Here is a 53,780-nt window from a genome sequence, read left to right on the forward strand (position 1 = left end):
CTGGTTATCTGCCTCGCACCGATTTCTGATAAGGTTGTTCTCAGTCAAAACGGGGCAGTCCAGTTTTTCCACCTTATTTTTTCATTGCTGGAATTTATACAGAAGCAGATTTGTGGCTGTTACCCTGTTTCTGTAACTTCATTTGTTCATCCTTCCACTTGTCATTTCCTTCTTCAGTTTTGTCAGCCGCCATCCCCACCTTTTAACTAAGATAATTTTAATGACTTTGGGGAAGGATGGCCCTAATTTTTGTGGGGGTTTTGCGAGGATGAGAGGGTTCTCCCTGGCTACGCCTCCCGGCCGCGCGGGCAACGGGCCTGTGCAGGCAGCAGGCGGCGCGGCAACAGGGTTAAGCATGCGGTCCCACATGGTCTAGCGGTTAGGATTCCTGGTTTTCACCCAGGCGGCCCGGGTTCGACTCCCGGTGTGGGAAAGCGCTACTAGTTTTTTTTTTTTCCCTTGTGTGGTTTTTTTTTAAAAACTTTTTTTTAAGTCTGCGACATTTCACTACCCGCAGCCCGGGGTAACACAAACGACGAACGACTCCCACCCCAGACCTTCTGCCTCTCCCCAGGATGCCCTGGCACTCCTAGAACAGTCAGGGATGATGAAGAAAAACCGGCGATGGCTGGCATTCCAACCCCCAGTCTCCTACGGATCCAGACATCCCAGAACCAGGAAAACTTTTAGGAAATGGGTTACTGAGAGCTTCCCCGTGGCCTTCCCATCAGCTCCAGAGGTGAATTCAGCCAAGTATGGAGTGACCACAACAGCAGAGCTGAACATCCACGACTGATCGGCCAGGGCAGCACCACGACACGTCAGGGCCAGGGCTAGACACAGAGCTTGTGCAGCCGCTTGCCGCTGGTGATCCCTCATTAGCCACCCCCACCCAGTCTATAAGTACCCAGCCCTACATGCACATGGGTTCATCCTTCGTCCCACGCTGCTCGGGCACCAGCCAAGGGCAAGGGGTGTGTTAGTGGTGTAGACAAAAAAAGACACGTCTGTGGCCTCCTTCCAGAGCCTGGCTCCACAGGCAAACAAAGGGAGAGAAAACCCTTAGGGAAATCCACCAACGTGAGCCTAAACACATGCTGAAGTTGCAATCGTGTGATGAGGGAACAAGGAATGCGGAGCTGGTTAGACCTGACCTTCGGGAAGCTGACTGGGAGCAGTGGGGTGGGGGACACGCAGCCAGTGCAGTGCTACCGGAACAACCATAATAAACCTCATTTTGTCTGTGAGAAAGTGACTAATTTTGTTTACAACCAACCTGTGCAAAAATGATTAGGTTGGAACACACCTGCTCTAGTAATGCTTTTTCTTTTTTTTAGTTTTTAAACGGCTTATTTATCCTAAATGTCCTAAGCTCAAAGAAGTTGACTAGTTCAGCTTAGAAAGACTTGGAAACCCTGTGCAAGAGCTTCAGGATCTTTTTTTTGGCTATTAACATTTCAGGAACTTTGTTAGAAATTACATTAAATGACGCCGCAGCCTGGGAGTTCTGTGAAAACAGGTTTTCATTTGGAAATCTATAGGCCCGAGTTCTTATACCTTAATTGGTTTAAATATTTCTATATGCAATAGCAAAATTGTCCTTTCAGGAGAAAGTTTAGAACTTCTCATTACGTTGTTTCACTTTCGTAGGACAAAAAAGAAATAACCTAAACCCCCCCAGCCATTATTGCTTATCTTGTGCTGACTTCAGCAGGAAACGCACTCAATGTTATCTGCACTACATTGAACAATTGGCCAAAACTTACTGCCTATTACTAAATTTAAATACAAATGAGCCATTTTGTGGGCTCCCTGGGGAAACAGAACAGTGTTAATGGGATCAGGGGGTTTTGTTTCACAAAATGCTACTTACTTACTTTTTGAGTTAAACTATTCCGCTCCAAGGCTCCCGCAACCTGCAGGGGCTTGGCCCAACAGCCGCATCAGGTCACTGACAATTTAAGTTATACTCGGGACTATAGTGGCGAAAAAAACTGTTAGACAGCGGTGGCCCATTACGGGGGTGTAGTGTCTGGTAGAAGGGTACAGCCGTAACACCTTCAGATGCTGTAACTCTCAAACTTAATGGATCCTGTCGAGGCCGCAGCCGAGAGGAGGAAGGTCTGACCACACGCAGTGATAAATCGTCACATCGGAAGAACCAGTTGTGAAGAAACACAAACAATTTTAGCCCGTGCCCAAGCCGTGACCTAACCTGCTATACCCCTCTCACCTACAGTAAACGACAAGCTTGAAATAGCAGATCTTTAATGCTACCCCCGACCATCATCCGTCTGGCCAGAAACAAGATAAAAGTATTCCAGCTAAGACAGCTTTTAGAGCTAAGAAGCTAAAAAATTACGGTGCTCAAGAAAGGGGGGAAAAAAATCACACCTTCCATACCCAATACACCTAACCTGAACACGACACCTGTGTACGGCCAGGACAGAGATTGGGGCACCTGGCGGGAAGAAACCTGGGCCGAGGAGGAGCTGCAACACCTTTGACCGAAGGTGAGAGGCCGTGACGGGGCTGCCCTCTCCTGGGGCGAGAGCTCCGGACCCCGGGATCGCCCCGACGGGTGCGGGCTGTTCCCGGGCCCGCCGGCGCGGCGCGGGGCGGGGCGGGGCTCCCGGAGGCGCCTCCGCGGAGGTCCCGGGGAGCCGGGCCCGGCCGGGGGGAGCGGGCGGCCCCACCCGTCACCTCCGACCTTTCCGCCGCTCCCCAGGCGGCGGCGCGAGCTCACGCGAGAGCGCAGAGCCGCGTGACGGACGGCCCCACCCGTCTGCCTAAGTCTCGCGAGCGTTTGAGCGGCAGCGGCTTCCGGGCGCGATGTCTCGCGAGAGGTGGCGGGCGCGGGCGCGCCGGGCCTTGTCCGGCCCCGCCTCTCGCGAGAGCCCCTGCGCCGGGCGCTGGGCACCCCCGTGCCGTGCGCGAGCCTGCCAGCAGCCGGACGCGGCGGGCGCCATTTCGGGGAGCCGCCGCTGCCGCCGCAAGAGCCGGGGCCCAGCCCGGGTCTGGGGACCGCTCGCCACGGTCGCGCCGCCCCTCGCCGCCTGCCGCTCTGGGGCTGGCTGCGCGGCGCCGTCCATCCGAGGTTTAGACGCCTGGAGAGGGTTCCGGAGCTCTCGGGCCCATCCCCCTCTGTCAGCGCAGCCAGCGCCGGGACCGGGAGTCGCCGCCGTTGCCGGACCTCGGGCGCCCGAACGCGGACAGCACCCGCCCGCGGCGCAGGTAACTGCTGGGTGAGGAAGCGGTCCCGCCGCCGGGCGAGCCGCGGCCTGTCCCGCGGACCGCTGTGGCCCAGGCCTGCGGCGGCCCAGGAGGCCTGCGCCCCTCTCGCCGCCATGGTTGCCGCTCTCCGGCTGGGCGGCCCCGTCCCTCGCTCTCGGGCGCCGCCGCTGGCCTCCCCTTCTCAGGGCCGGCGTGTGCGGCGGGTTGCCCCCGCCCTGAGGCCGTGGCCTGGTCGTGTGGGGTTCGGTTGTTCTTGCGGCCACGTAGCGGGCGGGTCCGGCCGTCCCTGCCGCGGCGTTGTTCCTCCCCGCCTGCCCCCGCGATGGCGCTGTGCGGAGGGACGGGACCTGGCCGGCGCGGGGCTGCGGCCCTGCTATTGCGGCCGAAGCTGGCGGGGCCCGGGCGGAGCGACGGGGAGCAGCTCCGGGGCTGTTTGCGTTGGGAGACGGGGCGGGGAGTGACGGGAGGCGGGGGGAGCGGCGGGCGGCTCTCGGGGCTCGGCGGGCCGGGGCTGCAGGCCGCCGCGGGAGAGGGCGGGTGAGGCGCCGTGCTCGGGGCGGGTGGGCGCCAGCGCAGCCGTGCGTTTGAGAAGCCGATCGCCCAGACAGTGTGCGGAGGGCTGCGGGGGGAGCCCGCTGAGCAGAGGTGCGTGTGCTGCCGGGAGCTGAGCTTCCCGCCCCAGGGATCGGCCTTTTCCCTAAACTTCCCTGATGCTTCTACAGGAGGCTATTGGCAAAGCAAGAGTAGAATTTCGAAAGTATATAATTTCGAGGAGAGGACTCTTTTTAAACTCCTTTTATGCAATATAACACGGCAAAAAGGGATGGGATCTGCCTTCAAAATACTGGCTAGATCAGTAGTAGCAGATCAGCAGTAAATTTCATGTCCCTTTAGGTTTTCTGTAGACCCACAAAGCTTCAAGTGGAGTTCATTCCCTGCTTGTTTTGATGTTTTGTGGTCTTTCGTTGTTGTTTTCTTTGTTGTAGATTTTTTTCCTCTGCAGAGATGTCAGGCATATCCAGCTTTTCTTGAGCAAGCTGAAAGGCTTTTAGGAAAATTATTTTGAACTTTTTTCAGTGTTTAATGAAAGATACTTGAAAATCTGTCATGATTTTCTATTTATTTGAAATACATAAATTAGAGAGTCGATAGCAGGTCTGTGTTACGTGAACAGATGGTATTCTGATAAAAATATAGTAGGTTACCAATGAAAGTGTTTTATATAGAGTGCAAAGGGCACAGATTGCATGGGGTGAGACCAAAGGTCCATGTAACTCGGGATCTTCTCTGTGATGGTGGCCAACAGTAAATGCCTAAGAAAGAATAGAAACACAGGGCAATCGTACAGTCATACTTCTCTCGGTGTGCTCTTAGTTGTCAGCTAGTTGTGGTTCAGGGTCACAAGGCATGTCTTTGTTTAGTGAAAAGCTTTTTCTGTAAACTTTTGTGCTTTTTTTGTTTTCAGTTTTTTGAACACTGCATGTGTCGTCTTCTTTGTTAGCATCCACAGTGCTCTGTAACAGTGAATTCCATGGCTTAATGCTGTGTGAATAAGGACCTTTGTTTTGAACCCACTGGATGATAGTTCATTCACTCTTTATTATTTGGGTGAATGCAGTAATAGTCATTCCCTATTCGCTTTTTCATGCCACTTATGATTTGGTGGTTCCTACTATGGCCCCTATCCTCCCCTTTGGCCGCCCCTCTTCAGGAGGAAGAATTCCACCCCAGGTGTAGCCAGACATGTTAGCTAAATTACACATATGAAAATGTAGCTGTGGGTGGGAGTTGTCACTGGTGGGAGTTTTGTTGTAGAATCCTGCATTTGGCCTGGTGCTTTTGCATGGTCCTTAATCACACTGATGTACTTGTTCATACCAAATACTGGTAGGGCAGTGGTGAATTAAATTATATGCGTGTATGTAGTTGACTTGAAAAGCTGAAGTAAATACTGTATTAAAAAGTAAAATTGAGGCTTTACACATAAACTAAGGATGATCATATTTGTAAGTGACAGCACTGTAGCCCAAAACAATCCATTTTATGGTACACATGCAGGAAAATCTTCACTCTTGAGCTGTCTGACTGGGATCTAGAGGCCAGGCCATTTTTAAGCTTAAGAAAGAAAAAGGACAGAAACTGTTTTATTAAGAGATTTGAGGATATTGAGCCTCTGTACTTTAATGCAGAGAGTCTTGAGAGGTTTTTAGTAGCATACCTGTATAGGGAAAGGAAATCAAATGTCAAAGTGATTCAGAGTGTAATAAACGCAAAATTACATAAGGAGTTGAAGTTGAAAAATAAGAGGAACCATTTAAAAAAAATAAATGTGGTGACTAGTGTTATGTGGCATGGTGGATCTTTTTTGTCTGAAACCTCAAGTTCTGGACTGGATGGATCTTAGTAGCTCTTAATGCTTGAATCATATTTGTTTCTTCACTGGCTCCCATTTTGCAGGAGACCGTGTTTCTTAAAGGACCATAGTGTTCGCTTTATGTCTTCAGATTAGTAAATGTGATGGTAGCAAATGCTAGGAAGCTGTGAACGGGTTTGCCTAAATGTTTGTTCTGTGTTCTTTCCATGTCTCTCTTGGGTCCTTTGGTCAAGCTCTAGTCAAGATGGCTGCCAGACCTGTGTTTTGGTAACATAAACGAGCTGTCATTTGTATTTGGAAAGAGATAAGTGGAATACCTCTGGGCTTTCCACTGGCTTATTGTCTTCAATAGCATTTTGTTGTTTGCAGCTATAATTGCTTTCTGTCACATTCTTTATTATCTCACTGGGCAAAGCTTCATTCCAGTTCTTGTTGGAAATGTCTTCTGAGACGCTGCTCTGTGAATTTGAGCCAGTGTGGTGATGGCCTCCTAAGCAAAAGCCTTTGGAATATAAAGCACAAGGGTGTTTTCCGTCTCAGGTGGATTTTGCTTCTCTTTCCAGGTGTCCTGAAAAATGGCTGATGATATTGATATTGAAGCAATGCTTGAAGCTCCTTACAAGAAGGTGAGAAAAATGTGCCAGTGAGGTCCTGTTTACCTTAATTTAGCATTATTCATGAAACTACTGCTGAACTGTAAACTAACATCCCTGGAGCCCTCATGATTTATCTTATTGGAGATGCATTACATGTAACTTACAAGTAAATGTATGCTGTTAATGTAATTATATTGTGCAGTAGTTTCACTTCAGCGTGATGAATAAATGCCCATCTATCTCTCTTTGTAGACTTGCCTAACGATATCTCACCTCTACTCCCATGAATTCACCTTTGATTCCAGTGTGAACTGTCAATCATAAGGTAGTAATTGAGTGACGTATCGCTGTACCGTGGTCCCCTAGGTTTAACAAAAAAACAAAACCAAAACCAACCACCCAAAAACCAAAACAAACAAAAAAATCCCCCAAAACCAAGAAACCAGAAACCTCTCCTAAAATTGCCAGGTCCAGTTTGGTATAGCAACAAGGTGAATGCAGTGGTTTGGGAAAACAGCAGGGTTCCAAGAATAACCTTTTCACCAGTCCCATGGCAAGTAAATACTTGAACGGTCTGCTCAGTGCAAGAAGAGTGAGACTTGCTTTTAATGCAGAAGACTGGTGGCGGTTAATCTTTTAACAGGGCAGATGGAAATCAATTGCTGAGTGAACGAATTTACAGAAATTCTTGGATCCCTGAATAGAACGTTCTTAGCGAGTAAAAGACAGTATCACAGTCTGCGGTGTCATTCTAAAATAAGCTCTTGTATTCTTGTGTCCTAGTTGTTTAATTAGGAAATGTAAACTTTTATGCAAAATTTTTATCAATTACTGTAGTGATGTCTTTTACCTAAACCAGCAGCAAATGAATACTGTCTTTTTTTGATTTTTCACCAAATGGTGGTGAAGTGTTAACATTATGCATGCTTTAGCACTGGTTTTGCAAGAAATGTATACTAAGTTTAAGTCGCTTAGGAATTGTACTTTTGATGTAACTGATGTGATTAAACTGTAAAGCAAGTATATAAGTTACATAGCAGCTATTGTTAGACTATTCCGCAGTGCTTATTACAACCATGTCATGAATTTTGGATGAGCATTTGTAAGTTTTAAGTGGTATATTTAGTTTATGTAATATTTAGCATTTACGTTAAAATCTTGAAGAGAAATTTGTAAATTGTTATGTTAAAATTCTTGTGTCCTGGTTTAACATGGATATTTTCCATGTAAACAGGTATGGAAATAGGGAATGTTTAGGCTGGACTGGTGGATTATTGATGACTTTCTTGGGAGTCGACGTTACTAAAGCAGTGTGAATCCCTGTTTGCTTCAGGGCGAGATGTGTGACAGAGGTGACATCAAGCTCTTACAACCCTTCAACGAAAATGAGTGAAGATCTCGGGAATGGCATCGGTCACAGGAAATCCATAGTGGCTGGCTGCTAGCATAGCCACTGGGGCTTAGGCAGAGATATAGCCTTGGTACTGATCAGAGGGGCACACAAACACAAACCTGAAACTTCCTCTTACATTTTATAGAAATAACATTTAACCACTTGAGTGCTGAATTCTACAGGATAACTTGCTCTCTAAACCATGTAAGGAAGTATCTACAATTTAATATACACTTTAAAATTATGTAAGTCTTGTATTTTGTTATTGTATGACTTAAATTTAAGCAGCAAAGTGGTTAAACATGCCTACCTAAATTTTCTAAAGCTTTCCACGTTAAACTGTAAACAAGTAATTTAGTATTAAAATTTTTGTTTTGTATTTTCTTATTCCTATTCCCATTACCCTTTGACCACTTGAAATGTTTCCGCTTCGTCCTCACGATGTTCTTCTATCAACCCTGCTTAGGATGAGAACAAATTGAGCAGTGCCAATGGCCATGAAGAACGCAGCAAGAAGTAAGTATTTTCTCAGTTCTCTGCATTTTCGGGGGGGAGGGCTGCTGATTTTTGTAAACTTGCAAATGCATGTCGGTAGCGTTTAGGGAAATAAAATGGAAAGGCTTGGTAGTTGCGGTTGCCGCAACTGCAGCAGTAACAAAATTTTCTTTTGTTTACAAATGTAGTTACAGCCTTGTCACTGATGTTGTCAAAGTTGTGGAAACATTTAATGTTAGGTTCAGATAAAAATACAGACTTGATAGGTTCAGCATATTAATTTCTTTTTTGTTACGTTAGCAATGCAGTGGATTTTGCATTTAAAAAATATATTTGGTATAGAATTTTATGTGATTTGGAACAGTGCAAAGCATTTAAAGAGACCAGTGCTTTCTTGAAGAGGTTTAGGGTGTTGGATCCCTTCCCTCTATTTCCCCCCCATTCAAAAATTTCTAAATTTTTTGTTTCTAATCTAAACTTTATAAAACTATACTGTAACGTTTTTTAAAGAACGAAGAGTACAAGCTCACCTTCTTTGGGAGGCATAATTCCAGGGTCTGAGCACCTGCTGATGACCCAAACAGTCTGGAATCAAATCAGAAATTTTAAGAAAAATGCCTTGTACAAAAGAGTCTCTTAAATATCCTAAATAAATGACAGGTTTTTAAGTCTGTAAAATAAATTTCTTGCCTTACAAGCATTATTTGATGATGAGATAGTTGATGTAGGAAGAATCATTATGAATTTGATAGTTGAGTAAACAGTTACCGGTGTGTTTTTTGTAGTAGACAGTTAAGTAGTTGGCTTGTATGCTGTTGTCATCTTCTGAAATCATATAGATGAAATACTGAAGGGATCCAGAGAACACTTCTTCCCAAGTCTATAAATATTTGGGAAGTGAGAAGTCCAACTACAACATCAGACTTATGCTGGAATCTAATAAGCTAAAATTGATTCTACTTTAAGTCTGCGTTCTAAACAATACTGTGAACATCATTCTCATGCTAAATATGGAGACCCCTAAAACCCCATCAAAAGCAGCTGCTCCCAATATTTTTAAGTTCTGAATTTTTATTGCTTTAAAATATATGTGTGTATATATATATGTACATGACGTGTAGAACCCTGCTTTTGTTTGGAAGGCTAGTCTCAAAATATAAACTGTGATCTGAAAGAAAACCAGTGTTTTTTAAACTTTAGAATTGGTTCTGACATTGGTTCATGGCAGAATGATGAGAATACTGGAATGGATTTCAGTTCATTTCCTTAGTTGCTGTAACCTGTTCAGGACTAAGCAATGACGTGTGTTTCTTTCTGCCCATTGTCCCATTTACTGGTTGGACTGGTATGCTCTGGGTTTTTTTTCTAATTCAGAAAAACAGTAAACGTAAGTTTAGAAAAAAATTATGTTACAGTAAAATAGAAGAAAGTCAGTGTGTTTTGCCAGTGTTAGTCTTGCAGTGTTATTTGTTGTGTGGAGTTTGACCTCTTTTTCTTCTTTCCTAATTGTACCCTGTGTCTATTCAGAAATGTTGCTCCTGTGGTATCTCCCCGTTTCAGTTTGAGTTAACAATTGCTAGAAGGTTAGTTATTCTTGTACTGCAGTTCTCTGATAGCATGAAGCTTTCTGTCCCAGAATTTTGATTCGATACAGCTGTTATTCCCCTAAATTTTTAAGAACAAACTACACCATTTTGTATTTGACTTGTGACAGTGTACTCTGTTGCTGAAGACTAAGGTGTATATAGGCTTTGCAAGACTTCTTGCTTTGCTTATCAATTAAATTGGAGTGTCGGTACCTAGAGGATATTCTTTATCTACTTTGGTTGGACAGTACTAAAGAAGATTTAGACTGCCAGGATAACAGTAATACACAGCAAACACCAACAACTAAAAAGTAACATTAGATTCAATGTGCAGCTTTTGATAATTGTCAAATCATACTAATTTTCTCTTTTAGAAAGTGGATTAAGAATCTGCAGCTTTACTAGATGTCTGTACTGTATGTCCGGTGTAATCATGATTGGAAGGCAGAACGTGGACCTTGACTGTTAGGACTCTTTGCATGTAAAGAGGGTTCAGCTCACAGTTGGGTAGTGAATAGTTGCTGTCTTTACTGAAGACTAGCTGCAGTTACTAGTTAGTGGTACTGGCCAGCATATTGAGCTGCAGGTAGTATTTTTCAGAGCTGTTATGGTAGTGAGGGTTTTAACTTAGGGGAGATACATAGGTAAGTGATGGATTCGAGGAGAGGGACTGTGCATGCCTAACTGTCACAAACTGCATTAGAGTAGGAAGTGTGGTTAAGTGATGTTAATGCAGATCATTCTGCATTTCTGGGTGGTGTCTTCTTACCGGAGACTGTGAAGCTTCTGAATATTGGGTTTTGATGCAGCTGCTTCTCTGTCCGTGTGAAAATATTAGAGAAACTGATGGGGTATTGTAAATGAATAATCATTTAAAAATTATATACTCCAGGTTTTAAAGCCAAATCTCACAGTGTTTCTCTTGAGAGATAAATACTGAGATAGTTCAATGGGTCTTCCTGGACCCACTGGAGATAGAAGAGCAAAAGCTGCTAGTGGTGATTAAGCTCAGATGTGGTAGCTGAGAGATTTTTACTTCAGTAATTGAAACTTAACTAGAAGCCATTGTTTATACATGTCCATAGAAAGTAACAGGAATGAACCCTTTTTAAAAAGGGGGTGGGGCATACAAAGTTTTTAAGTGTATGAGAGAGCACTTCCACAAAAGATGGTGTATATAATCAGAAGGCCCAAAAGGAGGAGAAATTCAATAGCAAAGGATATTTTGAATTTCAACAGTTTAGCAGCAAAGTTGGTATTCCCAAAATGTAGTTTGATTGTAAATTATTGTCTTAAGTAATTGCTTGAGCATCTGTTTAATGTGTGGTTTAAGTGTACATACAGATACATATTTTTAAAAACCAGGACACTATAAGTTTTTATGGTCCAAGACGAAGATAGAGGGGGGGAAAAAATTGCAAATAACCCAAAAGTAGTCTATCAAGAATGGAACAGTGGCTCACAGGTTTTCAAATATTGAGGTATAATTGATTATAAAACTTTAAATTTTTAAGTAAATGGTTTAAATTATGAAAATCTACAGTTTGTCGCAAAGAGCCACAGATTTAGAAAAGCAAGTGGCTTATGAGTGGGAGTAGAAAGTAGGAAGCAAAACTCTTAGGCAGCATGTTAAGACTGATAGCAGGGAGCATCAAGAGAAAACAACCTTCTTTTCTCTCAGACTTGCCTCGTCCTTTCTATTTCTGTTTTGGTTTGTTTTACTTTGCTGTAAAAAAATGATTTATTCTTAGCATCTTGATGGTGTATTTAAAGTATATTTGAAAGACATATGAAGTATGTACTAGAACTAATGCAGGAAATATAGTTTTCAGTCCTTTTACTCTTCCTGGAAGCGTTTTTTGGTGATTACAAAATCTAAAAGAAGTGCTTTGGAGCACTTTTTGTTGCTCTTGATAAGTTTCAAGACTGATGACATACTTAATCACCCATTTAACAAAAGAAACTTGTATAAATACCAACAGGTAGAAATTTTTTCCTATCAGTGTCTGTTATGTGAGGTTAGAGGAACTGTGGAATGTGAGGTAAACAGTAACACTGAGCCACATGTATAAACCAAAGTTGTGGTTTTCTTTCTCAGGAGAAAAAAAAGCAAGAGCCGAAGTCGGAGCCATGACAGGAAGAGGAGCAGAAGTAAGGAACGCAAACGGAGCCGAGATCGGGAAAGGAAAAAGAGCAGAAGCCGGGAAAGGAAACGGAGCAGAAGCAAAGAACGCAGACGCAGTCGTTCTAGAAGTAGAGATCGCAGATTCAGAGGCCGCTATAGAAGTCCCTAGTAGGTTATTTGTGTAGAGTTGCATGTGTGCTGCTTTGGTGTGTGATGTGGAAGCTTAAAGTTTCACTCTCTGCTTTCTAAATTGGTCACTAATCTCAAAAAAGAAGGTGAGAGGTTAAGGTTGAAGAATGTCAATAAATGCGGAGTGAAAAAGAGGACAGTATCATACCCAGTTCCTCCTGCTAGTTTTCATTCTTATTTGAGTGCAGAAAGATGCAAAAACAAGTAAAAGAATGTGTGCAACTGCCTGGAAAACAAAGTTTATCATAAAATTAAAATAACAAGTAAGTTTTTTACGCATCCTAACTATGTTCAGTATATGATCCTGACGATTTAACTGTCAAAAAATGAGTAGCAGCCTGTGGCTTAGGTTACACGCTCATAAAACCTTTTGCTTATATTAAATGTTTTTACTGTGTTGCTGCTCTTAAAAACTTAATGCATAAACACAGGAAGTGTTTATGCATCCAGACTGGAACTGTCTTGTCTTAGTAATGCCCATGTGTTGCATATTTGCCCTGCTTTTTCTGAAACTTGTTTAGAGGCTGTGGAAGAATTCTTCAGTTCCTCTCAGATTTTTGGTTTGATAGAACTTCTGGTATAGGTAGCTTCTGACAGTTGTAAATAATTTCTCAAAAACCATTTTTTCATTGGTATGTATTCTGTGTTTCTGCTGTTCGTATTCCTGCTCTCCCTTTTGCTCCCCATCACCTCTTTTTGCCTTCAAAGAAGCAGGAAAACAGTGAGAACTGGGCTCTATGCTTGGCTTTCATTGATTACCTGAGGCTGCTCTTTGTGTCTGCTTTTGTCTGGGCCACATCTCGACTGTTGTCAAATCGTAGAATGCAAGATCGTGTCAGAAGCAGGCGTTTGAAAAGGATGTATTTTTTTCAATCGTGGCACATAACGTCATCTGCAATGGAGAAATCTCTCTCAAGGTGTTTGAGAACACAGTGTTTACCTTCTGATAAATTGCAGGCTTGGGCAGTTTCCTGCACGTGAATGTTTTTCTGGGTGGCTGAGTTCCCAGTGCAGGGAATGCATTCCTTTTTGGTACTCTTGGAATGCAAACAAAAAATGCCTGAGGCCTCAGGGTCTCATTTTGCACTAAGTCACCTGGATGTTGGCATTTTCATAATGAAACCATACTGCAACTCCTGTGTCTGCTCGGATGCAGTGTCATCCTGTGCTTCTATCAGTCCTCAGCACTTGAGGATCACAGAGCATATCAGCCCTGCTTTTACTTTTGTCTCAAGTCTCAGGCCTATCAGAGTCTCTGTAAAGCTGCTCTTGGCTTCAGCTCTGAAGATTTCAGCTGTGCACAGTTGGGATGTCTTTTATGGTTCTTCGGCACCTGTAGGATTACAGTAGCTAGTTGGATTGTGCTGATGTGGCTCCAAACTTCCTCACAAACAGAGGACCTTGATCAATATCTTCAGCCTTCTGTATGTGGAGCCTGCCAGTTGTCTTGCCTCCAGTGTGGTGGTGTGTGGAGAGGGTGTCCATCTCATCAGTTGCTTGGGAGTCGCTGCATTCTCCTAGCTATGTTGGAGGATTTTGTTGTTTTTGCTGTCTCGCTGGGTGAGAAAGTTCTTCACCTGGAGAAATTTGGGAGTTTCAGACTTCCAGTCTTCCAAAATAATTTCCTCAAGTAAAGGTTGATAGTATGGACAATAACCCATGCCTGCTTTAATGCACCAAGATATGTTACGCCAGGAGGGTAAATGATTGCGAAGGGACTTTTTAATTGTTCTGATACTCTTCCATAGCTATTCTGGGCAATTTCTCTGGTATTGAGAGACAGTGAACAAAAACGTGAGATAATCTGGTATCCCCTGAGGATATGAGGTCGTGCTTATTGGTTTGGCATTGTTGTGTTCTCTGCTTCAGTTGGTGAATTGTTGCTTTCATTTAATGAAGTAGAAGTTTAGTTTAGTGGAAGACTGGTGTAGTGCAACTACATGCACCCTCGAGGCATTGGTACTGGTTGTTGTGTAGCTAGCAGTTGGGTGTTTTTCACTTGTAGGTTGTGGATGGTGCTGTTGAAGCAATACACGTGCTAGCGCCATTCCAAAACTCTAGTTTTGGGTCAGATGGCATGAAAGAGAAGGACATCAGAAGATAGGAGGGGGAAGAACTCGTCATTTTCTCTTCAGGACTATTCAATACAGAGACTCATCTGTAAAAGCTGTATAACAGGCGCTGACTTTCAGGGAGACACAAGTTCTGGAGATACAACGAAACCTCTTTTACCAGCCTCCCTTGGATCAGATACCTTTGTATCTACCAAAAATGGTGCTTCCGTAATAAACCATCTCTGTAGCAGTGCCATTATCTCAGCGTTTCAAAAGTAACTACCAGAGTGGTTTTACGGGCTGGAGAATATGAATCTGGAATCGCTTTGTGAGGCTGTTCAGACAGTTCTGTGTTGGTTTTACTGCAGGCATTGTTGTAGCTGACATTAAAATGCTTTGTGACTTTTTTTTTATTTAAATTTTTACCTTTTACTCTTCCTCCTGCTTGTGATCTTTCTCATTTGCTTTATAAAGGCCCCTTTTCCAGCTAGAATATGTAAACTTGAGATGTTTTGCTGATGGGGATGATGTGGAATTCTCTTTACAATAGTGAGAAGAGAAAGTCTAGTACAGTAATTCTGAGGGGAAAGGAGAAGCGTGTGCCATGGAGAACCTGAGGATTTTGAACATGTCATCTTTAAGCATGAGATAGTGATTAAATGTTTTAGTTTTTTAAAATTAGGTGACTGGGTTGCATTGCTTAGATTTCACAGGGCTTTTTAGTGGTGTTATTTTTGCATATCTTGCCCCTTAAGTGTTTTGCAGTTATATTATTTCGTCTCTTAAGAGAAAGAACTTGGCCAAGTATTCTTGCTTAGACATCTGTCTGACAAATCCCAGCTACTGCTAATATACAGTAGATGTCACTTAGACTCTCCTGTTGGTATTCTGGAACCAAGAATTTGGGCAAAGGTGCTGGGGAAACAGGGTTATCGCCTGGGGACCGAAAGTTCGTTGTGATTGTCCTGGACTTTGTTAGCTAAAGCTTGCCTTGTCTGAGACTTTTCTTGGAGTCTTTGATAATTACTGATCAGGTGAAAGCTGATAGTTTACTGGCTGTCTTCTGTTCTTGGGCCGTATTGCGTCACATAGGTTTAGGAAGGACGTGTACTTAGCTGTGCTTTGGCTACCCCTAGACGTAAAGATAAATTGCTTGTGACTCGGTGCTTCCGTACGCGATGTCAGGAACCAGGCAACAATTGCAAAGCGTTCTTAAGCAGTACCAGAAGAAAATTCCCCTGAGATCTACAGCTTTACAAGCGAATCTTAGGAAAACCCAAAGAAATACATCGCACAGAATACGATTGAAAAAGGATCTTCAGAAGGTAACTTGGGCCTTCATCTTGCCCCAGGTAGCTTTCTGCTCAGTCTGTTCTAGTGGTCTGTTATGGCCTTAGTTTGCTGCGTTTTTTTTTAATGTTTCTCCCATGTAGTCATGTAAATAATATTCTACTTATTTGTCAAGAGTGAAAATGAAAAAGATTTTTGGAGTTGTGTGGGTGTTTGTTGTTTTTCTTTTTTCTCGGAAGTTGTGCATGTATTTGAGAACTTACTGTGTATCTTCTCAGGTATTTTTTCATTAGATTTAGACAAACGCTTAAAACATTTCTTTCACTGTTTCCTTAAAAATGTGTGGTCTTTATTATGGACCATCATTCAGTTGGTCTGCGTGTTAATGTTCTGGAGTCACTGTAATTGGTTTATCTTGCTGCATTGGGATTGAAATGGAGAACATCATGTTCTACATCGGGAGGTGTGAAGATGCAAGGTAATCCCATCTCTGATAAGAAGTCAGCCTCTGGAATTACTACCAACATTTCCAGATGCATCTTTTTGCAGTATGCGTCATAGACATTGGAGAACCTGAATGGACGCTCTCAGCGGTCTCTTGTCTGAACTTGAGTAGGAAATGGAGTAATTGATCCTAGGCAGAAAAAAGTCTGTGTTGATCAGTAGTGATGTCATCTCAACGTGTGCCTGGTTTTTATGTCTTATTTCTCTTAATAAGTAGTTTCTAAATGTTTTCTTTCTTTTTTTTTTTCCAGTGTTCACAGGGCCATATTTCCAGTGCTTTAACCTGGCCAGCACTGTTTTGGATCTTGGCCCGCTATTTCCACCTGTATCATGACATGTTTAAAAATGGGCATCCTCCTCCTTGTTGTGGATGCTGTGTTTAAGCATTACTGTTCCACTGGGTAGCAAGAAGATGTTTATCAGTCAAATTGGTTGGCTAAATGATTTAGTGAAAGACTACTTAATGTCTTCAGACTGCAGTGTGTTTCAGGGCATTTTTGCATCAATTTATAGCCACAGCAGAAAGAATCAGTTCTGTGCAGATGGAAGGACAAACCCCCTAGCATTCAGTCTGTGCAGCAGTGTCTCTGCCGTTCGGTGGATATACAGGAAGAACGTTAACAGGTGTTGTTCTTTGCCTTGTTATCTACAAGGAGATCAAGTTCAGGGAGAACGTGATAGGATGAATCTTACTGTTCACATCACGATCTGTTACCCTGTGCCACAATAACTAGCAAGAGGACTGTCCTTACCATGGAAGCAATGGGCAAATTGCCATTTGTTCTAACAGCCTCTGCGAAGCCTGGCGAACTAAAATTAGATTCAGCCAAGAGATTAGATTCCTTCTGTGGTGACATATCTATATAAGGTTAACTGCTGGCTTTAAATGGCTCTGTGTTTTGATGTCCATTAAGAACTCTAGAAGCTGCATTTAAGCTAGGGCTGAGGCCACATTAGTGAATGTGTCCCTTGCAGATGCCTGCAGGGAGCTACTTTGGTTTGCACTTGCACCTTAAATTTCATGAGACTTTCGGTTTTAAAATGTTACACTTGAGCAAATAGTCCTGCCAGCACCACTTTGCTCAAAACTCTGAGGCTGGGTTACAGGCCATGACTGCTTTGCTGTGATCAGTAGGTAGAATATGCATGTGGACAGAAAAAAAAAACATGTAAAGAAGATTACAACGGTAACTGTAGCTCAGAATTTTCCACATACAAATGTTCCATGTCTGGCTGGCTCATGATTCAGTTCTTCCTTGGAGTCTGCGTATTCTGGGATTTTGCGATGCAGATGAAACTGATGAGGGAGCATATTCTGTGCCTTACGGTTTGGAGTGCTGCATGTAGCTTATGCATGCTGTGGGTGCTGCTAATGGAAAAAACTTACAAGTTCAGGTGCAAGGGTGGGTGAGCACTTGCAATATAATAATGTGAGTTACAGACAGGAAATCTTGAATTCAGTAATCTGGTGAGTAACGTCTGTCTTTGCTTTTGTTGTAGTTCTGGTCCAAAATTCAACAGTGCCATCAGAGGGAAGATCGGTCTGCCTCACAGCATCAAATTAAGGTTTCTGAGTTTTCTCTACTTGTAATTGCATCATTAATAGTTTCTTTTTTAAATCAAACTGGTATATTTGAAGGTTTTCTTACAATCTTGTTGATCTCTCCTTATAGCAGACGACGCTCCAGAAGCAAAAGTCCCTTCAGAAAAGACAAGAGCCCTGTTAGGTAGGAATTTTTACACGTTTGGGGTTGTTTTGTGTGGGGTTTTTTGTCCAGTTGAAGTTGGAAAATCAATGGTGAAATAATGCATCACTACTTCGTCTCCAGTTTATACTGACAAGTAATGCTGGCGTTCATTCAGAAAGCCCATGAGCGGAGAGCAGTGAAAATACGTTGCTCTCCCTCCCCCAATGACAGTGTTCAACCGTAAATAACGTCAACCTGCAAAACAAGTCTTGCTTTGCTTTTTGTGTTTCTCAATGATTGTGTTTCTCCATCTTTTTTCCTGTTAATTGTGATTTAAATTAGCTAACTTTTCTGCTGAATCTTACTTAATAATCTTAAATGTAGAATGGAAAAGTACTATGCAAATGCTTTTTCTTTCTTATTCAGTATGTATTGATGTTTGTAGGGAAGCCAGGTACCTTTAAAATCCAGGAGCTTATGCATTCTTAGGCTTCTCATTTAAGGGAGTTGGATTTAGACAGCTGCTAATGAGATTATTTTCTAAATTAATGCAGTTAAATTTAACCAGTCTTGCTTTGTTTTCTTAATTATTAGCAAACTCTTACTGAGAAAATTTAGCTTGACTGTAAACTCTCCCTAGCGCTCCTGTTACCTGTTCTGGATAGCATCAAAATTGCACCTCTTTTCAGTTGGGGCTTCTGTACTTAAAATGCAATTTTCCAATGATATTGTATGTTTACAGTTGAAACAGAATGTTTTGTCATGTTAAAGGAGGAGGAGGAGTAGTAGTAATAATAATTATTATTATTATTATTTATTCTCTTCAGGTTTTGACCCTGCTTTTTTTAATATGGCAGGCATTTTTTTCCCCATCAGACTTTGAAGTACTGATTATTTAAAGCTTCATGCATTGTCCAGAGATGAGTTATCTTCATTCTGATTTTTTTTTTAACCAAACTTTTGTCTTTCCAGAGAACCTATTGATAATCTTACCCCTGAAGAGAGGGATGCTCGAACAGTATTCTGCATGCAGCTGGCTGCAAGAATTCGACCAAGAGACCTGGAAGAATTTTTTTCTACAGTAGGAAAGGTAATTAATAGGGAGGTTAAAATGAGTCTGAATACTTCCTCAAGCTGCCCTAGTACAGGATTGATAGTCTGCGGAATTGTAAGCAAGTGGCTTTCTGGAGCTTCCTATACAGGTGAAAGGGGGGATGAATGACGACCAACTACTTCTTAAACGCTCTGAACATGAAAACATTATTTGTCAGGAGCTCATTGTTCAGCCTGTGATGCGATGCATACATAACATCGCAACGCAGTTCTGATTCGGACAACTTCATTTTTCAGAAGTTTCAGTCTTTTGCATATAGGTCTACCAGTTACAGTGAAATCTAAAAATTAGTTTAACTTTTAATTTTGAAAAACGGTATTTGTTCCATGAGCTCTAAGGTTCTGGCTTAAAGCATCACAGTGCTGAAAATATTCTATTGCCGCTGTTCCTGTAGCATACTACGTTGGACCCTGAGTGGCAGCTTTTAATGCTAGCTTGCCTCTGGGATATGTTTGTTAACATAGCTTTATGCTACTCTAGATTTGCAGCGTAATTACAAAGCCACTGGCTTGGCGAGTAATCGTCCGGTTATTAATATCCTCCTGAGAAATGGGCTGCATTATTTTCGTCCTTTGTCTCTAACAGCTTTTCTATGCTTGCCTTTCAGGTTCGTGATGTGCGAATGATTTCGGATAGAAATTCCAGGCGTTCAAAGGGAATTGCTTATGTAGAATTTGTTGACGTTAGTTCAGTGCCTCTGGCAATAGGACTAACTGGACAGAGAGTCTTGGGTGTACCAATCATAGTACAAGCATCACAGGTAAGAAGTTGCAAACCTCATTTTTATTCGTGTTGAGTGGTGTCTCTCTTACCTTGCTGGAAAACTTACTGTTTGAAAATCTGGTTACCATTTAACATTTGGAAAACCTTAACAAGAATGATTATTTAAGCTAATTAGAAATTAACCCTTGTTTCCCATAGTTGATGGGCAAATTAAAGCAATTCAAAGTGATACAAATGCGTTTTGAAAATACAAGCGTTAAGAAAGTAGTAGTAATGAAACTGTGATAGTGTTACAGAATTATAGTATATATTATGTATGCTGTCCGGTGTATGGAAAAAGTAACATGTTAATTTACTAGATACAAGACGTAATTCTGCATGAAGTTACTCAGTTTGAAGGCTTTGGGAAGCTGTGTTTCTATACTTGGTCATGTTCTCGTATTTCATAGATTTTATGTTGAAGTCCAATGGATAGCGTGCAGATGATGAAACAGCTTGTATTTTTTGGCGAATCTGCTCGTTTTAATCTGGTAGATGTATACTGCTTATGTTAGGGTTTTTTATTAAATTCTTACAGAAGGGGAGTTTTTCTTTTTTTCCTAGGCAGAGAAAAACAGAGCAGCAGCAATGGCAAATAATCTGCAGAAAGGCAGTGCTGGTCCTATGAGGCTCTATGTGGGATCGTTACACTTCAACATAACTGAAGATATGCTTCGGGGGATTTTTGAGCCATTTGGCAGGGTAAGTTTTTTAATTCGGTGTGTAGTGTTACGGTCGTTTGGCTGAAAAACTTACATTAGTTGTAGAGCACTCACAGCTTCTGGAAATAATTTAGCTTCACACCTGCAAAACTTTTGTTTCTTTTTCTCACTCTTCTGTGCCTGTACATCCACGAGGCTTTAGATACGTAGTTAGAATTGGAGAACAAATGAGAACCTTGATTTGTTATACTGTCCAGTGATTTTTGAATGGCAGGTCTTATGTGGGTGCCTAAAATTATAAAACAAAAAAAAAAAGACCAAAAATTCTTACCTTAGATCCTGCTATTGCACCTTGTAAATACTCCCTCCCCCCTCCCCCCCCCCCCCCCCCCAATTGTGAATGTGTTAAAGTACAAAGCACAGAATCAGCTCTGAGTTCTGTTCACTGTGAATGTGGTAGTTTCATCTGTTTGTGGGGATTTTTGCTTAAGTTTTAGCTCGTTAGTACCATGAACTATACTACCATGAGCTAGCGGTGTGTCCGGTACAGCTCTGATACAGGCCCCTTTTCACTCCTGATCGTTATGCCCCAGTTTGCAGCATGGTAGTATTTTTTTTTTTTGTAGAAAGTGTTTTGGAAGTGACCAGATCAAATCTGGTTTCTGGCGGAGTCGTAATAAATGTTAGCCCTACTGTGTGAACTAAGGTATCACAGGGAAAAAGTAATATACTTAATATGCTGCTTAATGGAGAAAAAACTTAAAAAACTTGTTATACTATCTTTGGACATTAACCTGCCTCCTACATACTGTAACAGTGCTTTTCAGATGCTTTATTCAGATTCAGTACGTGTATCCCTTTAATTCTGTTGTGCAAAAGCCTGGAAAATTGCAGCAATTTATTAAATTTTAATCCACACAGCTGGTTTTGTTTTGTTTTCTCTCAAGATCTAGGAGTAGGATTGATGTAGTTCAGGAGGCTTACATGTAGAGCTGCGAAGGTTTTTCCTTCTGATTCCATATACTCCAGTCTTAAACTCAGTTCTTCCTCTTACTTCTGTGTTGCTGACACTATTTTATGGGTCATAGATGCCAGTAATTATTTAAAATACGCATCTTTAAAGGCCCTGGTCAAAGTCATGCAAACTACTTTTCTTACTCTGTAAAATGGAGTTTCTCAGCATATGAGATGCTGTGACTGTAGCGTTTCAGTTTGGATTTGATGATGTCTGCATGCTCATTGTCTGCTAGAATGTCGCATCAGGACCAAGCCTCTGCCTGTAGCTGGACTCAAAAGTATAAATTGTAGATCACCATTATGTTTACTTGCTTCTGTTTTAGTATCAAAGTACGCATGTAGCTGCAGGTACACTAGTATTGAGTTGAGGAAGGAATGAGGAACCAATTGAAAAAGAAATAAAAGTGGTTGCACGTTCATGTATTTATATTTGGCAGGACTGTATTCTGGTTTTGTTTTGATATCTTGTGGTTTATTCCAAAATGTCTAATCAATAGCTGTATTCTTATTTTTAGATTGAAAGCATTCAGCTGATGATGGATAGTGAAACTGGACGCTCAAAAGGATATGGATTTATTACGGTATGACTGCAGTTGCCAGAGTACTTAGACAATTTCTGATTGTAACCTTCCCGTGTAGTAGTACAGCTTACTTGGCAATCTTAAGTCTAGAAATGTCATGTTGCAGGATGTGCCACAATGGCCTTTTTCTTTGTTTCTGCCACTTCTCTGTGGGTATGGTGGCTGAACAGCGCCCGTGTTTAGAATGGAACAGTATACTTTGTGGTCAGTACCTGGTAAAGCAGCGCTGTGTTCTGCAGGCAAAGATACTAGCACAGAGTGGAATGTTCATGATGCTGTGAAAGTGATTGAATTTGAGCTTTTTAGGGAACATAAAATTTTAGAGGTTAAAACCTTCACTTGAAAACATGTTTCCTTTTTACCCTCAGATACATAACTGTGTGAACTTGGGTTTCTTGACCGACCTGGCAATCTGTCATGGGGGGAAAAAAAACTTCTTGGCTGGGGCCTGTGGCACTTAGAAACAAAGGAAACCAAACTAACTATATAGCTAATATTTGATGGTTCTAACACTGACAAAATATTTATATATTTAATTTGATGTTACACAGCATAAAGCAGAACATCTATTAGTAAATGCGAGGCGGTTACAGGGTTACAAAGGAAGTGACTGTCATTCTTGGGAAGTGTTGAAAGAGAACCAAAGCCATGACTTCCGTTGATCTGAAATATCTAGATGCTCTAGTTTCAACAATAATATATTGAAATACATATTTACCTATGAGAAGTATCCAGGCTCGTGTGCATTCAGTTTAAATGGAAAATACAGACCACATTTAAGTTAGCTTGTAGCTACTGTTATCTTAAATTTAGTGTTTCTCATGTTTATGTAACTGGATATTACGTATAGTAAAAGCGTTGCTGAATCCTGTAGGCAGTAGTACTGAATTTGTATTTTCCTAATCTACAGTTCTCAGACTCTGAGTGTGCCAAAAAGGCGTTGGAACAACTCAATGGATTTGAGCTGGCTGGTAGGCCAATGAAGGTGGGACATGTAACTGAGCGCACTGATGCTTCCAGTGCTAGCTCGTTTTTGGACAGTGATGAGTTGGAACGGACTGGAATTGACTTGGGAACAACTGGTCGCCTTCAGTTGATGGCAAGACTTGCAGAAGGTATGTGTGATGGTTAATAGGAAATGTGCAAAAATACAGAAGTTCACAGAATTTGAATTGATACGCTCCACAGAATATTATGCTAAATGCATGGAGTGGTATTCTTAAGCTTTGGACACCAGTACGGTTTCTGATACTTTTGTTACTGTGAAAAGTGCTTGCTACAAGGTACGTTAATATTCTGTTTTAGGTACTGGTTTGCAGATTCCCCCAGCTGCACAGCAGGCTCTTCAGATGAGTGGATCTTTGGCATTTGGAGCTGTGGCAGGTAAGAAACGATAACCTATTTATTTTTCAAAAATAATTTATGCTTTATAATTTTGAGAAGAGGTACTTATCTACATTTCGTGATCTTTTAAAATGAGAACAAAGGGATTGCAGCATGTTTTACAAACTGTAAAACTTTGCAAACCCATGAGCAAATAGTGACAGTATATGACAGCTTTGATGGGCGTGGTTCACTTTGTATTTTTTTTTTTTTTTTGCAAATTTGTTGTAGTTCACTTAATTCATGCTAAGCCTTCGTCTTTACTATTCCCGGTACTAATGGGGACTTGCATGTTCTACTGCCGTGTCAATGTTGGCTGTTAAAATGACAGGCTCATAACTAGAAGGGGATTGAGCCTTCCGAAAAAAACTGCCAAGAAGGTTGTTAGGACTTTATGGGGGACGTGGCAGCTAAGACTGTGGTAATGTTAGGTTTATACAGTGTATGTCCTGGTGAAGGAGGACACGTGGGGGAATTTGTGCGTTGCTTGGAATTGGCTATAGTTCGTGTGTTCTGCAAGTGGGTATGCTGGAAGTGTTACTGAGACTGCATTTTGTTGTGAGAGGGAATGAGGCTGAGGATACAATTGCTGCTGCTAGTTCATAGCTGGCCTAAACAACAAACTGTTCAAGAGGGCTTCAGAACTAGAGCAATGAGTAACCTCCTGCAGGAGATCAGGAATTTACAGAGTGGAATTTCTTCATGTTATTTTTTCTTAATACAAGAACAAAGGGCATGAAACTGTCATAGTAGTAGAAAAGACTCGAATGTCGCAAATAACTAGATGTTGGAATGTGTGAGAAGTGTCAGGAAAACAACAAAGAATAGGTGGCATTGTTTTGTTTCCCAGCAGGGTTTGGGACAGAAGTGATTCAGACTTAAAATACACCTGAATCATGTTACTGAAGTTGAGGTGCGGCTCTGAAAAGAGCATACACATGAAACAGGGGACAGTTGCTAGAAGAATATAATAGGGTCTGTCTATAGATATACACTTGTAAGGAAAAGGAACTTGCTAGTGAAAGAAGAATGTGGGTTGTGGAATAAGGTGTTTTTTCCTCAATATGAGAAGAAAAAGATAAAAAAGATACAGTGGTAAGGAAAAAGCCTCTGTAGTCCAGAAAGAGAAGGAAAGGCAAACAACAATAAAATTAGATCACCTTTAACGTAGGTGATAAAGTGGTATGACAGCTTGCTTGGAAACAGGTGTAGTCAATGAGAAATGAGAGAAATATATTTGAAAAAAACCCAACCCTTTCCCACCCCTGTATTTGAAACAGACAAGCCAAAGAAATCCAAATTGCACAAATCAGGAATATGGCAAAAAATGTTTGATACAGCTGAACAGGATAGCATGGAATCAGTATGAGGAAACATGTCTGTGGAGGAATAAATGATAAGGCTGAATACAGGTTTTTGAAGAATGTGCATGTTTAGTAACTGTAGAAATAGAAGTGGTAGGAATAGCATTGTTTATTCCGCTTGTGTTGTACAAAGGAATAATGCAGACGTGTGCAACTTAAGTAACTTTGGAAAAAGATAAAGCTTTTTACTACCATAGTCATGAGCTATCCCCAAAGTGAGATTTGGTTATGGATTAAAGGTCTCTTTACTCTTGCTAGAGAAAATTACTACCAGGAATTATGTCATTATGGGAGACTTTAACTTCCCTGATACAGATTGGAGAAGAATTGCTAGTAATAATGGTGGGGCCCAGATATTCCTGGATGTGATATCCGACAAATTTCTTCATCAAACACTCACTGAGTCATGAAGAGGGGATGCTATTTTAAACTCAATTTGGTAAGTAATGAAGATGTTATGGATGAGAATAGAAATGACCATTGACTTGAGGGATCATGAGTTGCTCAAGTTTAAATGGAAGGATAAAACAGGTCTGTAACTAAGGCTTCTGATTTCAAAAGTGGTGGTTGAAGAAATAAGGCAATAAAGTCATCGGGTCTAAGCAGCTTGGGTGTTCGAACAGGCAGGATGTAAAAAGTTCTTCAGTTCCGATGGCTAATGCTATATTGGATCTGTATTGCACAGAAAGAAGGAACAGTCCTGTTAAAAACAGGCTCTGCGCTGAACTGGGTGATTAACGGCCTCAAAAGAAGTAAGGAATAAGCACAGAGCCTGTGAAGAATAAAAAAAGGACTGATGATAAAACAACACTTCCAGTTTGAGAAATAGGTAAAATGAGAATTACCTGCCAATGGTAAGATTGAGTTAGACCTTGTAAAAGACAAGAAAGCATAGGTGAAGATTTACCAACTCCTGAAGGGAATGAAAAGGAATCGGGGCTGAGGTTGAATGAAAAAATACTCCCAAGATGTCTCAAAAGGAAGAACAACGTGATCAGGCTGGTTTACAGTCCTGTTTCTCTGACTTCACTTCTCTCCTTTGGAAGTCATACTGAAGGGTAAACTGGAGAATATTATTAAATAGCATACTTTCGGAGAAGCAGCATTTAAAGACTAATGACTTGTGATAAAACTGACTTTCCTGGACAGAGGAGCAGTAGTAGAAGTCTTCTCTCTGAACTTTTGACTTGTGTCGTTTGAAAGTTATTAAACTCAAGAAGTGGGTAGTACAAGATGGGTAAAGAAGCTGGCTCAAAGAAAGAGGTATTTCTTCTCAGGTGAAAGCTGGAAAGGTTAGAGGCTGTTGTTGAAGCTGTTGTTCAGGTGTTGGGCTGATCTTGTTTAATATTTTCATGAATAACAATGGACAAGAGTAGGAGTGAGGTGCTGTCAATAAGGGACTCTTGGGGTGTTATAATTGTTCACCTGGTCAGGATTGAAACAAATTCTAGTTAGCCTGGGAGTTTAGCAGTGAAAGGTGGCCAAAGGAGAAAAATATGTAAATGCTCCAGTTTATCCACGACTAAATATGACCTGTCAGTGCGATGCATTTCGGAAAGGGCAGCTGTGTTCCTAGAGGTAGGATACTTGAGCATCCGAGATGCTGCATACACGTTCGTGAACAGTTCTGGTTACCCATGTTCAAAATGGGTTGAATCAAACTAAAATAGGGAAGCTAAAGAATTAGTTTTATGGGAAACCTGAGAACTTACATGTTATTCCTATGGAGAAGATTCCATCAGGAAAAAGAATTGAAGCAAAGCAGTTCTAGTTGTGTACTTTCTGGTAAATCCTGTCTGAAAATCTGAAACTTAAAATATGCATGAGGCTACAGAACATTGTTCTAATGCTTTGTGGGACAAAACATTCCTTACTTTTGGGAACGAACTCTCTGTTTATGCAAAAGATTGAGATCGTATGCTGCAATAGAGGGAGAAATAGGTGTTACCATCCAGGAGCTTTTCTGTTGCAAGTAATTAGAAAACTGGGGAATACTTGGCAGGCTTTTGTTTATTTAGTTAGCTGTGTTTCAAAATAAACATGGAACTTCATTCTGGTTTGAGACACAAAATGCGTTGATATTATATATTAACTATAATAATTATGTATAATTAATATATAGTAATATATTGCATATTATTATAATTATTATATATTTATTTCTGTTTTCTCTTAGTCATGCTAAACTTGCTACTCCTGCAGATGATATATACAGAACATACCGAAAAAGTTACTTTGATCTTAACTTGACAGATGTATTAATTTTAGTTTCCACGTACTATTTAAAACTGCATGTAGGGAAGAAAGAGTTGGCACTGAGGAGTGACAATAAATTTCTGAGTGAATTTCGAAGTGAGAGGAGAGGACCATCCTTCAATTAGGAGCAACAAGAAAATTCAGTTGGTTGATGAAAGATTGGATGGACAGAGGGGTTATGTTTCAGAGGTGGTATATAATTAGCCTGTGAAACTTGTTGCCACAAGATAACCGTTAGCTGATCTTTGTATGTTTAGAAGAGATGTGACTCTTGGTCCCAGACAGAATTTGAACTGGAGATCTGTGTTTGCCACGTGCGCAGGTGGCCAGGAGCATTTGGCTGCAGAGCCCTGTGTGTGAGTTCAGCTGTGTGCAATTGTGTCAGAATTGCAGAGGGAGAAGTCTCTGTCCTCATGTAACTAGAGTGACTTAGGAGATTTGGGGGTTTATTATTTTTTTTAAACACATCTCTTTACAAAATGTTTGGGTAGTGATTAACTAGGTATTTAGTTACAGATTTGGCCAAACCCATATGGTTTCGTCAGAGAGTACAGGCTGAGACAGTCTTCCCCATGATGATGCTTCCCGCTCTATGGAGTTGGGGATTTCCTTGTGTTCAGGTGCAGGTAGAAAACAAGCTACACGTGGCCAGTTCTTGTTACAGCTCAACCTTCAGAGCTTGCTCCTTCCATCTCTTATTTTTCAATATGGTTCCCAGTATGTGTTCTTCTATGGAAGTCACTTGAGGAGTACTTGTCTTTGGGGTTCTCAATGCCTAATACTTGGAGCAAAAAAAAAAAAAAAAATCACTCCTGTTGGTCCCCCGGTGTTGTGGAGGAGATTTTATTAGAAAGGGGGAAAAGTATGTTAATACCTGATAACAGCAGGTATTTCCAAGTAAGTTTGGAAGCTTGCTTGGGGTCCCTCACTTCACTGCTTTCTAAACAAGTGAATGATGGTGGTGGTTAACTTCAGTGTTAGGACTCCCTGTATTTGTGTGAATTAAATTGGAACATAAATGAAGAGGCCTATACTTACATTTTGTGTCTTCTGAAGTTTTCTGTTGGTTTAAAGATGTTGAGCTTTGGAGTCATATACTTGGAAATGGTTAGAAAGTCTGCATTTGTCTGTTCCATTACTTCAAATTGGGAGAGACGTACGTTATTAAACAAGTAATTAGTGTTTTCTTGGCAAATTAAAATGTTCTGAACACTTGAAAATGTTTTGAATTTGAAAAATACCAGAGTAACTTGTCATTATGACACTTATATGAAAAGATAACAGGTAAAATATCACCTTACTCTCCTTGAAATTGAATTCGATAACTGCTTTCAGAATGCCACGTTTGGGTAACTGTGCTTAAATGCTTTCTGTTAGTAAAGATGCCAAACTTGTAATGCCTGCAAGAATTGCTGTTGTTATTTTCTCATGGAACAAAATACATCTTTCAAAGAGTTCAAGCACAGCAAAGGCCAGGTGGAAACGATATGTTGATGTAAAGGACAGGGTCGTGTCTTTCCTTTTAAGCTATTGTTTCTCTTTGAAATATGCTTTCCTTTGTGGTCATGGAATCTCTGTGATGTACAGAATATTCCAGCTGAGAAGGTGAAATTAGTGAAGCTACGCACAAATAGAGGGGAACAGTGGGAGCGGGTTGAGGTACTCTTAAAAACAAGCTCTTAAGCACTAAAATGCAAGCTAAACAGCCTGGCGGGCAGGTAGTGATACAGTAATGCTAGCAAGCGTACTAATTAACTTCTATATATTTTTCTTTAGATTTGCAAACGAGACTATCTCAGCAGAATGAAGGTAAACCAGCATTTGATACAACTTGTCACCAGTAGGTTTCGTTGCAGATGTCCATAAGTGAAGTGCTTCTGGTGTAGAGTTTGCCAGCGGCCTGAGAAATTACATTGTATTTAGTGTCTGTAGGAATCACGCTATGTATTGATTATTATTGACTGAAAATAACAAAATGTATGTTAAGCACTTTGCCTTTTCTTTGTAGCGTTTCCTCGGCATTGGTAACGTTCCCTAGCCATACGTCAGTCCTAGGAAACGTGTGGGTTCGTGGTTTTGCACGTGGGTTTAGGTGTGCGTGGGTGTGGGGTTTTTTTCCTGCCTTAGAGGTAGGGACTAGAAGGGTCATTTCCGGGGACAGTAATTTGGGATTACTGTCCCTGGATTAGTCATAGTTTTATTCTGACTGCGTAACCTCTGAATGTCTGCATACGTAGAGAGAAGGCGGCTGTTACTTCAGCTGAATTAACAGAAGCGTACAGCCTAGGGAAAGGGCCCATAGGACAGTGCTTGTCTTTAATAAGATACGCTGTGCTGATGAGCATCAGTAAATGACAAGTAATAATTTCATAGTTACTGGGAAACAGTATAGATCTATTCTACAGTTAAAATATTTGAGTTGTCAAATTTATTTCCTACGTTATGCTTTTCCAAGGGACAAAAGTACAGATACATTTTTTGGAAGGATAATTCAGCATACTTAAAGTACATTTTGAGAATTCTCAAAGACGTCTGTCACTTCCTGTGAAGTCAGATGGGGTGGTGCCGCTCCGTCCGGAGCTGCTGCTTGGCTTCTGCGAGGAGGAAAAAAATTCAAGGTGCTGCTGGCATACAACTCAGACAGAATTTTTAGACGCATGTGAAGGTGCACGTATCTGTGTTTAAATGTTCCGATTGAAAGGCTGACAAAAGCAGTGTACAAGGATATCTCCTCGCTTTTCAGCTTCAACTGTAATTCATCTGTGCCATTTTCTATATTGATCCATTTAACATTTCTCTGTCACAGATAGTGTCTAGTTACAAGTTTGGCGTTCCTGTCTTCAGTTTTCTGCTGAGTTAGAACTGCTGCTGTTATTGATGAATTTTGGGATTTTAAAGAATAGATAGAAAATAGTAATTTAAATTGGAGGCATGCATAGCGGGTTCTTAGATTTGTTACTGTTTTTTTTTTTCCATTACAACAGTTCTGGCTGCAGCTGCTTCTGTACAACCACTTGCAACACAGTGCTTCCAGCTTTCCAACATGTTTAATCCTCAGACGTAAGTGATTTATCGTTATCTGTTTCTGTTTGGCATTTGTTGGTGACTTCAACATCTAAGAAAGGAATCAGTATGTTGCAGAGGTTTTTTTTGATGGGTTTCGGGATGGATTTTGTCTGAGTGATAACAGTTCCATCTCTGTCCTGTTCTTCCTCCACCCCCTACAGTGAAGAAGAAGCTGGCTGGGATACTGAAATTAAAGATGATGTGATTGAAGAATGTAACAAACATGGAGGAGTTATCCACATCTACGTAGACAAAAACTCAGCTCAGGTATGCCTGGTTCCAATGAGACGCTGAATTTTTCCTAAACTGAACCTAAATTTCTTGAAGTTACTTTGCAGTTTTTGCAGAATGTATGTGGTTCCCTCCTGTTCTCAGTCATTGCGTGTGACTCCAGTGCGGGTATGAGAGCAGTTCTGTGGTGCTGCAGTCTGCTCTCACGGATTTCCACAGCCGAAGTTACTGTGGAAATACAGGCTGAGGAGTAGTGACCTCTTTAATTCTGGCATTTGGCTTTTCTGTCAAGCTGTGCATTTCCCAAAAGCCAGGGACTTCTGGTTTCCTCCGTTTCTAGAGAATACGGGCTTTAGCACAAAGGACACCCTGCTCCAGCAGACTCGAGATGTGCAGTGAAATGTGTGCCTGATCCATGCTTGGAAACGCTTGTGTTCACTAGTGATGTTAAAGTCTTGCAGTGGGAGGAGGAGCGCGTAGAGCTGTAACAGGGAGGAGAAAAAGGGCTACTGATGCAGACTTAACGAGAGGTTAGTGCCTGTTCGAGGGGCTCAGCCTGAATGTTAAAAAGGCTAATACGTGTTTCTTCTACGTTAGCTTTGTTTACGCGATCCCCAGACTGGTTATCTCTTCCCCTGTATTGTAGCTCTTGGAATATAAACTGCGGAAGGTCTGCAAAGATAAGGTGGCCTTCTTGAACCCCTTTTATATAGAATTCACAGCCCAAATAAAGTGCGGTTCTCAAACGCTCTCATAGTCGGATTAATTTCTAAGCATCAGCCCCTGGAAGGGTCCTGGTGTGTTCCATTCCATCGCAAATAGTGCACTGCCGTTCGTGTCAGTATTGCCTAGATGGGATTGTTCTGCCCTGGTAATGCACTTGCAAACCTTTCTTATCACTGTGCTGCTTCTACAGAAGACTCTTGTCACCTGAAACCCTTTCGCATGGATTACTGAGACGTTAGATTAGCGATGAACTGCAGTCTAGTACATAAACAACACACCATTTTGTCATCTTCAGCATCGCTGCTGTGTTGGACTACTGGAAGGTAGAAACCTTTCCCACAGTATATTATGCTATTACTATTGTAGAGAAAACAGTGTCCTTCAACAGATGGATAAAAACCACCACCACCACCAACAAAAAAACCCCAACACAGACCCCCAAAAAACCACCACTGCCACCTCCAAACCCCAAAAAATGCAACAGCCCTCAACATACCTCATGTAGAGTCCGAGGATATAGAGCTGCAAATCTGGTTCACTTTAGCAAGTGGATTTAAAAGAAAAAGACCTACAGCTACTGTATCACGCGTTAGCTGTCGGTTACATGAAATCCACTTTGTCACGGTAGCACAGCGATGACCCAGGTACAAAATACCCACTGATACTTAAAAATCCTGCATTTGACCCTAAGTTCCCACTGTGCTGTTCTGTTTTGCAGGCTTAGATTCTGGTCACGTTATCTTCTGAGTGGTTTCATCCCCTGTCTTTGTAGGGCTTTTTCCCAGAGAGCCAGACCTCCCAGGCTACGGGCTGTCGGCAGTCAGCCGTGAAGATGGGATTTGTTGTGGGTGAAAAGTCCCAACTGAACGCATGGTCTCGTGTACCGCAGCAGGCCGCACTGTGATGCGTTAAGGAAAACCAAAGCCTTACGTGGCTGTATCTCATTTCAGGACAAGCAGCTTGGGTGCCTGTGCCGGGGCAGGCTGGGAACAGAACTGTGTGTGTTAATTGCTCAGTGCTGTGACCTTCAGCCCCTGACTTCAAGTCTCCCCCTGAGGAATGAGCCAAATCACAGTGGGAAGAGTCAGTAGAGGCTGGCAAAGGCTGCTAAAGGGAAGGCTGGGTTCTGCTTCCTAATATGTTCTTTGCCTGTGCAACCTCTTTCTGCTAGAATCTGATCTGGTTCGAGAATTACTGGTGGTATTCTATTTTTAAGCAGGCAGCCAGAAAAATGCATAGACGTCACTGTGGGTGTCCGTATGTCTTGCAGCGGTTGAATGTGAACGTTGCAGTACTCTAGATTAGGCTGGTTTAGTGCTTAATTTGCAGGTAGAAAACTGGAGGTATCTCCAGCAAAGTTAAAGACTAGTCTGTCATTCATGCTAGAGATCATCTTGGGCTCTTCCTGCCCTCCCGTGGTGGGGTTTTCCCCTTCTCAGTCCTTGCTCAAGTGAAGACAGACACAGACAATTGCTGAAGTTCACGTAGGAGAATTTTCATGGTACCAGTCATCTGAAAGTGCTGGACGTCCTTCCTGCCCCTGGCGATGGGGATGCTTCATCCCTTTGGACAGCAGACTGCCCTGGCGTACCTAGTTCAGCATTTGTGGTTAAAGTTGGTGATTTGCCGACGTTGATGGGGTAGCCTGCAGCAGGCGCGGCTGAACTCCCTGCGCCGTTGTCTCACGTGAGCTTTGTCATTGGGAGCCATTAGGTAACTAATTTGAAGGGTTATCACGAGCAAGTAAGAAATCTGTTACTTGTTGATTTCAAATCAAGCTCACATTTGGTCTGTTTTGCAGAATCCTATTTAGAAAAGTTTCGTGCTAAGATATAACTGTGACAGTACGGTCATGCACGTCAGTAAAAAGCTGTCCACTGCGTTTCTCTCGTGCTCGTTCTGCGTTACCGGTTGGTACCAGCAGGAACACAGCGAGGCAGGTTTGCCTCAGTCCCGGCCGCGCCGAGGAGCTGTCTTGTGACGATGGACGTTTCTCAGGCTTCTCACGGACTGTAACGCTTGTGTATTACAGGGCAACGTGTACGTCAAATGTCCTTCAATTGCTGCTGCCATTGCAGCTGTAAATGCGTTGCACGGGCGGTGGTTCGCAGGTGAGTGGATTTTGTGTGGAGACCTGCATTTATTCATAAATTGCAGAAATGACCAAGTACTGATTTTATTTTTTTTTTCTAAATCTTCTGATTAGGTAAAATGATTACAGCAGCGTATGTACCTCTTCCAACATACCATAGCCTTTTCCCAGATTCTATGACTGCAACCCAGCTACTGGTTCCTGTTCGACGATGAAGATGGATTTAGTCAGTTTTGTACATAGTTATTTTTTGGAGGAAGATTGAGTTATCTTTTATTTAGATAAAACTAAAGGAAAGGACTTAATGTCATTTTGTGTACACTTCCTGCTACCTTTAAAAATAAAATGAAGTAAGCAGAAATGCAGTGTGTTCATTCTCCCTAACTAGCATTTCCACTGTATACAAAGCTGTTGACTTCTTGTTCTGCCTTGTAATTCTTGTACATTTACTAAGGTGATCTGTAGGAACTGAGAAGTAGCTCATAGAAAACAAGTTCTCTGTAAAAGGCAGATGGGACATAAAGACATTTTTAATGTTTCACGAGCCTTTCTTTTAATGCAGCGATTGCATCTTACATTTCACTAAATGTAGGTGATCTGCGAAAGGTTGAGATCAGAGATAGACTTTATGAAGGGACATATTTAGTGTTTTGTATAAATGGAAAACTCAACAGGCTACTGAAAGATGACTAGACGGCCACTCAGCTTGCTTTGTGCTGAATAATTGGTAAGAATAGAAAGATTGAAGGGTTTTATTTCTTGATGGTAACTTTTGATTAATGTATCTGTAAAAGTTTCTTTGTAAATACTGTGTGAGGTGTGTCTAAGTTTCCAAACAAAACGATCTCTGCATTTCCGGATAGGTTTCTATGTACGCAGTGTGGCACAGTTGAAGGATTTCAGCCGAGTCTGAAAATCGGGAGGAAATACAGAAACGTGTTTTGTTCTGGTTGCATATAATCTTTGCTCTTTTTAAGCTCTGTGAGCTCTGAAATATATTTTTGGGTTACTTCAGTGTGTTTGACAAGACAGCTTGATATTTCTATCAAAGACTTTCATATTGCAACAATCTTTGTAAGAACCACTCAAATAAAATTCTCTTAAAAAGGCCTTCATGAATCTTTATTTCTCTGCTCTCCTGCTGTGGGCGAAGCAGTCTGTGTTGGACGGGGGGTGGGCGATGGCGGCTTTGGAGTGGTGGATGTTAGGAACGGGGCTCCTCCAGGAGAAAACGCGGGCGCTGGTTCCTGCTGCTTTGACCCCTCGGTGTTCTGCAGCCGGGGTTGCTGTACGGGCCCGGGCAGGGGGCAGCTCTTGTCCTTTCTCAGGCCTGCAGCAGATTCATTCCGGAGATGACATCCCCCCTGCCCGCCTCCGCCCCCATTTGCTCACAAAGGGTTGTAAATTGTGGGGATGTGGCAGTGATTTATGTTGGCTTTTAGGCTGGTTTCTGTGGGGAAGCCTGCCCAAGTTGACGGCCATTCGCACCCCTTTCCCGTCATTTTTAACCGCTGGCTAGTAAAAGCTGTGTTTGACTGAAGTTCCACCCCGGGGGGGTGACAGTGGGCTGGGCAGGGGTGCTGCCCGTGCTCTGGGACAGGAGGTGGTGATGGCCTGGCCTCCGATGCCGCTGTTGAGGGTGCGTGCAGCTCCGGCTGCAGCGTTGCAAGAGGCTGTCCAGCAATCCGGGAAGGCATGGACTGGGCAACGAGGTCGTGCAAGGGCAAATGTGGGGAGGAGCTAGGAATAGCCTACTGGAGAGTGTCCTGGGAGTACACGCCACAGCTGGAGAAAGCCAAGCGAAGCTGCTCTCTAGTTTTGTTTGACCTTATTTTTTTAGTTGCCAGTATTAATCCACTGGTACCAGCTGGTGTAAAACTGCAGCTGTTCCCGAGTAGCTGTGCTGCCCGACAGGGCTGTCGCCGGCGGTTTCTCTCAGGTTACTGAGCTGCGTGACAGCAGAGAGCAGGCTTCTAGTGGCAGATTCATGTTTCTCCTTTAAAAGCTGGGGAAACAGCACTTTACCAGGTAAGGGCTGTATAGGCACGCGTCCGGGTGCTGCTGCGGCTACGCTGTCCTATCCTTACGCAGGAACAAAGGAGGAGCGAACATAAGCTTTGTTATAAAAGGCAAATGGGAGGCAACGGCAGCACTAAGTGTTTCCTAGTTTGGCTGTAGGCAGTACCACAGCGGGAGGCGCAGGGAGCCATCCCCTGTTCTCCCCGGGAAGCTTTGAGCACCTTGTAACGCCTGTTAAGGCAGATTGTAGGAAAAGACCATGTCTGGTAGCGCAACTCCTCCAGGGGAAGCCCCCTTCCCTGGCCAAGGGAATGAAAAAAACCACTGAGGCAGCCACAACCACTGCTCTGCCCTTCCCGTCTCCGGACCGGCGGTAAGACTGCTCCCTTCAGAAGCGGGGAGGAGGCAGCGTAGAGAACGCAGTGGCTGCAGCACAGCTCATCCTGCGGGGAGGGCTCTAGGAAAGGCATTGCTCAAGGCCTGACGGGGAAGTCACATCTCCCCCCTCTGGCGTTGAAATCACCTTTGTCACTCATCACAAAATACCATTAGCTGTCACGTGACAGGAGCAGTTTTCCATTTTCCAGCTCTAGTAGCGTGGCTGACTGTTCTGTGCTCCTCCCGGACTGCTTGCTGCGCCCGCGTGCTGCCAGGCTGGCTGGAAGAAGGGGACCCAGCTGCTACAGCTTGCCCTCAGCCGCAGGAGGACTTGCCGAAGTCCTGGGGTCCCTTGCTCTCTGTGAGGGCGTTTGCCCCAAACTACCCAGAACTCAGAAACAGGGCCAGCTTCAACCCACCTGATTTTGCAAGAGGAGAGAAGTTCGATAGTTAGATGTGAATTAGCCACAGAGACTCCCAGGCTCAGGGATGCACGAGTACAGTGGAGCGGCTCCACGTCAACACATCAGGAACGTGAGCCGCCCAAGTACCAAAGGGAGAAACATGTGTGCTGTACGTAACGCCTGTGAAAGAGGAACGGTCATGTAGTACAAAGGATTATTAATTCTCATTGTCGTGGGAGGAAAGGAGAAATTGGGTAAAGCGCATGTTTACAATCAGCAGAGCAAGGAGGGTGGTGCTTCGCCGTTTCATGAAGAGCTCTCACTTCTGGGTATCTAAAGCCTTTATTATGGTACAGAGGAGGAACGGCTGGACGGGGCACTCTGGGATAAAACCCAAGCTCCAGGTTAGCAGCGGATCCCCATACCAATAGCCATGAATGTCCCAAACGTCCCACCGCTTTGCATCATCGTTTTGCCAACGCCACCCATCAGCTCTCGTCCTCTCATGCCAATCCTGAGATAAAGAAAAAAAATACAGGAATTACGTAAGTGCTGAAGCCTGACGGGTGACAGACACGCATCAGAAAATGTCTGATACAACCAGCTGGCGGTTGCCCGAGTGCCCAAATCCAACACCTCTTCAGTCTGAATTTAAAATACCTCCTGCCTCCACAAGGAGCCGGGCTGCGGTGCCCTGTGCCTGAGCTACTGCCAACAAAACCGGAGCTTCTCTTCGGGGCACTTGAGCGACCCTCGCCCATGGCCCACGTATATGTTTTCCTGCAGCGGTACCAGCTGACTGTGCCCTCCTGACATGCCGCCGGCAGGAATGGCTTTACCTGCTGGTGCTCCAAATACCTTTAATTCGGAGAAAAAAAAAAGTTGTGTTGTCCAAGTATTTGACTTGCCAGACAATAAAAAGGGTCTGAGCTGTTGCATTACCATCCCATCTGGCCACAGTGGCAGTATTTTTAATGCCACCAACTTAAAACCATGCTGTAAACTAACTTCCTATTTCCCTCTGATGCCATATTTTTAATACGAGAGAAACTTGGAAGGCCTGGAAGTGTCCAGAGGCGTTTCTGTTCTCCAGGTCACATTTACTTGAAGTCGGACCACAGCAAAAAGAATTGTTCTTATTCAGAAAGCTCTCGTAATATTTGGCTTTTAAGCACTGCAGTGACTGTCGGGTCTAAGGAATTTCATGCACTTGATTTTTAAAACATGGAGATTTTCCCTCAAAAATGGTACGGCAGAAGTAAACGTAGCTGTTACTCAGGTATGACAGAACCACTGTTACCGCTTCTTCTAAATACACAAAATCCGTATTTTCTGCTATCATTGTACCGCTTTCAAAACTCTCCAGGATCTGCCCCATCCCTGGAGGGGTTCAAGGCCAGGTTGGAAGGGGCTTGGAGCAACCTGGGCTGGTGGGAGGTGTCCCACTGGCATGGGGGTGGCACTGGGTGGGCTTTAACGGTCCCTTCCAACTGAAGATGTTCTGTGATTCTGTGATCTGAGAGAGATCAGAAAACTTTTAAAACTCTGTCAGGTTGGACTTTGTGCCTTTTCCTCCTCACTACCAAATTCATTATTGGGCTCACTACCAAATAATTGCCTGTGTTTAATCACAGATGAAAAAAACCTCACGCAGAAAAAGTTCTGCAAAATACGGAAGAGCTTATTTCAAGTAATTCCTTTTCATGGACGATGTGTGCCAAAACCAGTCAGTGAGCAGCGCGAGAGCTCACATGGAGCTGCAAGTGCTGTTTGTTTCCGTGCTGGGGCAACGTGGAATATTGTCCTCTCTGATTCACAATGGGATTGTGCCGGTGCCAGCCACAGCTCTGCCTGCGCTCTCGCAATTAAGCCTCGGGGTCCGTATGGTAATTGGCTCTGTGCAGGGGGATGGGACACGCAGAGCAACCCCGGTGCACGTACAGGAGAGCCTGCAGAGTACCTTGGGAAGCTTTAGAGCGAGGAGGGCGCTGCACATGCATCTGCACAGACAATTCATCCAGCTCCTCCTGGAGCTGATCTCCCAAGTGAATAATGACAGGACCAGAGGAAATGGTCTGAAGCTGCGGCAGGGGAGGTTTAGATTAGATATTAGGAAGAATTACTTTACTGCAAGAGTGGTCAGGCGCTGGCACAGCCTGCCCAGGGAGGTGGTGGAGTCACCATCCCTAGAGGTGTTTAAGAAATGTCTAGATGTGGCACTTCAGGGCGTGCTCTAGCAGCAGAGACTGTAGGTTGTTTGGTTGGACTCGATGATCTCCAAGGTCCTTTCCAACCATGAAGATTCTACGACTCTATCTTCCACAGCCTCAGCTTCCCAATACAACCTCCCTTACAAGCAGCAGGAAAAGGTCTGTGAACCTGCGACCCAGAGGTGACAGCCGCCTTTCCCATTTCAGGCCGGGGCTGGCAGCAGGGTCTGGAACTGCAGCTAATTCTAAGGCACCGGGAAAGTCCCACCTACGTGGCAACACAGGGCCAGACCTGCACCTCCCTTCCCGGTCCCAGAGGAGAAGAATTTCTCTCTGGCTATCGCTCTGTCACAACCTGTCCACGGAAACCATTTCCTTGGCATACCTGAGGCAGGAAAACGTGCCGAAAAGCGCTCCTGCAGCCATGCCCACTGCAAAGCCCATCATGAAACCCATCTTTACTCTGTCAAAGCAGCTGGGCTGCGATTGCCCGTATGGGCCCACGGTCACAGGCATCTAGAAAAGAAAGCACAAAAGAAAGCACAGATTTACTGCTTTGCCTAACACACTTCCATAACCAAACTGGGCTAGAGAGCAGGCCCACACGTTTCAGTGCCTCTCATAAGCGTTGCACCAGAGGCTTTACAGGCTTCCAGACTCGTTTCTTCGCCTGCCAAGTAGGAAAAGACAGCGAGGGAATGCCAGTGCCCTGACGGCCGTCCCGCTTCGCCCTCAGCAAGCCCCTGTGAGCGCCGCTGTGTCTCAGGACCTCCCTCTGCTCTCCGGCTGCCGACCAGCAGCGCTCGGCGCCGCCTCGCAAAGCCTCCGCCGCCGGGGCCGATCTCCCGGCCTGCCACCGGCCCCGCAGGCAGAGGAGCGGCACAGCGAATCCGCCCTTCGGCGGCCGCAGGCCGAGGCGAGCTTGAGGCCGCAGATCGCCCCGGCAGTTCCCCCGGGAGGGGCGGCCGCCACCTCCCGCCCGGCCTCGCCTCACAGGTGCTTCGGCCCCGCCGCGGACCCCGGTCCCTCCGGGCGGGACGCAGGACAACCGCCGCCCCGTCCCCGCACCTCGCTCGCCCCGGCCGCGCCGCGCCCTCCGCCACTGCCTGCTTCGGCCTCCGCTTCCGGCGCACGCCGTGACGTAGCCGGAAGCGTCGTACAGCCGTCCCGCCCCACGCCGCGGCCATGCTGCTGTGGCGGCGCCTGGCGGCCTTGCGGGCGGCCCCCGCCCCCCGGCGGCTCTCGGTGGCCGCACCGGCACCGGCAGAGGGACAGGGTAAGGCGGCGGGGGGGCGCGGAGCCGGGGCGGGGGCTGGCCGGCGGAGCGCGGTCTCGCCGCTGTCGCGGGCGCCTGACGGCGTCTCGTCCTCCCCCTCCCTCCCCGCAGGGCGAAGCGGCGATGGAGGCGGCGCCCTGCGGCCGCTCTACATGGACGTCCAGGCCACCACCCCGCTGGTAAGCGCCGGGCCGGGCCGCGCGGGGGCTGCCGTCTGTCCCCGGCCTCTTCCCGCCGGCTGCCCCGGCGGCCGCTGCCCCCGCCCCGCCTCCGTGGGTCGCCCCCGAAAGAACAGGGGGAAGGGGAGAAACAAACTTCGTTTCTGTGCTCTGGAGCGCTGGCGCGTTTCCGAGTTTCAGGCTCTCCCCGCGCCCCCGGGGGCGGCCCTGGATAAAGCGGCGTCGTTGACTGTGAGCAGCGGCGACAAGGGCTGTTCCCGGCGCCGCGGGGGGCAGCGGCCGTCCCCCGACAGGCCTCCAGCTCGGGCACTCTCGCCCCCGCCGCCGCGTCTCCGGGCGCGCCCCGGGCTGCGCAGGGGCTCGGTGCCCCCCTCCGCGTTCCGCGGGTGTGCTGCAGGCTGGCGGAGCCGCCCCAGGGCTGCCCTCAGCTGCGGGGACAGGGCAGCGAGAAAATGATTTCAGCAGAGTGCTCGCCCGTGTAATTTTTTTCTGATTTTTTTTTTTTTTTTGAGACCTTATGTTTCTTCTGCTCAGAAAATCCCATTCTTCTGTGATCGTCTCGATGCAGATTGAGGTTACGTGTGAGGGCACAGAACAGAATTGCTGGAGGCTCGTGTTTGCCGGAGGCCACGTTGTATATAACATGCAGTAACCTCAAGTTTCTGAGATCTGGCCTGAGCGAAACGGACAGTGCAGCAGAAGCGCTGCTAATGCCGGGGCAGAGGGAGGGCGGGGTGCGTAGAAGGGGCAGAGGTGCTTTTCCTTCTCTGTTTCTCGAGGGACGGGTTTGTATCCCGCAGGATCCCAGAGTCCTGGACAGCATGCTCCCGTACCTGACAGCCTACTACGGCAACCCCCACTCCAGGACCCACGCCTACGGCTGGGAGAGCGAGGCCGCCATGGAGAAGGCAAGGCGGGTGAGTCTCTGGCTTGCTGCAGTCGCGGTGGTTTTCCCGCCGGCGAGGAAATTCAGTGTCAAGAGAAAATCAAAAGCAGTGATAAAAACTCTTGGAGTTAGTCAGTTCTCTGTGGGGTGGATTTAGCAGCGCTCTCTTTGCTTAACAGATTTATTGCAAGAATATTGCAAGAAAAAATAGTGAGATTAGAGCAACTGAAATGGCAGAAACCAATACTTTAGGCAAAGGTGCCTCAGGATTTTTGGTTTCCTGAGGTCACAAGCGTGATGCTGCAGTAATTGGGCTAACTTCATATTTTATCATTCTCCTAATCTTAGGTATGTGTCTTTGTCATTATTTTTTTTTAAGTAATATGTACTGGGGTTTTGTCTTTTAACTTTTATGTTCTTTTATGACAGGCTAATGCGTAATATCACTGCTGCTAATGACTATGAATTCCTTATGCTTTTTGTGTTGAAGCAGATATTTAGACTATTGTGCCTGTAGCATAACTTTGTTAGATACTAGCTGTAACTCCTTCAAAGCTCAAGGGGGTATTCTTGAAAACAATTTGCAGGTGTTTTGCTATGGTGAATTCATTGTATTTCATCTTAACAAATCAAATCTGTGTTTCTTTTCAAACAGCAAGTTGCAGATTTAATAGGAGCTGATTCAAGGGAAATTATATTTACCAGTGGTGCAACAGAATCAAATAATATGGCAATTAAGGTAAAAGGTTTATGCTGGTTATTATTTGTTATGTTAAAATTATGCTCTTAAGAACCATATGCATCTTTCAACAGTTTTAATGTTAATGTGTTGGCTTAGTTAGCAAATATTTGCATTCCTGGATTTACCCTTTGTGGTGTTCTGCTACATACATGGGGAAAATCCTGGGATGTTTTGGTGCCCAGGACATGGTTTTGAGGACAGAATATAATAGTCAATGTTTGTCTTACATGCACCAAATACAATCCTTCTGCTTGCGTAATTGAAATTTGTATCACGAAATACAATGGAGATGCTGATTACAGACTTTTTTCTGATTAAGATTAGGCAGTGTTTTAACCTTTAGTATGTGGTTATTCAGGCTTCTCATTGTATATGACTGCATTGCAAATGTTTTTTAAAAAGTATTTCTGTTAATAGTGTCTAGAACTTACATCAGTTAACATTTTCACAGACTTTTTGAAAAGTGAGATGCTTTGAAAAATGAGTACTAGTGGAAATATGTAGTGTGAATTACATGTCCGTACCTTTTAGATTCATGACTTTGGGGCAAACAGGGAAGATCCAAATGAATTATACGTGAATAGTAATTTCTTGTTTCTGATCGTTTTGTGTAAAGCTTGCTTTTTTCAGTGGTCTAACAACAAGTTTTTTTTGTTCGTGGCTTGTGCCTGACAGGGTGTTGCACGGTTCTATAAATCCAGAAAAAAGCATATCATTACTACACAAACAGAGCACAAGTGCGTGTTGGATTCTTGCCGTTCCTTGGAGGCAGAAGGTTTTCGGGTCACCTATTTACCTGTTAAAAAAAATGGGCTCATAGATTTGAAGGTATGTTGTTTACTGACAGAAAGAAAAATGAAAATAAAAGAGGTTCTTGCTTCAAATGGAAGCTCAAGAGGACCCTGTGCTCTTGACGATAAAGAGGAAAGGATGATAAATATCACAAGGTAGAATGAGAGTCACAGTCAAATCTCTGTCACAGTTGGAGAAGGATTTTCTGTTCTGTGTGGTGCTCTACGCTTTTTCTCAACCAAAACATCGATGTCTTATCCCGCTCTTCACCTGCTGCCATTCCTTCCCATGCAGGTGGAGCTCTTGCATATCCTATAGAGAGCCCAGTACATGACTAGGATCTGGCTTTGATACAGGGGTTAGTGGTGGAATTTCATGACCTGAGCTACTCAAGGCATCAGACACGCAATTACAATACTCCCTTCCAATTGCTGGCCATGAACCGACCCTTCCGGGTGTGCTGGCTGCTCTCCTGGAATTTAGAAGTCGTATATGTGTGCTTATTTCATTGTTTGTGTCCTGTTATACAGGACGGCATCGGTTTTATTTCTAGCCCCATCGTCTGGCTTGGAGAGGTGTTGTGTGCCTGTGGTGGGGTAGAGGGATCGGGCCTGCAGGTGCAGAAGCGTCAGTCGTGTTCTCTGAGAACTTTGCCGGCAGGCTTCTTTCTTCTTTGCATGACGCTTTCTTGTACGTAGTGCAGTTCCTTTATAGCCAACCTCGCTTTGCCTAGATGTGGCTCGAGCTGTTGCGTGGGTGGTGAATTCATTAAAGAAAATAGTTCAGAGGAATGTATGAGACATAGCAAAAGCCTGTACTGACTTGATTAAATAAGTCAGGTGGCACGGCGCATACCAGGGTTAGGATAGGCAGAAATGCAATTGATCACGCTCCTCTTCCTACAGGAATTTCGTGTTCGCATGGATTAGTGCCCTCGCCAGGGCTGTTTGTCAGAACCCAAGGGGTTTGCTGGTAATGCACCAGTTAGGGGGCCGATGCTGGTTAAGATCTGCTAGCAAGTTGAAGGTATGCACAGGCATCTGCTGTTAGTCACAACTTCTGTCTGTTTGCATATTTCACCAGGAGCTGGAGGCTGCCTTCCAGCCAGATACAAGTTTGGTTTCTGTAATGAGTGTGAACAATGAAATAGGAGTAAAGCAGCCAATTCATGACATTGGTAAGTACACCGTGGCTTCCAGAGGCCAGCTAATGCCACTTCTGCTTCATTTAACTTAATATTTTAATAGCCAAGCGCTGCTGATGCAAAAAATTAGGTGTAGTATAGTTAAGGAATAAATAATTCTGTCCCAAATAAAAACTTCTTTCAAACGGGAAATGAGGACAAAGTTCAGTACTTTACAGTGAGTATTTCAGCAATTATGGCCTTGTAGCACAGATCAGCTGCAGTGGTTCTAGTTTCGTTCCAAATTGTACGATGGGTGAAAAAATTGCACAGAATAACTGGACAAATTGAGTTTACATACTGTAACGTTTTTTGGAGCGCTTGTAGTGTTTAGGAGGAGAAACGTGCAGATTTTGGTGCGGGAGGGGATGGTGAGCGCCACACGTAGACACCACTTTCCCCCAGTGTTGTCATATATAGTAATGAAAAATTGGTTTGGGTGTCAGAAGGCGCCAGTGAAGAGCCAGGTTTCTGTAACAGGAGGCAGGGAGAGGGTGAGCCAGGCTCTGAGCGGGCAAATGGAGGGACAGGGACCTCAAAGCAGTTTGACAGAGTAGGTGAAGGCAGAGCTGGAGAAGCGGGGTTGTCGGAGCAGGCAGGGAGAGCGGGTGGCCCACGTAGGCAGCTCCTTGGATCCCACCCACAGTGGTTCCATGATAACGTTTCCCATGACAGTGAGAGAACACTCCCCCTGCTCCCTTCATACCCAAGATGTCCTTTTGTAGGATGTTTCAGTTTTTAGACAGCTTTTAGGCTTTAGCCTCTGCCCTGGAGTTGATACTGCATGCTTCTGGAGAGTTGTTGTTTTCCCAGGCTGTATCAGGCAACTTACCCTGTTGCACAGCTGATTTTCCTCTTGCTTAGCTGCTGTATTTTTCTTTATTATGCTCAAAGCAGTGTTTTCCCCAAGGTTCTTCAAGGTTATCTTTCTTCATTGACAAACAGTTGACCATCAGTGAGTTGCTTACAGGGCTAAGGACTCTGTTTTCCTCCTGTGCTTGTATTGTCAAGGCTGTCACTGTTGTCTCGCACTTAAACACCGGAGATACCTAGTACCAAGCTCCGGTTCCCACAGTAAGTTCTCATTACACCTTGATAACGGGTCTAATAGGCCAGGACGTGCAGAGTTAACCTAAGGCTCTGATAGCGTGAGGCTTTTGGCCTGATGTTAGCAGTAGCAATGCTGTTCTTGCTACACCACAGGCAGACAACTTCTGTGAAAGGTGATGCTGACTCGTTGCGCAAAGGAGAGGTCTGGGATGCAACTGTGCTAGGCACGGATTCTGTGGAAGATGAGTTATGAGGTTTTTTTGATGACAAAAATAAATAAACTTCAAGTTTACTGCCCATGAGCTACACGTTATTTTGTTCCTTAGTGTATTTTAGGTCTGGGTGCAAAAACACTTATTACAGGCTTCAAGTGGGAGTAATTAGCCTGTGTGAGGACTAGTGACAGTTCTGAGAACATTTTTGAAGCTGAGTGTTGCAAATCTTGGAAAATAGAGGAAATGACATAGAAATACTTGGCAAGTATAAACTTGAAAGTAAGGCTGGCTTGTACTGGGCTGGTGTTGAGACGAAAACAAATCAAGAAAAAAAAAAAATATTATTTTGTCTTGCTGTAGAGTCATTCCTGTGGGGAAACTTGGATGTCCCATGCAGCCGTTTTTACTTAAACTTGGTTGGTGTGGGTCTGGAAACAATCTGGCTTCTTAACAGCAGAAGACTTCTTAACTTCTCAACTGAAAAAATGTCCTGTAGTCTTACCTGTTGACCTCCTAAACCCGTGCCCACCTAGGCATCAGCTAGGATAACTCCTACACACAGCTTTGGACACTTTACTGTAAAAGAAACATGACAGCACCCATTTCTTCCTTTGTCACCTGAGGAACGGTCCCTGCTATGAACTGATGCTTTACGTTCATTTTTGGAATTGTAACCATTAGATGAGATCATGCGGGGATGTTTGCTCTTGTGTTTTTATTACAGGTGAGATTTGCCGCGCACGTAAGGTTTTCTTCCACACCGATGCTGCACAAGCAATCGGTAAAATTCCTGTGGATGTCAACGACATGAAAATTGATCTAATGAGCATCAGTGGCCATAAAATTTATGGTCCCAAAGGTACTGAAGTGCTTTTCTAGAGAATTGTTGTTTCCATGCCTACTTTAAGGTAACTACACAAGGTATTAAGTCAAACTTGTTTGTCATAGTGACTGTTACTTAAACTGTAGAAAACTATTCTAAGAGTGTTATTGGACTGACTTTGCAGTAATTCAGAGTCTGGAGTAAGCCAGACTTAGAGCTGCAGTAAGTGGATCTTCAGCGCTGATGGGTTGTGACGTGGCTTCACTGAAGGAAGAAACAGTATCTTATAATGGTGGCAGCATTAGGAGTGGCTTTTCGGGAGTCGTCTGCTTGGTGTAAAGCCGCATTGATGGTGAAATGGTTGAAACGAAATTACTGGGTTATAGGGCAGAGTTTAGACCCAAGCGTAACTTGCAATGAGGAGATCAGAGGGTAACTGGAAAGTTTAAATTCTTAGTGATTTTCATTGTCTTCCACTTCCAATGGCTTCTTCCCCCCAGCCCCATTGGTGCCTCTTCATTGCAGAATGGGGTTTAAAATCCAGCTATGGATTTTCTAGTTGACTCCAAATAGTATGCATGCATCCTGTTTGGGAGTTCAGCTGTTATCACTGTCACGGTCCATTTAGTTTGTGAGACTGGATGTAGAAAGACAGAAACCAGGCTTGCTGTATTCTATGCGCTATTCAGAAACAAAAGATGAAAGTATTTTTTTCAACGTGTCATCTTTTTCTGTATGAGCTCTCTTCTGAGAGGAGAGAGCTGCTTCTCTCTTCTTCTGAGAGCTGAAGACATATCTCTGGATGATGACTAAGTTTCCAACCAATAACTTTGGGCAGGTGACAGACATAAATTTTCACAACTTATTATGCCCAGAAGTTGCAACCATTCTTCCTCCGGTGACAGTCACTCGTTAGGTGTGCCAAGGCAGATGAAGACATGGAAATCCAGTTTCTAGGAGAGGAGACTAGAGAGTGAAATTAACTGGCTGTCAAAACTAGCTCATCTGATCTGTCTGTTGGAAATTGGTGCCACTGATGAGTCTCCCTAATGAGAAGAAAGGGAGAAAAGGACTCCTGGGACTGGTGCAGGCCTGGTAATCCAGGGAAAGGAGTTCTTCTAGAGTTTCCAGTTGGAACTCAGTAGGCGAACATGAGTGAATCTGCACATAAAAACTTCAGTGCAAAGGGATGAACTTCAGCTGTGCGCAGGAGTTGTGAGAAGTAAGGGGAGCGCTGACTCCTTAGGCGGCTGAAGCATACTGGGAGAAACTGAGCTTCTCGCATGGCTGAAGCTCTGGGAGCGTGAACAAAGAGGAACGTGCACGGTGGAACAAACACCATTTCCTAGAAAATACTGTGTTTCTGTATGTGTTCACTGTGGGTTTTTTCCAGTGAGGTGTCCAAATACGTGTTTGCTGTGGAAATAAGGAATGTTTCCAGACCTTGGAGTCCCTTTTAATAGTTTCAGAACTATGGGTGTATACTGAAACCGCTTTCCTTGTTTTCAAGGGGTTGGTGCTATCTATGTTCGCCGTCGCCCACGTGTCAGGCTAGAACCTCTGCAAAGCGGGGGAGGCCAGGAGAGAGGACTGCGGTCTGGGACTGTGCCCACTCCTTTAGCGGTGGGCCTGGGGGCAGCATGTGAAGTGGCACAGCAAGAGATGGAGGTATGTGGGAGAAGACATTTGTCCTGGATATATATATCCAGGACATAATAATATAACAGGAAATTATCCAGGAAATAATATAACGGAGCCAGTTAGGTCTTAGATTCCTTAGGTGTTTTTGTGTCCATGTGCCTGAATTAAATTTGATTCTCCTGGTATAACATTAAGTAAATGTTTTGAGATCTTCAAGGACGTTTTTGGGTAATTGGAAATTGATTTTCAGCTTTCTGAAGTTTTGGTTTTTTGTTTTTTTTTTTTCTTGAAGTGGTTTGGATCATGGTTTTCTATGACAGGTTTACAGTTCTAGTGAAATATGGTGTTAGGTGCTTGTACTCATCTCTCCATTCTGCGCACATGTATTTGCAGCATCTCTGGAATGGAATAAATCATGTGTATGTAATGTGTATTGGAAAAAATAAGACTTCATAGTCCATTATCACGCTTGTTCAGTGTACGTAAGTTCAAGTTTACTGCAGCTTTGCAACTAAGAACTGTATTTTTTTTTTTCTTAGCTTGGATATTTATTTGCTGGGTCTGGTGTCCAGGCCTTTGTGTGCTGCTGTGTCTATTTGTGGGCACCAATGCATTCCTTACAGATGGAATGTAAAAATCCTTTATTATCGTGCCAGTGGAATGCATGAGCCAGTTATCTGTACCCATAGGATCAAGCTTCTTCCCGGGAAGAGAGATCCGCCTTCTGAGCTGGGTGGTTATAGAAGCCTTGGTAGAGGCTGGAGAGCCTGCAGAGCCTGAATTCTGCGCCAGCCGCGGATCTGGATTCTCTTCCTCTCCTGGCAGAGCTTTGGCATTTCTAAGCCGAGTAATATTTGAGATAGCCTTGCTTTCTCCTAAAGCTTTTTCAGGCATGTAAACGAGCGTGAATTGCACGTGTGCATCTGGCCATTCCTGTGCACTGGAGCAGATACCGTACCCTGCTGCTTTTTTAGTGTAACTGATCTCAGTTTTATTCTAGAACGAGACACTGCCCACGGGCAGCTCTTGATGTGTAGGTTACATGTTGTAAAAGCTGATTTCACAGCAATTTGCGAGTCTTTGTCTTTACATACAGTTCAAAAGCACCTAGGGAAATAAGGGGCACTTACCATAATAGATGCCCTTTCTTATGTTGCAAAGTGCATCATCTTATGTATTATCTAACTTGTCTTTAAACACAAAGAACTCGGGGCTTTTATGAAAACCAATTTGGCAGCTTGTATATATAGATCTTTCTGTATGGTTTGGAATATTTTTGAAAGCTGAGCTAGCTGGGACCAAACTGGTAATTCTCTTTTTGAAAAGAGTCTCTAGAGTAGGCAGTTTGACGGTTTCTTTTTAAGTTTCAGATGTGTTCTTTCCCTAGTCTAACCAAACCCGGCTTCTTCAGCCTGCTCATGGCTGGTGACACAAAACAGTTTGAGTGAGGGCAAACTATACGTCGTTTATTATTTTGGTCTCTTTTCTGGTTTCTTTGCAAGTATGACCATAAGCGAATCTCACAACTGGCAGAACAACTGGTTACAAAAATAATGAGTGAAGTTCCGGACGTGGTTATGAATGGAGATAGAGAGCATCGCTATCCAGGTAACATTAGCAAAATCCTGAGCCCGTTAGAACTGAATGACCAAATAATGCACTTCAGCTCCACGCTGTGCAAGTACTGCCATGTGGGATAGGATTTGCCCTAGATTTTGGTTGATGGAAGTTGTTTTTTTTTTTTTCCTGTTTCATTTATTTGTATGTAGGATGCATCAATTTATCTTTTGCATATGTGGAAGGGGAAAGTCTTCTGATGGCTCTGAAGGACGTGGCTCTGTCTTCAGGAAGGTAGGTGGAATGTGTGGAAGGATAGCAGTATATTTTGGAGAGAAAATAACGTCTGCTAATGGAGGTACAATCTAAGGAGTGCCTCCTCTGCTCTGTATTTGCATATTTGCTTAATGAGTCGGCCTGGCACTCAGGTCACAACCCCATGCCGTGTTACAAGCCTGGGGCAGAGTGGCTGGAGAGCTGCCTGGCAGAAAAGGACCTGGGGGTGTTGGTCGACTGCTGGCTGAATATGAGCCAGCGGTGTGCCCAGGTGGCCAAGACGGCCAACAGCATCCTGGCCTGTATCAGGAACAGTGTGGCCAGCAGGACTAGGGACGTGATCGTCCCCCTGTACTTGGCATTCCACCTCGAGTGCTGTGTCCAGTTCTAGGCCCCTACTACAAAAAAAGCTCCTACAATTTAGGCCCAACTACTACAAAAAAAGAGCTTGAGGTGCTGGAGTGTGTCCAGGGAAGGGCAGCGGAGCTGGTGAGGGGTCTGGAGCACAAGTCTGCTGAGGAGCGGCTGAGGGAGCTGGGGGTGTTCAGCCTGGAGGAAAGGAGGCTGAGGGGAGACCTTCTTGCTCTCTACAGCTCCCTGAAAGGAGGGGGTAGCCAGGGGGGGTCAGGCTCTTGTCCCAGGTAACAGGCGATGGGACAAGAGGAAATGGCCTCAAGTTGCACCAGGGGAGGTTTAGACTGGATATTAGGAAAAAATTTTACACTGAAAGGGTTATTAAGCATTGGAACAGGCTGCCCAGGGAAGCAGTTGAGTCGCCATCCCTGGAGGTATTTAGAAGACGGGTAGACGTGGTGCTTAGAGATATGGTTTAGTGGTGGTTTTTGTCAGAGTTGGGTTGATGGTTGGGCTCGATGATCTGAAAGGTCCCTTCCAACCTGGGTGATTCTATGATTGTATTCTAAGATGGTGTTTCTTTGAAGCGGCACATTTCAAATGAAAGTCAAATGTACTCATCCACATCCTGAAAGCAAAAAAACAAAAAACAAAAAAACAAAACAAAAAAAACCACAAAAGAAACCAATCAAAACCAGAAAAAACAACCTGGAAATTCCTCCCTGCCAGCCTTGCAGACTGTTTACCTGAGATCTGAGTAGCCTTGACTTGTAATTGCTGGTGACGCTTTCATTCTGAAGGCTGCCAGCATTTGAGCAGCTTCTGTCTTTCAGCAGGTTTTCACACAAGCGGCAGATTGTAACTAGAACGTAGCGAGGCTGGACTTCACGGTTTTTTTACTCGTAATTAAATTAGCTCATAGTGCCTGTGTTTAATGCAAAAGCAGAAAGAAAATTGAATACACTTGTATGGAGCTCTCTTGACGCTACGGGAGTGATCAGTAACGTTTCTGTTACTAAGACAAACTTGCTGCTTATGATGAAGTTAATGGAGTGTGGAGATGTCCTTCTTTCCTCACCTTTGAGAACAAAGCAGTCAGCATATCTTAATTAGAAATATGTTGGCACTACGAACAGGAGGAAAAGTCTCCACATGACTGTCTCTGAAGCCGAACGCTTCTGTAATTTGAAAATCTCTTCTGAGGCTCAGTTTTGTGCAGGAGAGCCGTAAATAGCTCTCCCATTTGTGATGCGTGTTGCTGCCTGTGAAAACTTGCAACAACGTGTAAGCAGTTTCGCCTGCTGCTTCAAGGTGGAAGTTCTCTGCTGATGACTGTAACTAGATCACCGTGCTCTGGATTCCCCTGTGCGCGCTGTTTTTCATTGATTTGTTCTGCCAGACAGCAGCTTGTATGTCTTTTTTTCTTTTTTAGTGTTTCCTGTTGGCGTGCTACCTTCTCTGGTTAGTTCTGTCTTGGCTCCTTTGTCTTCTATTTTTCATGGGCTTCACTTCAGCTACCTCTTAGTCTGCATTCCTGCATCTTACTGTATTGTCTCTTCTTAATTTATGCTCCTAATTTATTACCTTCAGGCCCCTTAACGCCTGCCCCTTCCATACTTTTTCTTCAGCAGCAGAAATATCACTCTTCTTGCTTGTATTCACTGGTTCCAAAGAGGCTGGGGAAGCTGATACGGGTTCTTATAAAGAATCATAGTAACATGAAATGTCTGTCCGTGACTTGTTCTTTGTCGGAGGAGATTAGTGAAGTGTTACTTCAGCGTAGCATCTGCACGTGAGCAAAAGTTTGACATTTGCCTGCCTTCCCTTTGCCCAGTGCTTGCACATCAGCTTCTCTGGAGCCTTCCTATGTTTTGCGGGCGATCGGAACAGACGAAGACTTGGCTCACTCATCTATCAGGTGCGTGGAGTGGTCTTCCCTAATGCTTCCAAATATTTTTCTTTTCTGATGAGAGCAGGTGGTGGATTTGGTCCACCCCTCCATATGCACATTATTCTAGTCCTTAATGGTTTTCTTTTGGTTTAGATTTGGCATTGGCCGTTTCACTACAGAAGAAGAAGTGGATTATACAGTGCAGAAGTGCATACAGCATGTTAAGAGGCTGAGAGAAATGAGGTAAGCCATCTTCTTGTTGAACATAAAGACTTCTTGGGCATGATAAGAATCTGAAGAGTTGGATTTAGTTGAAAGTAATCGTTTGCTTCAAAAATCTGGTGGTGTCTCTGTATGTAAGCGAGCAGTATTGCCAGAGTGGGTAGTGGACCTGATCTTAACAGCAGTGACAAATTTTTAAGGAAACAAACCTGATGATAAGCCTTGTCCCAGACCTTGCCTTGACAAAGAATATGAGCAGGGCAAGCACACAGGGCAGTACCGAGAAGTTTCTAAGCCAGAGATGGCATTACTGTGTTTATGTATCGATAAGTTGTTTTGATTTGGTGAAACGTGGAAGACTCCTGACTAATCTGGACAGCATCAAATGAGAGGGTTCAGTCTCTAAGAGACACGAGTACTTAATGCCCAAAGTGGGAGCAGGAAGTGAGGTGGAGCCCCTGCCCTCTCAGCTCTTGTGTTTTGGGCTGAGGACACAGTTGAAGACTGATCGTCTGAAGCTCACTGACCTCCAGAAGGAGAAGACAGGTAGATAGGTGTCTCCTAATTTCTTGTGTAGATGATGAGATTGTCTGTTTGGTTATTGTTGATGTTGTCCTGTGCACTTTAGATAGCCCTCATTTGTCTCCTTTCTTTACAGCCCCCTCTGGGAAATGGTGCAGGATGGAATTGACCTCAAAAGCATTAAATGGACTCAGCACTGAGAAAACATCACTATTCATGGACTAGATGTGGATTGAAATGCATTTTCTGTACATTCCTGAACAAATTAATACAGCACTTATGGGTTTTGACACTTGCAATTTGACTGGAAAACTACCCTTTCTGATCACAAAGTCTAAGAAGCCAAAAATGAAACTAGTCTTTATCCTGGAGAAGGGCAGGACGATATAACACCCATTGCATTTATATCGATACACAGGAATTTACGCTAAAACATAGTTTATTTGGAAATGTATTTTCTAATAAGAAAATTAAATCAGAGTGTGACTCCTGGGCCAGCGGAATCCCGGTGAGAGGTTGTTGCTCCTCAGTGTAAAACTTGCCGCGTGGCTGTTCTGTTTGCTGCACAGACCTATTGCCAGGCCTCCGGCTCTTTCTGTTTGAGATGGGCATCCTGCAACAGCAGCTGCTTTTGTGCTGCTCAAATGCATTGTATTGTGGGAAATTCTCAGGAAATTCTCAGATAGGAAGAAGCTTGGCATTTCTAGAGGAAAAGGATGCCTCAGTGTCGCTACGTGCCTTCACAGTTAAGTTGTATGTGCAGTTAAGAACAATTTTTTTTTTCTGAAACAGTATTTTTGGCTCTTTTTTCCTTTGTTTTATCTTTTTTTTTTTTTGGGGTGATGCGGGTACAGACCAATGTGCATTAATCCAAAACATCCTTCTGCGTTACAGAGTTTTCGATACAATGACGATGCACTTTGCTGTCCCCTCCATTTTATTTTCCCGTGGAATTTTTTTCTAAGCAAGGAAAGAAAACTTGAATGACTGGGGAGGGGGATAGGCAGAATATGTCAGCTTCAGTTGCAGTACCACTTTAGTAGGAACGTGAGGGGTGGTGGGGAGAACAGATAAAGTGCAATATCTTAATGCACTCTGGATTTTTTGTTGGTTTGTTTTTGTTTTGTTTTGTTTTTTCTCCCCTTGTGGAGCTGTTACTCAAGAGTTTGCCTGTGGGCCATTGGCTTCCATCGCCTTAGGGAGTCTTGCCCAGTCGGGGCTGTATGTTTTGTCTGGAGATATGAACATGTGTGTCTGGAGTTTTCACTGGGTGACAGACTGTTCTTCTGTCTGACTAGAGACTTACATGGGAATCCCTTCCCTGCAAATGCTGGGGAGAAGTGTCTCTTAAAAAGGGTTTGATGAGACTAATTTGTATCAGTGTTTCTCCTTTTGTACCTTTGTCGAGCTTTCCAATAGGAAACTTAACCCCTTTTTAGGAAGTGCCTTTGTATCAGTTGCAAAAGCAGACAGCTCTCAAATTATTTTGTTGATTGATGGATGCTGTATTAGCTGCTGAATTTAATATACTCTATAGACAGTATATCTTCAGTTCTGGGTGGATTTACTTCGAGGGTGAACCATGTAATATAAAAGCTGAAACCAAGTCTCACAAGGTGGGTTGTGTTGTAGAAGCTTGTTCTGTTTTTTTTGATCCCAAGAACGGATGTGGTTGTTGGTAATGCAAAGCTAATCCTCTGTTGTTTTATTTGAAATTATTAGCTTTAGCAGGTTTAATATCGTAGGGCTGACACCTTGTATTTCATCAAAACACTTTTAAAACCATATGCATAAATAAGTTTTAGAGGTGTTCTATGTACTATGTTTTATCCTTGGGCCATGTATGTTTTCTGGATTAAGCATGTGACGACACTTTCCCAGCATGTTTTAGAACTATGTGTTTATGAAATTGTTCTTTGTGTTTCATGGATGTTATAAAAGTATAGATAAGACTTAAACTTGGCTGCTTTCAGTCTTTTTGGATCCACCTTTCTGGCAGAACTATGCAGCACAATCAGTAAGTTGCTAAATTGCAGCCTTTCATTAGAGAACAGAGAAAGATGATCTAAGGTTTCTGTGAATGCTGTTAGAAGCTCTCTCTGTCATCAAGTTGACGTTTGACTTTTGATGAGCCATTCTTCTCAGACTCAGTGCCTGATCTGAGCTGATTTTTTTAAAAAACTCAAATAGCTTAAGTTGTGTTTATTTTGAGAAGAGAGAGACCTAAATCTCGAAGATTCTGAGCACCTCTTACGTGCTAAGATTTAAAATATAAATTCTACATGTAAAAACTCAGTCTTAACAAATGTTTGTTTGAAAATGCTTATAGGACAAGATGAGGAAAAAGTTATAGTGGAGATACTTTTCCCCTTCCTAGA

At 43.8% G+C, this 53,780-nt stretch overlaps 3 protein-coding genes and 1 non-coding gene across 15 annotated transcripts; 3 read left to right on the forward strand and 1 right to left on the reverse strand.

The window, feature by feature from the left end:
• The first annotated feature begins 361 nt into the window (after window positions 1-361).
• Window positions 362-433, forward strand: TRNAE-UUC (transfer RNA glutamic acid (anticodon UUC)). The gene has a single exon. It is a non-coding gene; the product is annotated as a tRNA-Glu (tRNA).
• Window positions 434-2,841: 2,408 nt separating this feature from the next.
• Window positions 2,842-33,892, forward strand: RBM39 (RNA binding motif protein 39). Of its 11 annotated transcripts, none has more exons than XR_012589561.1 (18): window positions 2,927-3,234; window positions 6,172-6,234; window positions 8,064-8,113; window positions 11,777-11,971; window positions 17,341-17,406; window positions 17,514-17,567; window positions 18,501-18,618; window positions 19,250-19,402; window positions 19,969-20,106; window positions 21,599-21,664; window positions 22,575-22,779; window positions 22,970-23,047; window positions 24,670-24,850; window positions 28,444-28,476; window positions 29,652-29,727; window positions 29,895-30,000; window positions 32,723-32,801; window positions 32,897-33,892. XR_012589561.1 is itself a non-coding variant. In XM_074604610.1 (17 exons), the coding sequence occupies exons 2-17, from the start codon at window positions 6,184-6,186 to the stop codon at window positions 32,995-32,997; spliced, it is 1,569 nt and encodes a 522-aa protein (XP_074460711.1). In that variant the 5' UTR covers window positions 2,842-3,234; window positions 6,172-6,183; the 3' UTR covers window positions 32,998-33,892. The 11 variants fall into 11 exon arrangements, 9 of the variants coding, with proteins under 9 accessions (XP_074460711.1, XP_074460712.1, XP_074460713.1 ...); XR_012589562.1 differs by having other exon boundaries at window positions 2,930-3,234; window positions 24,727-24,850; XM_074604610.1 differs by lacking the exon at window positions 24,670-24,850 and having other exon boundaries at window positions 2,842-3,234.
• Window positions 33,893-35,906: 2,014 nt separating this feature from the next.
• ROMO1 (reactive oxygen species modulator 1) lies at window positions 35,907-38,929 on the reverse strand. The gene is made up of 3 exons (XM_074604622.1): window positions 38,862-38,929; window positions 38,179-38,309; window positions 35,907-36,097 (listed from the first exon to the last, which is right to left on the reverse strand). The coding sequence occupies exons 2-3, from the start codon at window positions 38,307-38,309 to the stop codon at window positions 35,989-35,991; spliced, it is 240 nt and encodes a 79-aa protein (XP_074460723.1). The 5' UTR covers window positions 38,862-38,929; the 3' UTR covers window positions 35,907-35,988.
• On the forward strand, window positions 38,927-53,360 carry NFS1 (NFS1 cysteine desulfurase). 2 transcript variants are annotated; one of them, XM_074604621.1, is made up of 13 exons: window positions 38,927-39,069; window positions 39,181-39,248; window positions 40,049-40,165; window positions 40,790-40,873; window positions 41,552-41,704; window positions 42,752-42,845; window positions 44,841-44,975; window positions 46,450-46,607; window positions 48,083-48,188; window positions 48,350-48,431; window positions 50,602-50,685; window positions 50,812-50,901; window positions 51,539-53,360. In XM_074604621.1, the coding sequence occupies exons 1-13, from the start codon at window positions 38,979-38,981 to the stop codon at window positions 51,600-51,602; spliced, it is 1,326 nt and encodes a 441-aa protein (XP_074460722.1). In that variant the 5' UTR covers window positions 38,927-38,978; the 3' UTR covers window positions 51,603-53,360. The 2 variants fall into 2 exon arrangements, with proteins under 2 accessions (XP_074460722.1, XP_074460721.1); XM_074604620.1 differs by having other exon boundaries at window positions 38,964-39,248.
• The last annotated feature ends 420 nt before the right edge of the window (window positions 53,361-53,780 follow it).

Source organism: Larus michahellis, chromosome 12 (assembly GCF_964199755.1).
Source record: "Larus michahellis chromosome 12, bLarMic1.1, whole genome shotgun sequence".
Lineage (NCBI taxonomy): Eukaryota > Metazoa > Chordata > Aves > Charadriiformes > Laridae > Larus > Larus michahellis.

Bases quoted from the DNA above. Each gene is read 5' to 3' on its own strand.
- RBM39 (XM_074604610.1), top strand. From the start codon at position 6,184: ATGGCTGATGATATTGATATTGAAGCAATGCTTGAAGCTCCTTACAAG. The intron at 21,665-22,574 runs GTATGACTGCAG...CCTAATCTACAG, and splicing joins AAGGATATGGATTTATTACG to TTCTCAGACTCTGAGTGTGC. The intron at 23,048-28,443 runs GTAAGAAACGAT...ATTTTTCTTTAG, and splicing joins GGCATTTGGAGCTGTGGCAG to ATTTGCAAACGAGACTATCT.
- ROMO1 (XM_074604622.1), bottom strand. From the start codon at position 38,309: ATGCCTGTGACCGTGGGCCCATACGGGCAATCGCAGCCCAGCTGCTTT. The intron at 36,098-38,178 runs GTATGCCAAGGA...TCTTTATCTCAG, and splicing joins GGCACGTTTTCCTGCCTCAG to GATTGGCATGAGAGGACGAG.
- NFS1 (XM_074604620.1), top strand. From the start codon at position 38,979: ATGCTGCTGTGGCGGCGCCTGGCGGCCTTGCGGGCGGCCCCCGCCCCC. The intron at 41,705-42,751 runs GTATGTTGTTTA...ATATTTCACCAG, and splicing joins ATGGGCTCATAGATTTGAAG to GAGCTGGAGGCTGCCTTCCA. The intron at 44,976-46,449 runs GTACTGAAGTGC...CTTGTTTTCAAG, and splicing joins TAAAATTTATGGTCCCAAAG to GGGTTGGTGCTATCTATGTT.